The sequence below is a fragment of the Hemitrygon akajei genome, unplaced genomic scaffold (genome assembly GCF_048418815.1).
Source record: "Hemitrygon akajei unplaced genomic scaffold, sHemAka1.3 Scf000070, whole genome shotgun sequence".
NCBI classification, from domain to species: domain Eukaryota; kingdom Metazoa; phylum Chordata; class Chondrichthyes; order Myliobatiformes; family Dasyatidae; genus Hemitrygon; species Hemitrygon akajei.
In genome coordinates, this window is record NW_027331956.1 from 300,242 (window position 1) to 371,662 (window position 71,421).

At 49.2% G+C, this 71,421-nt stretch overlaps 1 protein-coding gene across 1 annotated transcript; it reads left to right on the forward strand.

Moving 5' to 3' along the window:
• Positions 1-23,267: 23,267 nt before the first annotated feature.
• LOC140722142 (zinc-binding protein A33-like) lies at positions 23,268-54,219 on the forward strand. Its single transcript, XM_073036934.1, has 9 exons — positions 23,268-23,379; positions 29,598-29,700; positions 37,101-37,317; positions 38,002-38,097; positions 38,498-38,731; positions 39,958-39,980; positions 40,068-40,186; positions 46,249-46,430; positions 54,205-54,219. The coding sequence occupies exons 1-9, from the start codon at positions 23,268-23,270 to the stop codon at positions 54,217-54,219; spliced, it is 1,101 nt and encodes a 366-aa protein (XP_072893035.1).
• Positions 54,220-71,421: the final 17,202 nt, after the last annotated feature.

Genomic DNA, 71,421 nt, shown 5'->3' on the forward strand with positions numbered 1-71,421 from the left:
CAGGGTGTTATGATTAAAACATGCTCACCCCCCAGCTGAGACAGCGGAGTGTGCAGGGCAGAGAGTAGGGTTAGGTGTGGGCCCTGGTGAGGTTACAGGGTGTTATGATTAAAACATGCTCAGCCCCTCCCAGCTGAGACAGCGGAGTGTGCAGGCCAGGGAGTAGGGTTAGGGGTCGCTCCTGGTGAGGTTACAGGGTGTTATGATTAAAACATGCCCACCCCCAGCTGAGACAGCTGAGTGGGCAGGCCAGGGAGTAGGGTTAGGGGTGGGTCGTGGTGAGGTTACAGGGTGTTATGATTAAAACATGCTCACACCCCAGCTGAGGCAGCGGAGTGTGCAGTCCAGGGAGTAGGGTTAGGGGTGGGTCCTGGTGAGGTTACAGGCTGTTATGTATAAAACATGCCCACCCCCAGCTGAGACAGCGGAGTGTGCAGGCCAGGGAGTAGGGTTATGGGTGGGTCCTGGTGAGGTAACAGGGTGTTATGATTAAAACATGCCCACCCCCAGCTGAGACAGTGGAGTGTGCAGGCCAGGGAGTAGGGTTAGGGGTGGGTCCTGGTGAGGTTACAGGGTGTTATGTTTAAAACATGCCCACCCCCAGCTGAGACAGCGGAGTGTGCAGGCCAGGGAGTAGGGTTAGGGGTGGGTCCTGGTGAGGTTACAGGGTGTTATGATTAAAACATGCTCACCCCCCAGCTGAGACAGCGGAGTGTGCAGGCCAGGGAGTAGGGTTAGGGGTGGGTCCTGGTGAGGTTACAGGGTGTTATGATTAAAACATGCTCACCCCCCAGCTGAGACAGCGGAGTGTGCAGGCCAGGGAGTAGGGTTAGGGGTGGGTCCTGGTGAGGTGACAGGGTGTTATGATTAAAACATGCTCACCCCCCAGCTGAGACAGCGGAGTGTGCAGGCCAGGGAGTAGGTTTAGCGGTGGGTCCTGGTCAGGTTACAGGGTGTTATGTTTAAAACATGCCCACCCCCAGCTGAGACAGCGGGGTGTGCAGGCCAGGGAGTAGGGTTAGGGGTGGGTCCTGGTGAGGTTACAGGGTGTTATGATTAAAACATGCTCACCCCCCAGCTGAGACAGCGGAGTGTGCAGGCCAGGGAGTAGGGTTAGGGGTGGGTCCTGGTGAGGTTACAGGGTGTTATGATTAAAACATGCTCACCCCCCAGCTGAGACAACGGAGTGTGCAGGCCAGGGAGTAGGGTTAGGGGTGGGTCCTGGTGAGGTTACAGGGTGTTATGATTAAAACATGCCCACCCCCAGCTGAGACAGCGGAGTGTGCAGGCCAGGGAGTAGGGTTAGGGGTGGATCCTGGTGAGGTTACCGGGTGTTATGATTAAAACATGGTCACCCCCCAGCTGAGACAGCGGAGTGTGCAGGCCAGGGAGTAGGGTTAGGGGTGGGTCCTGGTGGGGTTACAGGGTGTTATGATTAAAACATGCTCACCCCCCAGCTGACACAGCTGAGTGTGCAGGCCAGGGAGTAGGGTTAGGGGTGGGTCCTGGTGAGGTTACAGGGTGTTATGATTAAAACATGCTCACCCCCTCCCAGCTGAGACAGCGGAGTGTGCAGGCCAGGGAGTAGGGTTAGGGGTGGGTCGTGCTGAGGTTACAGGGTGTTATGATTAAAACATGCGCAACCCCCCAGCTGACACAGCGGAGTGTGCAGGCCAGTGAGTAGGGTTAGGGGTGGGTCCTGGTGAGGTGACAGGGTGTTATGATTAAAACATGCTCACCCCCCAGCTGAGACAGCGGAGTGTGCAGGGCAGGGAGTAGGGTTAGAGGTGGGTCCAGGTGAGGTTACAGGGTGTTATGATTAAAACATGCTCACCCCCCAGCTGAGACAGCGGAGTGTGCAGGCCAGGGAGTAGCTTTAGGGGTGGGTCCTGGTGAGGTTACAGGGTGTTATGATTAGAACATGCTCACCCCCCAGCTGAGACAGCGGAGTGTGCAGGCCAGGGAGTAGGGTTAGGGGTGGGTCCTGTTGAGGTTACAGGGTGTTATGATTAAAACATGCTCACCCCCCAGTGAGACAGCGGAGTGTGCAGGCCAGGGAGTAGGGTTAGGGGTGGGTCCTGGTGAGGTTACAGGGTGTTATGATTAAAACATGCTCACCCCCCCAGCTGAGACAGCGGATTGTGCAGGCCAGGGAGTAGGGTTAGGGGTGGGTCCTGTTGGGGTTACAGGGTGTTATGATTAAAACATGCTCACCCCCCAGCTGAGACAGCGGAGTGTGCAGGCCAGGGAGTAGGGTTAGGGGTAGGTCCTGGTGAGGTTACAGGGTGTTATGATTAAAAAATGCTCACCCCCCAACTGAGACAGCGGAGTGTGCAGGCCAGGGAGTCGGGTTAGGGGTGGGTCGTGGTGGGGTTACAGGGTGTTATGATTAAAACATGCTCACCCCCCAGCTGAGACAGCGGAGTGTGCAGGCCAGGGAGTAGGGTTAGGGGTGGGTCGTGGTGGGGTTACAGGGTGTTATGATTAAAACATTCTCACCCCCCAGCTGAGACAGCGGAGTGTGCAGGCCAGGGAGTAGGGTTAGGGGTGGGTCCTGGTGAGGTTACAGGGTGTTATGATTAAAACATGCTCACCCCCCAGCTGAGACAGCGGAGTGTGCAGGCCAGGGAGTAGGGTTAGGGGTGGGTCGTGGTGAGGTTACAGTGTGTTATGATTAAAACATGCCCACCCCCCAGCTGAGACAGCGGAGTGTGCAGGCCAGGGAGTAGGGTTAGGGGTGGGTCCTGGTGAGTTTACAGGGTGTTATGATTAAAACATGCTCACCCCCTAGCTGAGACAGCGGAGTGTGCAGGCCAGGGAGTAGGGTTAGGGGTGGGTCGTGGTGAGGTTACAGGGTGTTATGATTAAAACATGCTCACTCCCCTGCTGAGACAGCGGAGTGTGCAGGCCAGGGGGTAGGGTTAGCGGTGGGTCCTGGTGAGGTTACAGGGTGTTATGATTAAAACATGCTCACCCCCCAGCTGAGACAGCGGAGTGTGCAGGGCAGAGAGTAGGGTTAGGTGTGGGCCCTGGTGAGGTTACAGGGTGTTATGATTAAAACATGCTCAGCCCCTCCCAGCTGAGACAGCGGAGTGTGCAGGCCAGGGAGTAGGGTTAGGGGTCGCTCCTGGTGAGGTTACAGGGTGTTATGATTAAAACATGCCCACCCCCAGCTGAGACAGCTGAGTGGGCAGGCCAGGGAGTAGGGTTAGGGGTGGGTCGTGGTGAGGTTACAGGGTGTTATGATTAAAACATGCTCACACCCCAGCTGAGGCAGCGGAGTGTGCAGTCCAGGGAGTAGGGTTAGGGGTGGGTCCTGGTGAGGTTACAGGCTGTTATGTTTAAAACATGCCCACCCCCAGCTGAGACAGCTGAGTGTGCAGGCCAGGGAGTAGGGTTATGGGTGGGTCCTGGTGAGGTTACAGGGTGTTATGATTAAAACATGCCCACCCCCAGCTGAGACAGTGGAGTGTGCAGGCCAGGGAGTAGGGTTAGGGGTGGGTCCTGGTGAGGTTACAGGGTGTTATGTTTAAAACATGCCCACCCCCAGCTGAGACAGCGGAGTGTGCAGGCCAGGGAGTAGGGTTAGGGGTGGGTCCTGGTGAGGTTACAGGGTGTTATGATTAAAACATTCCCACCCCCAGCTGAGACAGCGGAGTGTGCAGGCCAGGGAGTAGGGTTAGGGGTGGGTCCTGGTGAGGTGACAGGGTGTTATGATTAAAACATGCTCACCCCCAGCTGAGACAGCGGAGTGTGCAGTCCAGGGAGTAGGGTTAGGGGTGGGTCCTGGTGAGGTTACAGGCTGTTATGTTTAAAACATGCCCACCCCCAGCTGAGACAGCTGAGTGTGCAGGCCAGGGAGTAGGGTTATGGGTGGGTCCTGGTGAGGTTACAGGGTGTTATGATTAAAACATGCCCACCCCCAGCTGAGACAGTGGAGTGTGCAGGCCAGGGAGTAGGGTTAGGGGTGGGTCCTGGTGAGGTTACAGGGTGTTATGTTTAAAACATGCCCACCCCCAGCTGAGACAGCGGAGTGTGCAGGCCAGGGAGTAGGGTTAGGGGTGGGTCCTGGTGAGGTTACAGGGTGTTATGATTAAAACATTCCCACCCCCAGCTGAGACAGCGGAGTGTGCAGGCCAGGGAGTAGGGTTAGGGGTGGGTCCTGGTGAGGTGACAGGGTGTTATGATTAAAACATGCTCACCCCCAGCTGAGACAGCGGAGTGTGCAGGCCAGGGTGTAGGGTTAGGGGTGGGTCCTGGTGAGGTTACAGGGTGTTATGATTAAAACATGCTCACCCCCCAGCTGAGACAGCGGAGTGTGCAGGCCAGGGAGTAGGGTTAGGGGTGGGTCCTGGTGAGGTTACAGGGTGTTATGATTAAAACATGCTCACCCCCCAGCTGAGACAGCGGAGTGTGCAGGCCAGGGAGTAGGGTTAGGGGTAGGTCCTGGTGAGGTGACAGGGTGTTATGATTAAAACATGCTCACCCCCCAGCTGAGACAGCGGAGTGTGCAGGCCAGGGAGTAGGTTTAGCGGTGGGTCCTGGTCAGGTTACAGGGTGTTATGTTTAAAACATGCCCACCCCCAGCTGAGACAGCGGGGTGTGCAGGCCAGGGAGTAGGGTTAGGGGTGGGTCCTGGTGAGGTTACAGGGTGTTATGATTAAAACATGCTCACCCCCCAGCTGAGACAGCGGAGTGTGCAGGCCAGGGAGTAGGGTTAGGGGTGGGTCCTGGTGAGGTTACAGGGTGTTATGATTAAAACATGCTCACCCCCCAGCTGAGACAGCGGAGTGTGCAGGGCAGAGAGTAGGGTTAGGTGTGGGCCCTGGTGAGGTTACAGGGTGTTATGATTAAAACATGCTCAGCCCCTCCCAGCTGAGACAGCGGAGTGTGCAGGCCAGGGAGTAGGGTTAGGGGTCGCTCCTGGTGAGGTTACAGGGTGTTATGATTAAAACATGCCCACCCCCAGCTGAGACAGCTGAGTGGGCAGGCCAGGGAGTAGGGTTAGGGGTGGGTCGTGGTGAGGTTACAGGGTGTTATGATTAAAACATGCTCACACCCCAGCTGAGGCAGCGGAGTGTGCAGTCCAGGGAGTAGGGTTAGGGGTGGGTCCTGGTGAGGTTACAGGCTGTTATGTATAAAACATGCCCACCCCCAGCTGAGACAGCGGAGTGTGCAGGCCAGGGAGTAGGGTTATGGGTGGGTCCTGGTGAGGTAACAGGGTGTTATGATTAAAACATGCCCACCCCCAGCTGAGACAGTGGAGTGTGCAGGCCAGGGAGTAGGGTTAGGGGTGGGTCCTGGTGAGGTTACAGGGTGTTATGTTTAAAACATGCCCACCCCCAGCTGAGACAGCGGAGTGTGCAGGCCAGGGAGTAGGGTTAGGGGTGGGTCCTGGTGAGGTTACAGGGTGTTATGATTAAAACATGCTCACCCCCCAGCTGAGACAGCGGAGTGTGCAGGCCAGGGAGTAGGGTTAGGGGTGGGTCCTGGTGAGGTTACAGGGTGTTATGATTAAAACATGCTCACCCCCCAGCTGAGACAGCGGAGTGTGCAGGCCAGGGAGTAGGGTTAGGGGTGGGTCCTGGTGAGGTGACAGGGTGTTATGATTAAAACATGCTCACCCCCCAGCTGAGACAGCGGAGTGTGCAGGCCAGGGAGTAGGTTTAGCGGTGGGTCCTGGTCAGGTTACAGGGTGTTATGTTTAAAACATGCCCACCCCCAGCTGAGACAGCGGGGTGTGCAGGCCAGGGAGTAGGGTTAGGGGTGGGTCCTGGTGAGGTTACAGGGTGTTATGATTAAAACATGCTCACCCCCCAGCTGAGACAGCGGAGTGTGCAGGCCAGGGAGTAGGGTTAGGGGTGGGTCCTGGTGAGGTTACAGGGTGTTATGATTAAAACATGCTCACCCCCCAGCTGAGACAACGGAGTGTGCAGGCCAGGGAGTAGGGTTAGGGGTGGGTCCTGGTGAGGTTACAGGGTGTTATGATTAAAACATGCCCACCCCCAGCTGAGACAGCGGAGTGTGCAGGCCAGGGAGTAGGGTTAGGGGTGGATCCTGGTGAGGTTACCGGGTGTTATGATTAAAACATGGTCACCCCCCAGCTGAGACAGCGGAGTGTGCAGGCCAGGGAATAGGGTTAGGGGTGGGTCGTGCTGAGGTTACAGGGTGTTATGATTAAAACATGCGCAACCCCCCAGCTGACACAGCGGAGTGTGCAGGCCAGTGAGTAGGGTTAGGGGTGGGTCCTGGTGAGGTGACAGGGTGTTATGATTAAAACATGCTCACCCCCCAGCTGAGACAGCGGAGTGTGCAGGGCAGGGAGTAGGGTTAGAGGTGGGTCCAGGTGAGGTTACAGGGTGTTATGATTAAAACATGCTCACCCCCCAGCTGAGACAGCGGAGTGTGCAGGCCAGGGTGTAGGGTTAGGGGTGGGTCCTGGTGAGGTTACAGGGTGTTATGATTAAAACATGCTCACCCCCAGCTGAGACAGCGGAGTGTGCAGGCCAGGGAGTAGCTTTAGGGGTGGGTCCTGGTGAGGTTACAGGGTGTTATGATTAGAACATGCTCACCCCCCAGCTGAGACAGCGGAGTGTGCAGGCCAGGGAGTAGCTTTAGGGGTGGGTCCTGGTGAGGTTACAGGGTGTTATGATTAGAACATGCTCACCCCCCAGCTGAGACAGCGGAGTGTGCAGGTCAGGGAGTAGGGTTAGGGGTGGGTCCTGGTGAGGTTACAGGGTGTTATGATTAAAACATGCTCACCCCCCAGCTGAGACAGCGGAGTGTGCAGGGCAGGGAGTAGGGTTAGAGGTGGGTCCAGGTGAGGTTACAGGGTGTTATGATTAAAACATGCTCACCCCCCAGCTGAGACAGCGGAGTGTGCAGGCCAGGGAGTAGCTTTAGGGGTGGGTCCTGGTGAGGTTACAGGGTGTTATGATTAGAACATGCTCACCCCCCAGCTGAGACAGCGGAGTGTGCAGGCCAGGGAGTAGCTTTAGGGGTGGGTCCTGGTGAGGTTACAGGGTGTTATGATTAGAACATGCTCACCCCCCAGCTGAGACAGCGGAGTGTGCAGGTCAGGGAGTAGGGTTAGGGGTGGGTCCTGGTGAGGTTACAGGGTGTTATGATTAAAACATGCTCACCCCCCAGCTGAGACAGCGGAGTGTGCAGGCCAGGGAGTAGGGTTAGGGGTAGGTCCTGGTGAGGTTACAGGGTGTTATGATTAAAAAATGCTCACCCCCCAACTGAGACAGCGGAGTGTGCAGGCCAGGGAGTCGGGTTAGGGGTGGGTCGTGGTGGGGTTACAGGGTGTTATGATTAAAACATGCTCACCCCCCAGCTGAGACAGCGGAGTGTGCAGGCCAGGGAGTAGGGTTAGGGGTGGGTCGTGGTGAGGTTACAGTGTGTTATGATTAAAACATGCCCACCCCCCAGCTGAGACAGCGGAGTGTGCAGGCCAGGGAGTAGGGTTAGGGGTGGGTCCTGGTGAGTTTACAGGGTGTTATGATTAAAACATGCTCACCCCCTAGCTGAGACAGCGGAGTGTGCAGGCCAGGGAGTAGGGTTAGGGGTGGGTCGTGGTGAGGTTACAGGGTGTTATGATTAAAACATGCTCACTCCCCTGCTGAGACAGCGGAGTGTGCAGGCCAGGGGGTAGGGTTAGCGGTGGGTCCTGGTGAGGTTACAGGGTGTTATGATTAAAACATGCTCACCCCCCAGCTGAGACAGCGGAGTGTGCAGGGCAGAGAGTAGGGTTAGGTGTGGGCCCTGGTGAGGTTACAGGGTGTTATGATTAAAACATGCTCAGCCCCTCCCAGCTGAGACAGCGGAGTGTGCAGGCCAGGGAGTAGGGTTAGGGGTCGCTCCTGGTGAGGTTACAGGGTGTTATGATTAAAACATGCCCACCCCCAGCTGAGACAGCTGAGTGGGCAGGCCAGGGAGTAGGGTTAGGGGTGGGTCGTGGTGAGGTTACAGGGTGTTATGATTAAAACATGCTCACACCCCAGCTGAGGCAGCGGAGTGTGCAGTCCAGGGAGTAGGGTTAGGGGTGGGTCCTGGTGAGGTTACAGGCTGTTATGTTTAAAACATGCCCACCCCCAGCTGAGACAGCTGAGTGTGCAGGCCAGGGAGTAGGATTATGGGTGGGTCCTGGTGAGGTTACAGGGTGTTATGATTAAAACATGCCCACCCCCAGCTGAGACAGTGGAGTGTGCAGGCCAGGGAGTAGGGTTAGGGGTGGGTCCTGGTGAGGTTACAGGGTGTTATGTTTAAAACATGCCCACCCCCAGCTGAGACAGCGGAGTGTGCAGGCCAGGGAGTAGGGTTAGGGGTGGGTCCTGGTGAGGTTACAGGGTGTTATGATTAAAACATTCCCACCCCCAGCTGAGACAGCGGAGTGTGCAGGCCAGGGAGTAGGGTTAGGGGTGGGTCCTGGTGAGGTGACAGGGTGTTATGATTAAAACATGCTCACCCCCAGCTGAGACAGCGGAGTGTGCAGGCCAGGGTGTAGGGTTAGGGGTGGGTCCTGGTGAGGTTACAGGGTGTTATGATTAAAACATGCTCACCCCCCAGCTGAGACAGCGGAGTGTGCAGGCCAGGGAGTAGGGTTAGGGGTGGGTCCTGGTGAGGTTACATGGTGTTATGATTAAAACATGCTCACCCCCCCAGCTGAGACAGCGGAGTGTGCAGGCCAGGGAGTAGGGTTAGGGGCGGGTCGTGGTGGGGTTACAGGGTGTTATGATTAAAACATGCTCACCCCCCAGCTGAGACAGCGGAGTGTGCAGGCCAGGGAGTAGGGTTAGGGGTGGGTCCTGGTGAGGTTACAGGGTGTTATGATTAAAACATGCTCACCCCCCAGCTGAGACAGCGGAGTGTGCAGGCCAGGGAGTAGGGTTAGGGGTGGGTCCTGGTGAGGTGACAGGGTGTTATGATTAAAACATGCTCACCCCCCAGCTGAGACAGCGGAGTGTGCAGGCCAGGGAGTAGGTTTAGCGGTGGGTCCTGGTCAGGTTACAGGGTGTTATGTTTAAAACATGCCCACCCCCAGCTGAGACAGCGGGGTGTGCAGGCCAGGGAGTAGGGTTAGGGGTGGGTCCTGGTGAGGTTACAGGGTGTTATGATTAAAACATGCTCACCCCCCAGCTGAGACAGCGGAGTGTGCAGGCCAGGGAGTAGGGTTAGGGGTGGGTCCTGGTGAGGTTACAGGGTGTTATGATTAAAACATGCTCACCCCCCAGCTGAGACAACGGAGTGTGCAGGCCAGGGAGTAGGGTTAGGGGTGGGTCCTGGTGTGGTTACAGGGTGTTATGATTAAAACATGCCCACCCCCAGCTGAGACAGCGGAGTGTGCAGGCCAGGGAGTAGGGTTAGGGGTGGATCCTGGTGAGGTTACCGGGTGTTATGATTAAAACATGGTCACCCCCCAGCTGAGACAGCGGAGTGTGCAGGCCAGGGGGTAGGGTTAGGGGTGGGTCGTGCTGAGGTTACAGGGTGTTATGATTAAAACATGCGCAACCCCCCAGCTGACACAGCGGAGTGTGCAGGCCAGTGAGTAGGGTTAGGGGTGGGTCCTGGTGAGGTGACAGGGTGTTATGATTAAAACATGCTCATCCCCCAGCTGAGACAGCGGAGTGTGCAGGGCAGGGAGTAGGGTTAGGGGTGGGTCCCGGTGAGGTTACAGGGTGTTATGATTAAAACATGCTCACCCCCCAGCTGAGACAGCGGAGTGTGCAGGCCAGGGAGTAGGGTTAGGGGTGGGTCCTGGTGAGGTTACAGGGTGTTATGATTAAAACATGCTCACCCCCCAGCTGAGACAGCGGAGTCTGCAGGCCAGGGAGTAGGGTTAGGGGTAGGTCCTGGTGAGGTTACAGGGTGTTATGATTAAAAAATGCTCACCCCCCAACTGAGACAGCGGAGTGTGCAGGCCAGGGAGTAGGTTTAGGGGTGGGTCGTGGTGGGGTTACAGGGTGTTATGATTAAAACATGCTCACCCCCCAGCTGAGACAGCGGAGTGTGCAGGCCAGGGAGTAGGGTTAGGGGTGGGTCGTGGTGGGGTTACAGGGTGTTATGATTAAAACATGCTCACCCCCCAGCTGAGACAGCGGAGTGTGCAGGCCAGGGAGTAGGGTTAGGGGTGGGTCCTGGTGAGGTTACAGGGTGTTATGATTAAAACATGCTCACCCCCCAGCTGAGACAGCGGAGTGTGCAGGCCAGGGAGTAGGGTTAGGGGTGGGTCCTGGTGAGGTTACAGGGTGTTATGATTAAAACATGCTCCCCCCCAGCTGAGACAGCGGAGTGTGCAGGCCAGGGAGTAGGGTTACGGGTGGGTCCTGGTGAGGTTACAGGGTGTTATGATTAAAACATGCTCACCCCCCAGCTGAGACAGCGGAGTGCGCAGGCCAGGGAGTAGGGTTAGGGGTGGGTCCTGGTGAGGTTACAGGGTGTTATGATTAAAACATGCTCACCCCCAGCTGAGACAGCGGAGTGTGCAGGCCAGGGAGTAGGGTTAGGGGTGGGTCCTGGTGAGGTTACAGGGTGTTATGATTAAAACATGCTCACCCCCAGCTGAGACAGCGGAGTGTGCAGGCCAGGGAGTAGGGTTAGGGGTGGGTCCTGGTGAGGTTACAGGGTGTTATGATTAAAACATGCTCACCCCCAGCTGAGACAGCGGAGTGTGCAGGCCAGGGAGTAGGGTTAGGGGTGGGTCCTGGTGAGGTTACAGGGTGTTATGATTAAAACATACTCACCCCCCAGCTGAGACAGCGGAGTGTTCAGGCCAGGGAGTAGGGTTAGGGGTGGGTCCTGGTGAGTTTACAGGGTGTTATGATTAAAACATGCTCACCCCCTAGCTGAGACAGCGGAGTGTGCAGGCCAGGGAGTAGGGTTAGGGGTGGGTCGTGGTGAGGTTACAGGGTGTTATGATTAAAACATGCTCACCCCCAGCTGAGACAGCGAAGTGTGCAGGCCAGGGAGTAGGGTTAGGTGTGGGTCCTGGTGAGGTTACAGGGTGTTATGATTAAAACATGCTCACCCCCAGCTAAGACAGCGGAGTGTGCAGGCCAGGGAGTAGGGTTAGGGGTGGGTCCTGGTGAGGTTACAGGGTGTTATGATTAAAACATGCCCACTCTCCACCTGAGACAGCGGAGTGTGCAGGCCAGGGAGTAGGGTTAGTGGTGGGTCCTGGTGAGGTTACAGGGTGTTATGATTAAAACATGCTCACCCCCCAGCTCAGACAGCGGAGTGTGCAGGCCAGGGAGTAGGGTTAGGGGTGGGTCCTGGTGATGTTACAGGGTGTTATGATTAAAACAATCTCACCCCCCAGCTGAGACAGCGGAGTGTGCAGGCCAGGGAGTCGGGTTAGGGGTGGGTCGTGGTGAGGTTACAGGGTGTTATGATTAAAACATGCTCACCCCCAACTGAGACAGCTGAGTGTGCAGGCCAGGGAGTCGGGTTAGGGGTGGGTCGTGGTGAGGTTACAGGGTGTTATGATTAAAACATGCTCACCCCCCAGCTGAGACAGCGGAGTGTGCAGGCCAGGGAGTAGGGTTAGGGGTGGGTCCTGGTGAGGTTACGGGGTGTTATGATTAAAACATGCTCACCCCCCAGCTGAGACAGCGGAGTGTGCAGGCCAGGGAGCAGGGTTAGGGGTGGGTCCTGGTGAGGTTACAGGGTGTTATGATTAAAACATGGTCACCCCCCAGCTGAGACAGCGGAGTGTGCAGGCCAAGGAGTAGGGTTAGGGGTGGGTCCTGGTGAGGTTACAGGGTGTTATGATTAAAACATGCTCACCCCCAGCTGAGACAGCGGAGTGTGCAGGCCAGGGAGTCGGGTAAGGTGTGGGTCGTGGTGAGGTTACAGGGAGTTATGATTAAAACATGCTCACCCCCCAGCTGAGACAGCGGAGTGTGCAGGCCAGGGAGTAGGGTTAGGGGTGGGTCCTGGTGAGGTTACAGGGAGTTATGATTAAAACATGCTCACCCCCCAGCTGAGACATTGGAGTTTGCAGGCCAGGGAGTTGGGTTAGGGGTGGGTCGTGGTGGGGTTACAGGGTGTTATGATTAAAACATGCTCACCCCCAGCTGAGACAGCGGAGTGTGCAGGCCAGGGTGTAGGGTTAGGGGTGGGTCCTGGTGAGGTTACAGGGTGTTATGATTAAAACATGCTCACCCCCAGCTGAGACAGCGGAGTGTGCAGGCCAGGGAGTAGGGTTAGGGGTGGGTCCTGGTGAGGTTACAGGGTGTTATGATTAAAACATGCTCACCCCCCAGCTGAGACAGCGGAGTGTGCGGGCCAGGGAGTAGGGTTAGGGGTGGGTCCTGGTGAGGTTACAGGGTGTTATGATTAATACATGCTCACCCCCCTCCCCCAGCTGAGACAGCGGAGTGTGCAGGCCAGGGAGTAGGGTTAGGGGTGGGTCCTGGTGAGGTTACAGGGTGTTATGATTAAAACATGCTCACCCCCAGCTGAGACAGCGGAGTGTGCAGGCCAGGGAGTCGGGTAAGGTGTGGGTCGTGGTGAGGTTACAGGGTGTTATGATTAAAACATGCTCACCCCCCAGCTGAGACAGCGGAGTGTGCAGGCCAGGGACTAGGGTTAGGGGTGGGTCCTGGTGAGGTTACAGGGTGTTATGATTAAAACATGCTCACCCCCCAGCTGAGGCAGCGGAGTGTGCAGGCCAGGGAGTAGGGTTAGGGGCGGGTCCTGGTGGGGTTACAGGGTGTTATGATTAAAACATGCTCACCCCCTCCCCCAGCTGAGACAGCGGAGTGTGCAGGCCAGGGAGTAGGGTTAGGGGTGGGTCGTGGTGAGGTTACAGGTTGTTATGATTAAAACATGCTCACAATGAGGCAACAGTTTATCTTTTTTTCAGAGCAAACATTTATTTCAATGGTGATGAACGTAGACATATTTTTGACCCAGGATAAAATTTGGAATACCCCCGGTACCCTGAGGGGGGTTAGTGATAATCAGGAAAGATGGATCAAGTTATATTCAAAGCAACACCTACAAAATACTGAAGGAACTCAGCAGTCCAGGAAGCTTCTGTAGAAAAGAGTATTGTCGACTTTTCGGGCCGAATCTCTTGATCAGGACTTGGAAGAAGAAAGAGAATTTAGAGCAAGAAGACGCGGGGAGGTGTGAGGAGTGAAGAAGGCGGTAAATGTGGTAGGAGATAAGTGAAAGCGGAAGTGTGGCGGGGTGAAGTGAGTTTGTGAAAGAGATAAATAGAGAGAGAAAAATTTGATAGGAAAGGGTACAAGATCATGGAAAAAAGGGTAAGGGCGAGAGGAAGGGAGTTGATCGGCAGATAAGGAGATAAGGAGAGAGGGAGACAGGAATGGGGGATGGTGAAGAGGGTGCAGATTGACGGAAAGTTCCAGCGATCAATATTCACGGCATCCGGTTGGATCCCACCCAGACGGAACATAAAGTATTGCTCCTCCAACCTGAGTGGCATCATCGCACTGGATAGGAGGCCATTGACTGACGTGTCGGAATGGGAATGGGAAGTAGGATTGAAATGCGAGTGTTGAGTTCATTTCCAGTATATGGAGATTTTCCCGTGTTTAAGGTCGCATTCAGGTGAGGTGCGATCATACTTGCTGCAGAATCAGAGAGAGAGATAGTTTTATTCCAGAGGATCTTCTATACGATTTCCCGAAATAAAGGTCGAAGGTCACATAGACACAAGCAAGAGGGGGTAAGATGGGTCTGATGGTGTTTTGCTGGAAGAATGCTACTCCCAATTTACAGCCCTTAATACCATCACATTATCCATTCTTTGCCGTTTCACAATTAATTCACTAAATTAATCGCGATCTGTCACCGTGGTGATTGCACGTGTCTGACGTAATCAGTTTGGAAATAGTTTGAATATCCTTATTTCTGAATCTGTTGAAACCTCTCCCTGTGGATTCGCTAAATGGTATTAAAAACCCCAGGCTTCTGCTGCTTTAACATTTCATTCCGACAGATCGCCGGTAGCACGGGGGACGAATCACTGGGCAGAGAAAATGTATTCAATGTGGGATACTTACAAGAGTGTGCGGAAAATATTGTACGTGTTCATTGCTGTCTTTGGAGTTCCTGGTGAGTGTGCACTCTTCATGTCTGGTATTTCTATGTATTTCTATGCCGGGGTTAGAACTCAATGTATTTAAGTAAACTACTTAAGAACTTTTTAAAAGCTATTATTAATGCTTTTTGAGAGAGTGATTTAGATGCATATCATATTTTTACTGAGTTAAGTATTGGATGTAATTAGTTTTGCTACAATAAGTGTATGGGACATTGGAAAAAATGTTGAATTTCCCCATGGGGATGAATAAAGTATCTATCTATCTATCTATCTATCTATCTATCTATCTATCTATCTATCTATCTATCTATCTATCTATCTATCTATCTATCTATCTATCTATCTATCTATCTATCTATCTATCTATCTAACCTTTTCCGATCAGTTTACCAGCTTCCAACTTGATGACTATTGCACATATATCCGTCAGAAATATCAATCCTGTCAATTCGACATCTGATTTTTCATATTTAATGACCAATAAAACAAAACTTCTGTCACAACCTCCGCCGGCAGGGATCGACCCGGACGTTTCTCGTCCCTTTAATGACGCCTTTTCCAGGGTAGTCCCAGTGAAACTCTCCGGGAAGGTGTGATTGGAAGGGTTTTACTGGGAATTCGTCCAGAGTTATGCCCCATGCTGGAGAAAGGCATTTTCCCCGCACCGAAGATGCGACTGGGCGATCGGGTGGGTTTTACATTGTGAAGTTCACTGTCTCTGAGATATTGATCAGACTGAACACCTGGTCCTGTGTTTTATGTCTCCCTGCTGAGTCTGTCATAGTCGGATCCCGCTGTCTGCTGGTCAATAATTGGGTCTTATCAGCTGAATCAGTGTCCTCGGACATTCTGAAGTGTGTTATGGAATTGCTCTGCGTTGTAGAATTAATCCATTAACGGAGCCTTTCAGCCTCTGTTTACTAAGTTGACCCGGCATTCCCTCTGAGACCCGTCGTAAATTGGAGCATCGTTTCGTCCTGAAGAAGGGCCCGACACGGTCAGTGTTTGTTCAATTTCATAAAAGCTCTCGAGCTGCCCTGACCATCCATTGCTTTGTGTGCGTTGCCCCTCCTCAGCCCCACCAGATGCCGAGTTCCTCGTGGCCTGCTCAGTCACGGCTCAGTCAGAGAAACCGGCCCCCATCAGCGATGGAATCAGGGTTAGCATCGATCGCTGTTGTTCATGCAGCTGGTTTTTAGCACCGAAGATTAGTCACAGATCGCCTTATTTGCACAGTGAAGAAAAAGGTTCAGAGATAGTGAGACGTGTGTCAGATGATAGATTACACATTATCGCAGTCCTGAACTTTAGCCGAAACCCGGTGATTGTGTTCAGTAATGCCCAGTGTCTGTTCTCTTCCCTCTTCTCCCTCCTTGTCTCTCTCTCTCCCTCTCTCTCCAGTGAATTTAGTGGCGATTGTGATCCTGTCCCGGGGAAAGTGCGGCCTCTCTACCTGCACCACTCGCTACCTGGTGGCCATGGCAGCGGCTGATCTACTGACTATTGTTTTCGAAGGAATTTTGTACCGGATAAAAAACAATTACTTTAAGTACAGTTTTTTGAACATCACCCCTGTGTGCAGGGTTATCAACGTAGTGAGGTTCGCAGCCACAGACTGTTCTGTCTGGTTCACCGTCACTTTCACATTTGACCGGTTTGTCGCCATTTGCTGTCAGAAGCTGAAAACAAAATATTGCACCGGGAAAACTGCGGCTGTGGTTCTAACAACCACCGGTGTACTATTCTGTCTAAAGAACATTCCCCGCTACTTCCTCTTAGAACATAAAGTGATCATCGACAATGTGCCGTGGTTCTGTATACGCATGGACAAAGGTACCACTGACCCCGGGTGGGTAGCACGGGCTTGGGTGGAAACTGTTTTAACTCCGTTGCTCCCTTTTGCTGTGATACTCTTCCTCAATGCTCTGACAGTCAGACACATTTTAGTGGCCAGTCGGGTCCGTAAGGGGCTGAAGGGTCAGAGCAAGGGGGAGAACCGCAGTGACCCGGAGATGGAGAGCAGGAGGAGGTCTGTGGTTTTACTCTTCACCATTTCCGGCAGCCTCATCCTCCTGTGGATGACACTGGTTGTAAATTTCATATATTATCAGGTCAAGGCAATTGGTTTCAATTTCAATGATTCCGAATGGATATTTCATGCGGTCGGCGTTTTGATGAGGAATTTCAGCTTGTGCACGAACACATTTATTTACGCGGTGACTCAGTCGAAATTCAGGGAGCAGGTGATCAGCGCGGTGAAATACCCGATCACCTCGGTGGTTCAATTCATTAATAAAGTCGCGGCCTGAGCGCAACCTAGATGCAGCTTCAATGTATCCAGTCCGGGCTCCAGATCTTCTCATTAACCGTCTCGTCACTCAGCTGTTATTCCCGGGCGGCCGTCCTGTTGAAAGGGGCATTGGAAGCAGCAGTGCTGTGGACCGCGAGAAAATGGAGGGAGATTGGAAAGTGCTTGCAGGAGAGAGAAGTCAGAGATTGGCCGAGTGGAGTGCTTGCGTGGGGGCGGGGTAAAGAGAGACTGGGAGATCGTGAATGATTGTGGTGTGTGTGTGTGTGTGTGTGTGTGTGTGTGTGTGTGTGTGTGTGTGTGTGTGTGTGTGTGTGTGTGTGTGTGTGTGTGTGTGTGTGTGTGTGTGTGTGTGTGTGTGTGTGTACTTGAGAGAGAGTGCAGGAAAGGTGTACGAAGTTGCTGCCAGTACAAGGTGACCTGTGTTAAAGAGACAGGTTGGCCAGGCATGACACTTGAGAGGCAACCGCACGGCAAGTATTACGATTACAAGTGGTCAGATAGGCAACGCACAAAATTCTTATGGAACTGAGCAGGTCAGGTATCATCTATTGAAAATTGCAAAACGTTGACATTTCTGGCCAAGACGTACCTTCAGTCCCCATGCTCCAATCTGACGTTCAATCTCCACACTTCCCCCGCCATTATAAACACAAACACATCAGTGTCCCTAATTCCTAATCAGAATCAGAATCAGAATCCTTTATTATCGCCGAGTATGAGGACACAAACAAGGAATTTGATGCCGGTTTCCTTGAGCTCTCACTGTACAGATTTAAAAACAAACAAAACAATAGTGCAAATAATCATAAACTCTATGCAATGAGGTCCTTCTAGTTGAATGTACGGGTGGACTTGATTTATAATAAACTAAAATTCAAGTCTTGATAACACTGATGGCATATGGAAAGAACCTGTTCTTGTACCTATTTGTCCAGGCATACAGTGATCTAAAGCGCCTACCAGAAGGAAGGAGTTGGAACAGGTGATGTCCAGCGTGTGATGGGTCTACAATAATGCTGCTTGCTCGCTTCCTGACTCTAGATGCATATAAGTCCTGGATCCAGGGCAGCTTCACACCAATAATCCTTTCCGCAGCCCTGACGGTTCTTTGGAGTCTATTCTTGTCTTGTTTGCTAGCTGATCCAAACCAGACAGTGACGGAGGAACAGAGAACAGACTGGATTATTCCTGAATAGAATTGAATCAGCAGCTCCTGAGACAGGTTGTACTTCCTGAATTGACGTAGGAAATACAACCTCTGCTGAGCCTTTTTGATAAGAGTGTCCGCGTTGGGTGTCTACTTCCGGTCCTGGGAGATTGTGACACCCAGAAATTTGAAGGTCTCCACAGCAGAAACAATACTGTTGAGTATAGTGAGTGGGGAGAGTATTGGGGAGGTCCTCCTCAAGTCCACTGTCATCTCCACAGTCTTGAGCGTATTTAGCTCCAGATTGTTCTGACCATTCCAGATGACCAGCCGTTCCACCTCCCGTCTGTATGCAGACTCGTCACCGTCTCTGATAAGGCCAATGACAGTTGTATCGTCTGCAAACTTCAGGAGTTTAACAGATGGATACTGTGAGGTGCAGTCATTAGTGTAAAGGGAGAAGAGCAGTGGGGAGAGCACACATCCCTGGGCGGATCCGGTACTGATTGTCCGGGTGCTAGAGATGATGCTCCCCAGGCTCACTTGCTGCACCCTGTCAGTCAGGAAGCTTGTGATCTACTGACAGATGGCGGGGGAGGCAGTAAGCTGGGTGAGTTTGGAGTGGAGGATTTCTGGGACGATGGTGTTAAACGCCGAGCTGAAGTAAACAAACAGGACCCTCACAGAAGTTCCTGGGTTGTCGAGGTGTTGTAGAATGTAATGAAGTCCCATGTTAACCGCATCATCCACTGACCTATTTGCCCGATAAGCAAACTGCAGGGGGTCCAGCAGGGGGCCCATGATGTCCTTCAGGTGAGCCGACACTAGTCTCTCAAAGGACTTCATGACCACAGATATAAAAGCAACAGGCCTGTTGGCATTTAGTCCCTTGATAGTAGGACCACTATCTGACAGCTAACACATCGCGACCCTGCCTAAATCATCATCTGAATTCTAAGTTCCTATATCTGACGTCTAACGCTTCATGTGACCTCGAACTACCTGACATCGCTGTCCCTAAACCACATTGTAAGCTTTTACTCCACACATTCCTGTCCCTAAACCCAAAATGATATCTACCTCACCCACATGCTTGTCATTAAACCCAATCCGATACTTAAATCCTTCACAAACCTGCCGTATGCCTAACCTGACTTCTAACACCCCAAAACCCGTCACCAGACATGAATCTGTCCTCCCATTAATTCCATCCCAACCCCTGATCCTAATCTGCACTGTAACCTCCTACATCTCCGCCCCTTACCCTAATATGAAAACTAACTTCCAAACATCCCATTCCTTAAATCATAAACTGAACTCTAAATCCCCTCAACACTGTCCCTAAACCTCAATCTGAACTCCAAAAACCTCTGGCACCCCACATCTCTCAGCCTAAACCCCGAATCTAATCAGACCTCCAGCACCACACTTCCCTCTCCATAAAACCTTACCAGACATCCAGACCACCACCACCATTTCCCCAAACGCCAATCTGACCGCTACTTCCCCACATCCCTGACGTTAAACATAAGTGGCCTATAACCCAGCCACGTCCACGTCCCTAAACGCTAATCAGCCCTGAAGCACTTCACATGTTTGACTATAAATCATCATCTGAAATCTAAATCCGCAGATTCCTGTCCCTTAAGGCCCCCTAAGTCTCAGGGCCTAAGAGACCTCGATAGTTTAGGGGAATGGGCAAAGAAGAGGCAAATGAAATACAATGTTGGAAACTGTATGTCCATGCGCTTTGGTGGAAGAAATAAACGGGCAGACTATTATTTAGATGGTGAGAGAATTCAAAATGCAGACGTTCAAAGGGACTTGGGAGTCCTTGTTCAAAATACTCTAAACGTTATCCTCCAGGTTGAGTCGGTGGTGAAGAAGGCAAATGCAATGTCAGCGTTTATTTCTGGAGGTGTAGAATATTAATACAGGGATGCGATGTTGATGCTCTACAAGGCACTGCTCAGACCACACAGAGTATTGCATGCAGTTTCGGAATCCTTCATTTCTCATTTTTAGGATCTTTTTTATTGGTACATAATCTTCTACTGCTATACAATGATACAAGATTTCAACAAATTAATATGTATACAATTAATAAAGCTGAAGAAAACAAGCTGATCGTAATATATAACATTGAAAAAAATATATATATATGAAGAAAAGAAGGGAAAAAAAAGAACCCCCGTCTAACTAAGAAAAAAAAACCCACTGACTACAAAAAAAGGGAAACAAAAACGATTAGGAATCAACCCCCTCGGAGCAATACGTCTTACCATCATCTATATATGTAAAGAAAAAGAGTCATCAACCGCTAATTCATGTTTATATAGAATAAGATTGGAAGGAAACCTTATAAAATAATGCAAATTAAATGATAACATTTGGCAAAAGAGCCCCATCTTCTCTCAAAATCAAACCGGGGATCAAAAGTTCTACTTCTAATTTTTATTCCAAACTGGGACATAACAAAGCTTGAGAAAAACTTTCGATTGATGTAATCCTTATTTTAGAAATGATATACTGATATCGGAGAGGGTTTAGAAAATATTCACGAGAATGATTCCAGGAATTAACGGGATACCGTATGAGGAACATCTGACAGCCCTTGAGCTGTCTTTCCTGCAGTTCAGGAGAATGAACGGGGATCACAACGAAACATTCCAAGTGTTAAAAGGCCAGAACAGATTAGATATGGCAAAGTTATTACCCATGGTAGGGGATTCTGGGATAAGAGGACACGACTTCAGGATTGAAAGACGACCTTTAAGAACGGACGTAGGGAGAAATTACTTTAGTCGGAGGGTGGTAAATCTGTGGAATGTGTTGCCACGTGGACCTGTGGAGGCCAAGCAAAAGCTTACCTGACCTCTGACTCTCCACATCCCTCACCTTAAACATAATCTGACCTCATCCCTGTCCCTAAACGCGAATCAGATCTGAACCGCCCCACATGTCTGACCGTAAATCATAAACTGAAATCGAAATTCACAGATCCCTGTCACTAAATCCTAATCTGAACTAACATTGATGCATGGGCCAGGACAACTTGGAAGGGTTGCGTAATACTGCATCTCGAGTGAAGAGATCAAGAAACACAAGGGATGATTTTCCCACTGCCCCCATAATCACAACCGAATCAAACAGCGACATGCTCTTCGTTTTCCCAGTCAGTGAGAAAGCCAAGATACCAAGAAGGCGAGAGGGATCCGATTAGTTAAACTGGAACCAGAGAAAACAGGTCGCCCTAAACTCTCAGTGACAGGGTGGAGTGACTCTGAATCCCTAGTAAACCCTGTTGGTATAAACCGGGCGACCCACCACACCCAGATGCAAAATACAGATTACCGTAAACTTAAAGTAGGGAGGTTCCGTCTTACTTTGAGATGAAGCCTCAGACCGAAATTGTTAAAGTAAAATCAAATAAAGAGATCTGAAATACCTTAAACTCGGGATGTCATGGTTTCCATTATCTTTGCCCGTGGGAGTATCACAAGCCTGGCCTGAGCAACCCTGCTGCGTCGCCCTGGTGAGGGCATCGAGTGATTAAAGTCCTGAATTACCCCCAACGAAAACAGTTTACATTACTGATGACGCGTTCCAGTGCACACCCGGTTAACTAAGCCGTGTTTTTTGGACTAGGTTAATGAAAGGCGTGGGGCAGATAAAAGTTGTTCTGCCAGAGCCCCACATTCCGGTTTACCCTAAACTCCACAAGTCTGTCTCCCCAGCCCAACATGTACATCGCCAGCCTTACCGTTAACCATAATCCTACAACACAAACATCCCGGACTGCACCACGACTAACTCTGGCCACAGCCCCACGAACAAGCTCACTTAACACCAGCTCTCATCCACCCCGCTCTCTCCCCATGTGGAAACCTGGATCTCCATCTCCCTACCCTACCCAGAAACTAACACCTACTCCCCTCCTACACACCCGTGTAAACCCTAACCCATACCTCGACACTCATTCCCTGCAATCCAACATCATCCCCCACTTCAATCACGTAGTAATCCTATCACCTTAGCATATTCATAACAATGAACCAGAAAATTTGTGTAAGGGGGAGGAAAATCTCATTAAGGCATGGTTAACTGAGTTAACGAAGGCGCGGGCCAGAGTAAAGTGGCAGGGTTGAGTGACACTGAATCCCCAGAGACGAAATCAAGAAGCACAAGAGCGATGATTTTCCCTCCGCCCGCATAAGCACAAGATAACTATTACATTGTAGTGAGGAGGTGGGAACAGACAAATGGTTTATGCTTTACTCGACACATGGGACATAGAAGAGTACAGAACAGGAGCCGGCCATTCGGCCCACCGTGTTGTGCCGAGCCAGATCCAAAGCAAATCAAAAACACCCGAATACTAATCCCTCCTACCTACACCATGTTCATATCCCTCAACTTCCTGACATCCATTTGCCTATCCCACACGACTCTTCAGAACCTCTCATGTATTTCCTTCTACCACCATACCAGTCATCCACGATTCTTTGAATAAAATTATAGGCTTGCACACAGAAGACAGAGTGCACTGATTGAAGGGACTTATTGGAGCCGGAAGCCTGCAATTAGCGGTGCTCCACAGGGTTCTGTGCTGGGAGCTCTGATGTATATAAATGACCTGGATGAAGATGGAAATGGGTGGGTTGGTAAATTTGCCAATAATTCCAAGATCTGTGCAGCTTTGGATCATGTAGAAAACTGGCAAAGAATGCAGCACAATATAGATCAGTTGAAGATAATGGCTGAGAAATGGCAGATGGGGGTTAACTACGATAAATGAAAGGAGATGGCAAGATCCTTAACAGTGTTGCTATGCAGAGAGATCTTGTGATCCAAAGCATTATCTCGTTGAAAGTGGCTATACAGGTCGATGTGGTGGTTAAAAAGGGTTATGGAATTCGTGCTTTTATTAGACCAGAAATAGAGTTCAAAAGTCAGGAAATTATGCTGCACCTGTATAAAACTGATTATGCCACATCTGGAGTATTGGATACAGTTTTGATCACCCCAATATAGAAAGGATGTTGAGGTTTTGGGGAGGGTGCTGAGGAGATTTTCCAGGATGCTGCCTGGTTCAGAGGACATGTGTTACCACCAGAGTCCGGATAAACTTGATTTGATTCTTCCAGAGCGTTGGACGCAGAGTGGAGATTCGATGGAGGCTTATAAGATTATGAGAAAACATAGATAGAGTGGACAAAATCTATCCCTTTCCCAGGGTTGAAATGATTAATACCAGAGGACATGCATTGCAGATGAGAGAGGGTAGGTTCAAGGAGAATGTGAAGGCTGTGTGCGTATTTGGAGATGTGCACAGATTCTGGAATGTCAGCAGATCCAGGGTTGTGCTGAATATCAAAATTGTACAAATTCTACATACGTTGATAACAAATATACTTCAAACTTTGCACTTTGCTCTTGCCATTTGCTTGAAGGTGGAGGAGGCCATTTTGAAAGTCTGTACTTGCAGGCCTCCATTTTGAGATCACTTTGAACTGAATCTTGCTCTGGGATAATCTGATGTGGATTTGGGGTATCACCCGAAAAGGATGTGTGCGCTCTTGCGGATGCTGATGGATTCGGATTGTGGGCGGATATGGGGTGCGCATTGATATATAGGTGTCGGCCTGTTTGAGGGGTGTCGGAGGATGAGATGTTTAGAACAGTAATGAAGCCGCTCCAACTCTCTTGGTTGTTGGCTAAAACCAGTTTCAATGTGGGTCCTGGCGGTGGTCACAACATCCATTATCGTGTCAGTAGCTTCCACTCAGTTCACCAGTGAGCTATGCAAGTCCCTGGTGGAGACAGAGGAATACCAGCGCACACGTATGTTGGAGTGTTCTTCATTGCCGTTTCTGTGACTGTTCTGTTTGGCCAGTCTGGGTTGTTAGCCCTGAGCGAAACTCTCAGCAAATATTTAGTTGGAAAGCTATTGGAAGTTATTCTAAGGAACCGGATATAGACGTACTTGGAAAGCCAGTGACTGATTAGGGATAGTCAATATAGCTTTGTGCGTGATGCTTCCAAGTCTAATCAATCTTACAGAGTCTTCAGAGGTGCTTACTAAGAAATCTGATGGAAGAAAGTCAGTGGATGTGGTCTACAGGTAATTTAGCAAGGCCATTGCCGAGGTCCCGCTTCGGACTTGGTTCGGAAGGTTGAGTCGCTGGGCATTCGGAATGAGGTAGTGAATTGGAGGAGGCAGAGTGTGGAAACAGTCGGTTGCCTCTCTGACTGGAAGCCTGTGACTAGTGGAGTGGCGCAGGGATGTTGTTGTTTGTCATTCATATCAGCAATCTGAATGTTAATGTGATGAACCGGATCAAATCTGTGGATGTCATCCAGATTGTGTTGTATTGTAGACAATCAGAAAGGCTATCAAAGTTTGCCGGGCGATTTGGACCAGATGGAAAAAATGGGCTGAAACATTGCGGATGAATTTCAATGCAAACCAGTGTGAGATGTTACACTTTGCGTGGACAAATCAGGTGATCAGTCGAGCATCGGGAAATGCGGTAGAAGAGAGGGATCTAGGAATACAAATTCATAATGACTTGAATGTGGCGTCACAGGTCGATAGGGTCGGACAGAGAGTTTTTGACACATCGGCATTCAGAAATCAAAGTATTGCGTACAGAAAGTGGTACGTTATGTTGAAACTGTATAAGATGCTGGCGAGGCCGCATTCGTGTAGCTTTTGTTACAAACCTACAGGGAAAATATGAATCCGATTGAAAGAGTGCAGAGAGAATTTACAGGAATGTTGCTGGGAATTGAGCAACTGAGTTGTAGGGAAAGGTTGAATAGGTTAGGAATTTATTCCCTAGAGTTTAGGAAAATGATGGGAGATTTCAGACAGATGTGCAGTCATTTTAAACTTGTTTGGATGTGTTACACGCACAACCTCTCAAATTGTGTTGTGGTGCCATAAGGTTTCGAATTTACTGGTTGAAATGGGACAATGACGCTTACGGATGCGGTGGTTCAAGTTGATGTGAACATACTGGATTGATTTGAGGGGCAAAGAAATGACCATCCTGTTAAATGTGTGTAAACATCACAGGGAGAGAGGGTTTAGTATTGGGTGGATATGTTCTTCTCTGGCTCGGGATATGTGTTTGCTGGATGATGCAATAAGTTCCACTGTAGCTTTCCTGCTAATGCCACCCTGTTATTTGTTTCAATGACTTTAGTTGACTTAATAAATTCCAAGGATTCTGTTATGACTGGGAGTCTTTTGGGTGATCGGTATTTTAAAGAAAATTATTATGATAGGATAGAACATTTTTACAGGTGTTTCTAAAAATAATTTTACTGGGAACGTTGTTGTGGCTGTTTTTGTGCCTGAATTGCAGAGAACAATAAAGAAACGACGTACTAGCCATTTTCCAGTTTGTACATCAGAATTAGTTGCCGTCATTTTAGGCTTAAAGTGGGTGGGTGAAACTTGTCCTTGCAAAGTTGTAATTTGATCAGATTCCTTTTCAGTGTTGATGAGTCTTTAAGATGGTCATTCTAGCAGTCGGTAGGGTTTACTGTTGGAAGCTCAGCCAACATAATTGCATATGCGATGTGCTGGATTAACAGATCGGTTTCCTTTGGGTCCCTGCACAGAGACATGTTGCCAGCAATCAATGGGCTGATTGTTCTGCTACAAAAGCTGTGTTTGTCTGTACGCAGATTTGGGGGTGCACGCGGATTAGAGAGCAGCATTGGATTTGCGGGTTACCCTCCGATTTGGTGGTGAAGGCTGATTTACGGGTGCATACAGATTTGAGGGTGTGCACGGATTTGAGGATGCACGTGGATTTGAGGGCGGGCACGGATTTGAGGGTGTGCACGAATTTGAGGGTGTGCACGGATTTGGGGATGCACATGGATTTGAGGGCAGGCACGGATTTGAGGGTGTGCACGAATTTGAGGGTGTGCATGGATTTGAGAGTGCGCACGGATTTGAGGGTGGGCACGGATTTGACGGTTTGCACGGATTTGAGGGCGGGCACGGATTTGAGGGTGTGCACGAATTTGAGGGTGTGCACGGATTTGAGGATGCACATGGATTTGAGGGCAGGCATGGATTTGAGGGTGGGCACGTATTAGAGGCTGTGCACAGATTTGAGGGTGGGCACGGATTTTGAGGTGTCGGCAGATGTGGACGTTCTAAATGAACTCCCTAATGCGTTGGAAGTCAACTGCAGCAATGGTAGCATCACTGATGTCGAATTTTCCATCTGTAAATTTAAGAAATCTTTTCTTAATGCAGGTCAGACGTCGGCAGGAAAGAATGATGTGTGTTGCTGTATGGTCAGTCACATGCCCTGACAACACTCTTGTGATCATATTTCAATGTATGTTTTAATTGTATTTGGAAGTTAGGGCAACTTCCTTTCCTGATGGAATCTGGCAGTTGTAGTGCCGACTCTGAAACCTGGGAGCTCCCCGTCTGATTCTTCTGGTCAGAGGCTAAATCGTTCATAAATCATTGATGTAAACTGATGGAATTTATGGTGATAGAGCGTTTGGATTATATTCTGGAAAAGAGAGGTGATACAGCGTTGTATCAGAGTGCATTTCGGAAGTGTAGAAAACATCCGATTCAGTTTTATGTTTGGAAGATGAGAATAGGAAAGTACTGTTAAATAAAGATGTTGTAATAACAGTATGTTTTGATATTGAAAAGGCAGATAATATGTTCTGGAATGAAGGACTTTTGATTAAATTACGGAAATTAGGAGTGAAGGCGAGATTGTATGTTTTTCAGACTTATTTATTTCGGCAGTCAATGCAGGTGAGGGTGGGAAACTCATATTCGGACCCTACATGGAAGTATTGCAGTCCTTTAATATTATGATTAATGATATTCTGTCTGAGATAGGTACTGGGGTGGGTAAATCACAGTATGTAGATGATGCAGCTTTATAGATTAGCGGTAAGAAAAACTATTTTGCTGCATTTAGATTGTAATTAGCAGTTAATCCGTTGGAACATCAGGTAAATCGTTCCGCATTGAAGACGTCAGTAGCTAATACACACATCGGATGAATAGACCTGCACTTGATTTGGATTCTATGCTCAGACTCTTGAAGCCGCGTCTGTGGCAAGATTTCCGGTATTGGGAAATGAACCTGGTCAGGCGTCAGACCTCTCGGTGGGAGAGGATTTTGGAGGTAGCGACTACAACTCTATCTCCTCCACCATGGCGTCTGGAGAGGGATAGGAGCAGACAATTTGGGAAAACATTTCACTGGGGTAAGGGGAAATATGATGCTATTGGGCAGGAACGTGGAAACATAAATTGGGAGCAGATGTTCTCAGGTAAATGCACTGCAGAAATATGGCAATTGTTCCGGGAATATTTGTATGGCATTCTGCATAGGTATGTTCCATTGAGGCGAGGAAAGGGTGGCAGGGTAAAAGAACTATGCTGTACAAAGGATGTAGAAAATCTCGTTATGAAGAAAAGCTAACAAAAGTTTCAAGAAAATTGGTACTGTTGGAGCTCTAGAAAATGACAAGAGCGAGCAGGAGCCATGAGAAGGCCTTGGCGAGCGGGATTAAGGAAAACCACAAGGCTTTCTACAATAATGATGATGAGCCGTGTGAGAATAGGACCAATCGGGTACAATTGTGGAAACATGTGCATGGAGCGGAAGGAGTTAGCGGATGTATTTAATGAATACTTAGCTTCAGTATTCACCAGTGAATGGGACCTGATTGGACTGAAAGGCTTGAGTTTATAGTCATTAAGAAAGAGGATGTTCTGGAGCTTTTGAAAGTTAGATAGTTCGCCGGGACCGAATGAAATGCACCCTTGACTACTGAGGGGAGGGAAGGGATTGATGCTGGAGTGGTGATAGGTAGGTCAAATAGAGAGAAGTAGTTGCACCCAAGGTCACGGCACCGGAAACTGAGTGACGGTCAGGAAGGAGAGTGCAGCGCACCCTTGTGGCCATCCCCCTGAACAACAGGTATATCACTTTACACACCGGTGGGCTGGGGGAATGACCTCACAAAGGAAAGTCACAACAGCGCATCCCTGTGGCCATCCCCTGAACAACAGGTATATCACTTTACACACCGGTGGGCTGGGGGAATGACCTCACAAAGGAAAGTCACAGCTGTTGGGTCTCTGGCGCTTGGTATGGCTCTGAGGCTCAGATGGGAACGGGGTAGAGTAACAAGGTTCTGCAAAGGAAGTTCAGGAAGTGAGGTGCTAATTAAAGAGACAGCTCATACTGGGCTGTGATCTCAGGACTGCCATCTATGCCATGTGCCAGGAATAGGAAGGATAAACTGTTTAACACGTGGCGAAGGAGTTGGCGCCAGAGGGAGGGCATTAAATATTTGGATCAGTTGAGCCCACAGGGATTGCAGTGTGCACAGAGTGTGAGTGTGTTGGTGGAGAGAGGACATCGTTGATGGAGGGTGAGTGAGCACACAAACACATGCATTGGAGTGTGAGGGAGGGGAGTCAGGAGTGAAAAGGGGAATGAGGAGGATGGAGTTAGGGTTCCATTACAAAGCCCCAGAGTCATAAAACCATCCTCCTCTGGAATTGGTCCCATTCCCTACCCCTGGATGGGGGTGAGCATTGAGTTGCCTTGCCAACGAGAAAATAAATCGTTCTTATGCCCCTGGTTAACACACTTCTTTAATAAATTTACGTTGATCTTGAACATTGAAACGTACTGTTTGTAAAACATGTACTGATGTGAAATGGTCTCAGTGACGGTCCGAGAGTGGAAAACGAACCGGTGTTCAGCCCCACTGCTCCGTGCCGGACAAGATCCCCCATCGGAGTCTGTCCCATCTGTCTGTGCTTGACACGTCTCACTCTAAAGTTTCCTATTTCTGTCCTTGTCCCAGTGTCTGTTATTTTCCTTCTCAACCGCATTCCCTGTCTTCTCCCCATAAACTTCGACGCCTTTAGGAATCCAGTACGGGTCAGTCTCTGATTATGTAAACACTGTGATCCGGCCTCTGAGCGGTCCATGGCAATGAATTCCACAGCTCCCTCATGTCTCCCTCCCTGCAGTGAAGTTGCTGGAGTTTCAGCAGGTGGGATGACTGAGTAAATCGCTGTGCTCTCTCAGGACAGAAGTGTGGCCTCTACTTATTGTGAACTCGCTGGAGCCTCTCAGGGTGGGTTAACTGAATGAAACTCTCCCCACACTCTGAACAGGTGTACAGCTGCTTCCGTTGCGTGAAATGTCTGACGTTTCAGTTGCTCAGGTAACTGAATGAATCTTTTCCCACACTAGGAGCAGCAGAACGACTTCTCCCCAGTGTGAACACACTGGTGTTTCTGCAAATCGGATGTCTGGATGAGTCTTTTTGCAAACAAGGAGCAGGTCAACAGCCTGTGTGAGTCTGCTCTCTGGTATTTTGTCTCACCTTTACAATCTGAGACTGAGTCGGGAAAAGATACCGGTGCTGTGGAAGACTTCCTGCTTGGTTCCTTTGCTCAACAAGGCGACTCCATCTGAACGTAATGACGACAGACTAATTGCCCTCACATCTCCTGTGATGAAGGTGATGGAGAGGCTGGTCCTGACTTACCCTGGACGCTCTAAAGTGTGCCTACCAACCTCATGAGGGTGTAGTTACATAATCTACCTGTTGCAGCGAGCTCACTCCCATTGGCATTGTGAGAATCGCTTTTTTTTTATTTCGCTAGTGCCTTCAATACAATCCAGTCACGTCTTCAGTGCAACAACCTGCAAAGGATGGGCGTAGACAAACTCACTGACTCCTGGATTACTGCCTTCCTGACAGACAGACCCCAGTTTGCACTGCCGGTGGTTCTCTGCCAGAAGTGGTGATGAGTGGTACTGGAGACCCACAAAGAACTGTCCTGTCCACGTTTCTGTTCACACTATTATCTCACTTCCCCCCACATTCTTACTACCTCCCTTCCTTTCCAGACCTGAAGAAGGGTCTCGGTCTGAAAAGCCGACTGTTCTCTCCTCTCCATAGTTGCTGCCGGTCCCTCTGATTTTCCTCCAGCATTTCCCGTCTGTTGCTTTGGATTTCCGCATCTACAGATTTTCTCCTGTTTGTTCACATGCGCATGCGCGGAGGTCGGAGGACATCCCGAATATCGCGCATGCGCTCAGTTGACGAGGGGCTCACAAGGACCGGCCGCAGGTAGGAGAATCTCCGGGCGGGAATCAATCTTCGGCGTCTGAAACACGTTTGAAGGGTTATTACTGTGAGCTCCTGCCGCACTGGTCCTGCACCCCAGGACAGTCCCGGTCGGTTCCCTCTTTCTCAGCCCCACGATCCATACCCGGGCCCCGGGGAGTTTTCAGCTCATGAGCGCGCCATTTCTGCGGCGCATGCGCATCGCTGGATCTTTCGGTGGCTGATAAGATAGGTTTCTCGTTCGCGGGGCCTTCTGGGTAAAGGAGTAGCCATGCGTGACTCTGCCAGCGTTGTCCCTGTGCAGTCGGAGGAAATGTGAGCGAATTTATCTCCCAAACACTGCCGAGGTCCAGCTATATAAATGCAAGGATTAGTAACTCGGAACAAAAATATATTTCCGAGTTAATCTTGGATGAAAGGTCTACTTTCCAATCAGTAAAAATGTCAATTAGTGCTGTATGGCAAAAAAAAATCCTTCCGTCAGATTTAGTTCTCTCTGGGTAAAGAAGGATATAAAACAGCTTTGTCCTCGATGCCAACTGAGTTATGGCTTTCACATCACAAAAGTGCCACACTCCAATGAGAATAACTACTTTCATGTCATTGCCATTGCCATCAATGGGTTCATCACTGTCAGTCAGCTGGGGGGAGGGAATCCAAGGAATCAGAAAATCTCCAGGATCAGACATGTAGTAACAAGTGCTCTTTGCAGTGTTGTGGAACATGACCAAAACTGAAATAATACCAAAGAACAAACTGAGCCAAGTCACAGTTTGATCGAAGGCAGAAACAGCCCATTCTCATGCAGACAGGAATACAGTCAGAGAATTTGATGGTCACTCTGGATGCCTGATCCTTGCCTTGTTAGAAGGTGAGGAGTTCATACAGAAACACAGAAATCTACATTACATTACACGCCCTTCGTCCCAGAATGTTGTGCAGATCATGCAATCTAACTGAGAAACTGCCTAGAAATTTCCTACCACATCACCCTCTACTCATCCTAGCTCCATGTATCTATCCGAGAGTCTCTTGAAATACCCTATTGTATCCACCTCTCCCACCTTCGCAGTGTATTCCACACACCCACCACTCTGTGTGAAAAACTTACCTCTGACATCCCCCTCGTACCGACTTCCAAGCACCTTAAAACTATGCCCCCTCCTGTGAGCCATTACTGGTCGGGGATACTATTACAGCTGCAGAAAGGGTGGGTAATGTAGCAGGATCCTCTTTTGAGTCAGTATGGGTAGAAATCAGGAACAGGAAGGGAGCAGTTACTCTACTGGGGGTATTCTATAGGCCCCCTGGTAGCAGCCGAGATACCGAGGAACAGATTGGGAGGCAGAATTTGGAAAGGTGCAAAAATAACAGGGTTGTTATCATTGGTGACTTTAATTTCCCTAATATTGATTGGTACTTGATTAGTTCCAAGGGTTTAGATGGGGCAGAGTTTGTTAAGTGTGTTGACAGGCAGACTAGGGGGAATGCCATACTAGATCTAGTATTAGGTAACAAACCGGGTCAGGTCACAGATCTGTCAGTGGGTGAGCATCTGGGGGACAGTGATCACCGCTCCCTGATCTTTAGCATTATCATGAAAAAAGATAGAATCAGAGAGGACAGGAAAATTTTTAATTGGGAAGGGCAAAATATGAGGCTATAATGCTAGAACTTGTGGGTGTGAACTGGGATGATGTTTTTTCAGGGAAATGTACTATGGACATGTGATCGATGTTTAAGGATCACTTGCAGGATGTTAGGGATAAATTTGTCCCAGTGAGGAAGATAAAGAATGGTAGGGTGAGGGAACCATGGGTGACAAGTGAAGTGGAAAATCTAGTCAGGTGGAAGAAGACAGCATACATGAGGTTTTGGAAGCAAGGATCAGATGGGTCTATTGAGGAATATAGGGTAGCAAGAAAGGAGCTTAAGTAGGGGCTGAGAAGAGCAAGAAGGGGGCATGAGAAAGCCTTGGCGAGTAGGGTAAAGGAAAACCCCAAGGCATTCTTCAATTATGTGAAGAACAAAAGAATGACAGGAGTGAAGGTAGGTCCGATTAGAGATAAAAGTGGGAAGATGTGCCTGGAGGCTGTGGAAGTGAGCGAGGTCCTCAATGAATACTTCTCTTCGGTATTCACCACTGAGAGGGAACTTGATGACGGTGAGGGCAATATGAGTGAGGTTGACGTTCTGGAGCATGTTGATATTAAGGGAGAGGAGGTGTTGGAGTTGTTAAAATAATTTAGGACGGATAAGTCCCTGGGGCCTGACGGAATATTCCCCAGGCTGCTCCACGAGGCGAGGGAAGAGATTGCTGAACCTCTGGCTATGATTTTTATGTCCTCGTTGTCCACGGGAATGGTACCGGAGGATTGGAGGGAGGCGAATGTTGTCCCCTTGTTCAAAAAAGGTAGTAGGGATAGTCCAGGTAATTACAGACCAGTGAGCCTTACGTCTGTTGTGGGAAAGCTGTTGGAAAAGATTCTTAGAGATAGGATCTGTGGGCATTTAGAGAATCATGGTCTGATCAGGGACAGTCAGCATGGCTTTGTGAATGGCAGAGCGTGTCTAACAAGCCTGATAAGAGTTCTTTGAGGAGGTGACCAGGCATATAGATGAGGTAGTGCAGTGGATGTGATCTACATGGATTTTAGTAAGGCATTTGACAAGGTTCCACATGGTAGGCTTATTCAGAAAGTCAGAAGGCATGGGATCCAGGGAAGTTTGGCCAGGTGGATTGAGAATTGGCTTGCCTGTAGAAGGCAGAGGGTCATGGTGGAGGGAGTACATTCAGATTGGAGGGTTGTGACTAGTGGTGTCCCACAAGGATCTGTGCTGGGACCTCTACTTTTCGTGATTTTTTTTAACGACCTGGATGTAGGGGTAGAAGGGTGGGTTGGCAAGTTTGCAGACGACACAAAGGTTGGTGGTGTTGTAGACAGTGTAGAGGATTGTCAAAGATTGCAGAGAGACATTGATAGGATGCAGAAGTGGGCTGAGAAGTGGCAGAAGGAGTTCAACCTGGAGAAATGTGAGGTGGTACACTTTGGAAGGACAAATTCCAAGGCAGAGTACAAAGTAAATGGCAGGATACTTGGTAGTGTGGAGGAGCAGAGGGATCTAGGGCTCATGTCCACAGATCCCTGAAAGTTGCCTCACAGGTAGATAGGGTAGTTAAGAAAGCTTATGGGGTGTTAGCTTTCATAAGTCGAGGGATAGAGTTTAAGAGACGCGATGTAGACAGATGTAGTTTAAGAGACAGCTCTCTTAAACTCTGGTTAGGCCACACTTGGAGTACTGTGTCCAGTTCTGGTTGCCTCAGCATAGGAAGGATGTGGAAGCATTGGAAAGGGTACAGAGGAGATTTACCAGGATGCTGCCTGGTTTAGAGGGTATGGATTATGATCAGAGATTAAGGGAGCTAGGGCTTTACTCTTTGGAGAGAAGGAGGATGAAAGGAGACATGATAGAGGTGTACAAGATATTGAGAGGAATAGACAGAGTGGACAGCCAGCGCCTCTTCCCCAGGGCACCGCTGCTCAGTACAAGAGAACATGGATTTAAGGTAAGGGGAGGGAAGTTCAAGGGGGATATTAGAGGAAGGTTTTTCACTCAGAGCGTGGTTGGTGCGTGGAATGCACTGACCGAGTCAGAGGCAGATACACTAGTGAAATTTAAGAGGCTACTAGACAGGTATATGGAGGAATTTAAGGTGGGGCGTTATATAGGAGGCAGGGTTTGAGGGTCGGCACAACATTGTGGGCTGAGGGGCCTGTAATGTGCTGTACTATTCTATGTTCTATTTTCACTCTTGGGAAAAAAGCCTCTATCCCTCATCATCTTATTCACCTTTCTGAATTGCCAGATGATTGATCGCAGTGAGATATCATTCTCCTTCTCTCAGTGTGGGAAGAGATTCACTCACAGCCTACCCACAGACTGGCCAGTGAGTTCACAGTAGGGAGAGGCCATTCACCTGCTCTGTGTGAGGGAGGGGAACTACTCAGTTATCCAGCCTGAAGATACATCAGCAAGTTCACACCACAGTGAGATGCTCCCCCTGCTCTGCAAGCGGGAAGCCATTCATTCTGTCGTTGATGCTGACGATACTGTACATGGGGTCCCGGTGAGAGCGGACAAGGAACACTGTGCACAGGTCTGATCTCCCTCCCCGAGTCCGCCTTCGGGATGCAGGGAATGAAGAGAAGGTTTCCCACATTGACTGATTGGGTGGGGGTGGCTGTGTCCTCGGAGATATTACACAGGCCGGGACTGTCTCAAAATTAGAGAAATAAGAGGTGGTCTGACTGAGACAGTCTCACAGGAATTTCCCCACCCAGAGTGCAGTGAATTTTTGCAATTTTCTCCACAAGGTTTCTAAGTTCAAAAGGCAAATTTAGGGCCACAGTGGTGACGGAAACACTGCGGGAAAGTGGCGCTGAATGAAGGGCAGAGAAGGCACAAGGGGCCGAATGGCCACACCGATCATGTTTATTTCCTAAAGCACAAGTTTACCTGTGCAATATTTCCCTTTGGGCTTCAGCCTGTCAGGTTGCACAGAAATGCGGTGAGAGTTCCGGAGATCCTTCGGCAGCCACTGCAGGGCATCTCCTGTCTCCCAGCAACAGGGGACGGGTCTGGGAGGCAGCTTTGGACAACCGGCTCCGATCCACGGCGGGGAAAGACCAGGCACCCTCCGTGTTGCTGAAACATCTCACGGAATCTCACCCAGTCTCCTCACCTCTGCCACCTGAAGGAATTAAGACCCCGGCCGGTGTTGCAGACTTTACCCGAAGTGCCACTCCCGATCTCTGACTTCTCACCGGGTCCAGTCACTTCCGGTTCCATTCTGAGCGCTCGGCGTCCCGCCCACTGACACGCTCCGCCAATGAGAGCATGTTTGTTCCAGCGCTGTTCTCTGATTGGCTGTGAGTTTGTCTGAGGTCGGGCTGCTACTGGGAGCCGGAGATGTCAGTCACAGTTTGTTCTCAGAATCAAAGCAAGTTCCCTGAGGCTCAAAGTTCAAAGTAAGTTTTATTATCGGAGTACAAATAAATCACTGCATACAGCACCGAGATTCATTTTCCTGCGCACATACTAAAAAGAATTCTGTAGAGAAGTAACTATAACAGCGTCATGACAGATCAGCCAGAGAGCTGACGGTAACAAACTGTGCAAATGCAAATATGGAGAAACAGGATAAATAACAAGAGCATGAAATAACCACAGCGGCTGCTGATGGATCTCCAGAGTTCTCACCGCTCCCCTGTGCAATCCGACAGGCTGAAGGCCAAGGGAGAACAAGGCACAAAGGGAAACTCATGATTTAGAAAATAAGCAGCAGGCGCTGACGTGGCCATTCGGCCCCTCACTGATTCTGTTATTCACTCAGAATCACTATTTTCCTGCCGAGCCCCCAAATATGACCTCGGGTTTTGAGTCTGTGGCGCTTGCCTACACACTCCAGCCGGAGGAATCATCATTCCTGGCCCAGCCCTGCGAGACTGTGTCTGTCTCTTATTTCTCTCATTCTGAGACAGGCCCAGTGTGATCATTCGTTGTGGGAGCATCTCAGTGCACCACTGCATCTGTCTCCTCACTGCACAATATCCTCCACATCCCCAATCACATGGTATGAACTAATTTAATAATCCTTTGAAATATTTACTGAACAATCGTGTCACCCCCCAGCCTGACTCTCTTTATACCTGGAGAAAAGTAAAAACGAGCTGCTGGAGTTACACAGCTCGTCAGGCAGTGTCTGTGGAGGGAAATGGAAAATTGACATTTCGGGTTGAGACAGTCCAGATGAAGGATCTCGACCCGGGAAGTCGATTGTACATTCCTATCCGCAGTTGCTGCCCGACCCACTCAGTTCCTCTGTCATCATGTTTCTTACTCGAGATTCCAGCAGGTGCAGTCTCTTGTGCCTCTTTTTTCAGAACTTGCCCCTTTCAGTCCTGCCTCAGACTGAACCAGGCTTTTCTCTCCGGCTTCTTTTCTGTTATGCTCCTTCTTTAGCCCATCACGCCGATCGGGACACAGGCGGCCACCAGCAGCTCTCTGAGGGTCGATCGGCCCATCACGCCGATCGGGACACAGGCGGCCACCAGCAGCTCTCTGAGGGTTGATCGGCCCATCACGCCGATCGGGACACAGGCGGCCACCGGCAGCTCTCTGGGGGTTGATCGGCCCATCACGCCGATCGGGACACAGGCGGCCACCGGCAGCTCTCTGGGGGTTGATCGGCCCATCACGCCGATCGGGACACAGGCGGCCACCAGCAGCTCTCTGAGGGTTGATCGGCCCATCACGCCGATCGGGACACAGGCGGCCACCAGCAGCTCTCTGAGGGTTGATCGGCCCATCACGCCGATCGGGACACAGGCGGCCACCGGCAGCTCTCTGGGGGTTGATCGGCCCATCACGCCGATCGGGACACAGGCGGCCACCGGCAGCTCTCTGAGGGTTGATCGGCCCATCACGCCGATCGGGACACAGGCGGCCACCGGCAGCTCTCCGAGGGTCGATCGGCCCATCACGCCGATCGGGACACAGGCGGCCACCGGCAGCTGTCCGGGGGTCGATCGGCCCATCACGCCGATCGGGACACAGGCGGCCACCAGCAGCTCTCCGAGGGTCGATCGGCCCATCACGCCGATCGAGACACAAGCGGCCACCGGCAGCTGTCCGGGGGTCGATCGGCCCATCACGCCGATCGGGACACAGGTGGCCACCAGCAGCGGTCCGAGGGTTGATCGGCCCATCACGCCGATCGGGACACAGGCGGCCACCAGCAGCTCTCTGGGGGTTGATCGGCCCTGTGGCCTCTGCTTTCACCACACGACTTCAATCGTCTTCCAGGGAAGGTCCTTCCGATCCCAGGGATGAGGCCTGTGGAGATTCAGTTGACGTTTCTGTCACACTGGGTTTTTATGGGATGGGTTTGCTAGCCCCATGCCCGACTCTCCTCCTTTCATAGCCGGGCTTAGGCAGTCCATGGCTGAGTTTTCATTCTGTTCTGACCTGCTTAATCTGTTTCTGATCCCTCCCTGATATAGATACCACAATTCCTTCCCACAGAGTGCAACATAATGTTCATTCCCCGAGTCTGCAGCGCGTGTAGTGGACAATCGCGGTTCTGCAGGGAATCAGCAGCTCCCCGAAAGTGAAAGCATTCTGAATCAGGAAGTGCTGGGAGTTAACATGGCTTCAAAAGGACCGACCGAGAGTTGGACCGAGGAGGTAATTTGTCCCATCTGCCTGGATTTCTTCACCGGTCCAGTGTCACTGGAGTGTGGACACAACTTCTGTCGCTCTTGTATCACACGGTGTTGGGAAAGGGAGGAGAGAAAATCCTGCCCGGAATGTAGAGAGGTGTTTGCCGACCGCACCCTCAGGGTGAATCGGGCCCTAGCAAATCTGGCCGAAAAAGCTCGAAACCTAAACCTGAATCCGAAAGGGAAAGAAAGTAAACGTCACTGCGAGGAACATGAGGAAGAACTGAAGCTGTTTTGTGAAACGGACAAGACACTGATCTGTCTGATCTGTAGAGACGCGCAGGAACACAGAGAGCACCGCTTCAAGCCAATTAAAGAAGCTGTTAAAATCTACACGGTAAAACTAACATTAATTAAATACTTAACACATTTCCTTTCTCCTACATACAATCACACGAGTCCCCATAACCAACACATCATTCTCTGCAACTTCCCCCATCTCCAACGGGATTCTAGCATCTCTCCGTCCCACAGCCCAACTCCGCACCCCGCAACTCTCCGCTCTCTATACGGATCGCGCTCTACGTACTGTATCGCCCTGATCCACTCGCTCCTCCCCACTGATCTCCCTCCTGGCACTGACACCTGCAAGCAGGACAAGTGCTACACCTGACTCCTAATCTCCTCCCTTGTCACCATTCAGGGCCGCAAACAGCCCAGTTCCTCCCGTTTCTTCCATGGTCGATTGTTCTCTCGAATTAGATTCCTTCTTCTCCAGCCCTTTACCTCTTCCACCTGTCCCCTCCCAGCTTCTCACTTCAACACCCTCCCCCACGTCCCCCCTCACGTTGTCTCACCTGTCAGCTGGTTCTCATCCCCAACCTTTTTATTCTGGCTGCTGTCCCTTTCCTTCCCAGTCCTAATGAAGTGTCTCATCCCGAAACACCGTCTGTTTATTTCCCCTGAATAGATTCTGCCTGACTCACTGAGTTCCTCCGGCATTTTGTGTGATAATCGGGTTTGATCACCTGTTTCTTTTGATGCATCTTTGTTTCTATTTCCTTCACTCTCTGACTTCCAGGATCAGCTAAAATTGTCCTTAGACTCTCTCACAAAAAAGAAATCAGACTTCCAGGAAAAGGAGCAGCAACAGAAAGAGAAGATTTCCGGAGTTTGGGTGAGGCTTCCTGAGCGGAATTTCTGATATTACTGTCGAGTTTTGCTCCATTTAATGCAGAAGAGCCGAGTATCGCAGCTCCAGTGACCTGGGTTCGATCCTGACCTCTGCTGCTGTCTGTGTGGAGTTTGCATGTGACCACGAGAGATTCCGACACATCCCAAGGACATGCCGGATGAATGGCTAATTACCGTTAACCCTGTAAAGGTGGGAAGGTGTGAGTGAATCAGATGGGAGTTTATGGGTCAATAAGTGAGAATAGGTTTCAGGAAAACGTGAGGGAATGGTGTTGACGGGAATGCTCTCAGAAGTAGAATGGACTCTAATAGACCGAACTGAACGACAAAAGGAAACAAAACACACCAATGCAGTATATTAATCTTCACCTTTCCTTCGACAGGAACAGTCACACAGCCTTCAGTCCAACATCACATCCCAGTTTGCTGAACTGCGCCAGATTATCACTGAGAAAGAGCAGAGCTTACTCAGGGATCTCAGGGAAGAAGAGAAGAGGATTCTCAACCCAATGGAGAAAAATCTTCTAGCTCTTCAAGAGAATATAAGGATTATTCAGGAGGAAATCACTAAGTTAAAGGATCAGATGGATCAGAAAGACAGTGTGATATTTCTCAAGGTGAGGGATTCTATTTCAATTTGTTTCTGTCAAAGGGCACTAAATGAAATATTTATTTCATTTGAAATATATATATATTTGAAATATATTTGAAATAAACACAGCACAGCGGCCAATTCTAACAAATCAATTGTCGCTCTGGCGACCTCACACAGAAGGCAGTAAAGGCCAAGTCTCTGGATGCTTTCAAGAGAGTGTTAGATAGAGCTCTTAGATAGCGAGGTCAAGGGATATGGGAAGAGGACAGGTACGGGGTACTGATTGTGTATGATCAGCCATGATCACAGAAGGCCGAATAGCCTACTCCTGCACCTATTGTCTATTGTCCCAAAACTGGACTTCCACAACTTCTGTACATCCCAGGACAGAATGCAAATTTCTCTGAAATTATTTACTCTGATCGTAACACAGAGCTGCTGATTGTGTCCTTAATTACCACATTAAATATCCTCTAAAACTTCCATTAACACCCAGTTCCAGTCACTGGCTGTGAGTGTGTCTGGTGCAGTGGGTGTGAGGGTCAGTGAGAACAAAGAATTTGACCCACACGTCAGACTTATCTTCTGTATCCGGTTTCCATCAGATTAGGGAAACTATTATTGTCTCTTCACTTTTACGGATAACATTCAAATGAACGTTCAATCGTTCAAAACATAACCAGGCCATTCGGCCCATTCTCTCCTCTCAATTTTCCTGCTTCACAATCCTCCTGCCACCTACCCACCACAACCAGCAACAGTGCCCCGAAATCTCTGGTCCCTCATGTGTTTATCCAGTTTCCCCATCACAGTCAATCTCTGCTGTTCCATTTCAGGCACTCCTGTGGCAGCGAGTTCCACATCCTCCTCACTAAATTTCTTGTGGAATTTGTTAAAATCCATCTGGAATTACATCTCCGCACAAGTCTCTCCATAAATAGAGGTACTTCCTCCACCCGCACACAATCACTTACATCACTGATCTTAAATTCCTCCATCCTATCACACTGACGTCCTATCCAGATGATAATGCACAGACTGTCCTGTCTTCCCTATAAGTTTCATCCTCTCAGTAATGGTCTGACATTCAGAGACTTTCCTTGTAGGTTACCCCGTGGTTCTGTATTGTCCGTGTGTGTGAGTGATCGCGGGAGTGGGAATTTTCAACACCTTGTAATGATTTGGATGAAATTCAGGATGTGGACAGTAAGTCCAAGTCTAATCAGATTTGTGTTTTATTTATTTCAGGAGGAAGCTCGTCAGAACAGGAGGTAGGACAGGCTCTTTACTGAAATCCTGAATGGATTTGTAAAATAGTTCAGAATAGCAATTTATAAACAGCAGTTTAATATTTACAGGATTAATGACGATATCCAGGAATTGCCAGTGACAGATGAGGCCCTACCGGTTGAAAAATTCGATCACCCCTATTTGTTGCACACAGTGCTGAGAGAAACGCTTGATGTTATTAATCGAGGTAAAACTTATAAAGTTTCATTTCTGCTTGTTTATGAAGCTCAAATTGCGTACAAGAACGGCGAGACTGCGCAGGACAGCGCGGAGAGTTTAAAAAGATGACCACCCTATACAGCGGGCAGCGGAGTGGGTGGCAGCAGAGTGTAGGGCTTTGGCTCAACGGGCTTAGGCGGTAACGGGAAGAGGCGAGAGCGAGGCACCGACTCTTTTTCTCCCCTTGGCAAATCGGCCCGGACGGACGGAGGAACAGCAGGGCACATTAGCTAACGGTTTAAAAAGTCCGTGTGCTTGGTGAAGTAAGTGGGTGAGTTGACCTATCTTTCTTTGTTCCATTCCTGTAGAATTAGGTAGCATGTCTGCAGGGTTAGTGCTTTGTTCAGGGTGTCAGATGTGGGAATCCTGGGAGACCTCCAGCCTCCCTGATAGCCACATCTGCACCAGGTGAACCGAGATTCAGCTCCTCGGAGACCGTGTTAGGGATCTGGAGCTGCAGCTTGATGACCTACTGCTTATTAGAGAAAATGAAGAGGTGATAGACAGGAGCTACAGGGAGGTAGTCATCCCTAGGATACAGGGGTCAGAAAACTGGGTGACTGTCAGGAGAGGGAAGGGAAATGCACGGATAGTGGAGAGCACCCCTGTGGCTGCCCCCCTCAGCAACAAGTATATCGTTTCGGATGCTGTTGAGGGGGATGACCTGACAGGGGACGGCCACGGTGACCGGGTCTCTGGCACTGAGCCTGGTGCTGTTGTGCAGGAGGGAAGGAGGGAGAAGAGGAATGCGGTAGTCATAGGGGATTCCATAGTCAGGGGAACAGACAGGAGATTCTGTGAGCCTGGTAGAGATACCCGCATGGTGTGCTGCCTCCCAGGTGCCAGGGTACGGGATGTCTCGGATCGGGTCCAGAATATCCTGAAGGGAGAGGGCGAGCAGCCAGCTGTCTTGGTACATGTTGGTACCAATGACATAGAGAGGAAAAGGGAAGAGGTCCTGAAGAGAGATTTCCAGGAGTTAGGAATGAAGCTGAGAAGCAGGACCTCCAGGGTCGTAATCTCAGGATTGCTACCTGTGCCACATGCTAGCGAGGGCAAGAATAGTAGGATCAGGCAGATGGATGCGTGGCTGAGAGACTGGCGCAGGGGGCAGGGCTTCAGATTCTTGGATCATTGGTATCTCTTCAGGGGGAAGTATTACCTGTTCAAAAAGGACGGGTTACACCTGAACCACAGTGGGAATGTTTAATAGAGCTGTTAGGGAGGGTTTAAACTAATTTGGCAGGGGGATGGGAAACCGGAATGATAGAGTGGAGGAGGGGGAAAACAGAAATAAATCTAAGATAGTGAGCAGTGAAGATGTCAGGAAGGACAGGCAGGTGATGGGTCAAATTTGCAGCCAATGGGATGAGTTGCAGTGCAATCAAAACAAAAAGTACCAAATACTGGACTTAAGGTGTTATACTTAAATACACACAGCATAAGGAATAAGGTGTCGTACAGCTACAGATTGGCAGGTATAATTTTGTGGCCATCACTGAGAGGTGGCTAAAGGATGCATGTCTCTGAGAGCTGAACGTCCAAGGATACACGGTGTATCGGAAGGACAGGCAGGTAGGCAGAGGGGGTGGCGTGGCTTTATTGGCAAGAAATGATATTAAATCATTAGATAGAGGTGACATAGGATCGGAAGAATCTTTCTGGGTTGAGCTAAGAAATCACAGGGGTAAAAGGACCCTGATGGCAGTTATATACAGGCCTCCTAACAGCTGCAGTGATGTGGACTACAAATTACAACAGGAAATAGAAAAGGCTTGCCAGAAGGGCAGTGTTATGATAATTGTGGGGATTTTAACATGCGAGTGGATTGGGAAAATCAGGTCGACACTGGATCTCAAGACAGAGAATTTGTAGAATGTCTACGAGATGGCTTTTCAGAACAGCTTGTTGTTGAGCCCACTAGGGGATCAGAGGTACTGGATTGGATATTGTGTAATGACCCAGAGGTGATTAGAGAGATTGAGGTGAAGGAACTGTTAGGAGGCAGTGATCGTAACATGATTGAGTTCACTGTGAAATTTGAGAAAGAGAAGCCGAAATCCGATGTGTCGGTATTGCAGTGGAGTAAAGGAAATTAAAGTGGCATGAGAGAGGAACTGGCCAAATTTGACTGGAAAGGGACACTAGCGGGAGGACGGCAGAGCAGCAGTGGCTGGAGTTTATGCGAGAAGTGTGGAAGGTGCAAGACAGATATATTCCAAAAAAGAAGAAATTTTCGAATGGAAAAAGGATGCGACCGTGGCTGACAAGAGAAGTCAAAGCCAAAGTAAAAGCAAAGGAGAGGGCATTCAAGGAAGCAAAAACTAGTGGGAAGACAGAGAATTGGGAAGTTTTTAAAAGCTTACAAAAGGAAACTAAGAAGGCCATTAAGAGGGAAAAGATGAACTATGAAAGGAAGCTAGCAAATAATATTGAAGAAGATACTAAAAGCTTTTTCAAGTATATAAAGAGTAAAAAGCAGGTCAGAGTGGATATAGGACCGATACAAAATGATGCTGGAGAAATTGTAATGGGAGATAATGTGATGGCTGAGGAACTGAACGAGTATTTGCATCAGTCCTCACTGAGGAAGATATCAGCAGTATACCAGACACTCAAGGGTGTCAGGGAAGAGAAGCGTACACAGTCACAATTACGACAGAGAAGGTACTCTGGAAGCTGAATAGTCTAAGGGTAGATAAATCTCCAGGACCAGATGGAATGCACCCTTGTGTTTTGAAGGAAGTAGCTGTGGAGATCGAGGAGGCATTAGCAATGATCTTTCAAAAGTCAATAGATTCTAGCAATGGTTCCGGAGGAGTGGAAGATAGTAAATGCCATTCTGGTATTTAAGAAGGGCGCAAGGAAGCAAAAAGTGAATTATAGACCTGTTAGCTTGAGAAAAGGTTGGGAAGTTTCTGGAGTCAATTGTCAAGGATGAGGTTACGGAGTACCTGGAGGCATATGACAAGATAGGCCAAGCTCAGCATGGTTTCCTTAAAGGAAAATCCTGCCTGACAAACCCATTGAAATTTTTTGAGGTAATTACAAGTAGGCTAGACATGGGAGATGCAGTGGATGTTGTGTATTTAGATTTTCAGAAGGCCTTTGACAAGGTGCCACACATGAGGCTGCTAAACAAGATAAGAGCCCATGGAATTACGGGAAAGTTACGTACGTCGATAGAGCGTTGGCTGATTGGCAGGAAACAGAGAGTGGGAATAAAGGATCCCATTCTGGTTGTCTGCCAGTTACCAGTGGTGTTCCACAGGGGTCCGTGTTGGGGCCGCTCCTTTTTACGTTGTATATCAACGATTTGGATTATGGAATAGATGGCTTTGTGGCTAAGTTTGCTGATGATACAAATATAGGTGGAGGGGATGGTAGTGCTGAGGTAACAGAGAGTCTGCAGAGAGACTTGGATAGATTGGGAGAATTGTCAAAGAAGTGGCAAATGAAATACAATGTTGAAAAGTGTATGGTCATGCACGTTGGTAGAAGAAATAAACAGGCAGACTATTATTTAAATGGAGAGAGAATTCAAAGTCCTGAGATGCAACGGGACTTGGGAGTGCTCGTGCAGGATACCCTTCAGGTTAACCTCCAGGTTGAGTCAGTGGTGAAGAAGGTGAATGTAATGTTGGCATTTATTTCTAGAGGAATAGAGTATAGGAGCAGGGATGTGATGTTGAGGCTCTATAAGGAACTGGTAAGACCTCACTTGGAATACTGTGTGCAGTTTTGGGCTCCTTATTTAAGAAAGGATGTTTTGACATTGGAGATGGTTCAGAGAAGATTCACTAGAACGATTCCGGGAATGAGAGAGTTAAGATATGTGGAACATTTGACCACTCTTGGACTGTACTCCGTGGAGTTTAGAAGAATGAGGGGGAACCTCACAGAAACATTTTGAACGTTAAAAGGCATGGACAGAGTGGATGTGGCAAAGTTGTTTCCCATGGTGGGGGAGTCTAGTACGAGAGAGCATGATTAAGGATTGAAGGGTGACCATTCAGAACGGAGATGCGAAGAAATTTTTTTAGCCAGAGGGTGGTGAATCTGTGAATTTCTTGCGGCAGTGGAAGCCAAGTCATTGGGTGTATTTAAGACAGAGATTGATAGGTATGTGAGTAGCCAGGGCATCAAAGGTCATGGTGAGAAGGTGGGGGAGTGGGACTAAATGGGAGAATGGATCAGCTCATGATAAAATGGCGGAGCAGATTCGACGGGCCGAATGGCTGGCTTCTGCTGCTTTGTCTTATGGTCTTATTTGAATGCACCAGTATACGGAATAAGGATCTTGTAGCACAGGTAGAGTTTAGCAGGTACAAACTTAGGCAGGTACGACTTTGGTCGAAGGAATAAAGACATAGACATTTCTGTAAACATGGCGAAAATTCAAAAATCAGAGGTGCAAAGGGACATGGGTGTCCTTGTGCAGGATTCCCTGAAGGTTAACTTGCAGTTTGTGTCAGTGGTAAGATTGGCAAACTCAATGTTTGCTTTCATTTCGAGAGGATTAGAATACACGAGCAAGGATGTAATGCTGAGGTTTTATAAGTCATTGGTCAGACCACACTTGGAGTATTGTGAGCAGTTTTGGATCCCTTCTATTGGAAAACATGTACTGGCATTGGAGGGGGTCCAAAAGAATCAGAAGAATGATTCCGGGAATGGAAGAGTTAACATATGAGGAGTGTTTGATGGTTCTGGGCCTGTACTCACGCGAGTTTAGAAGAATGGCTGATTTATTATCCCTCTCAACCCTATTCTCCCGCCTCCTCCCCATAACTTTTGAGACTCTGACTAATCAAGAAGTTTACTTATTAACTTATGCTTTAAAAATCAAACAGGAGAAAATCTGCAGATGCTGGTAATCCAAGCTACACAGGTCCTGATGAAGGGTCTTGCCAGATCTCTCTGACACCTGTCTGGAGAGAGTTGATGTTGGGAGGATGTGGGTGGGTCGAGAAGGGTAAGCACAGCCTCTGACCATAGGGATGTCCATTTAGGACAGAGATGAGGAGGAATTCCTTTATCCACAGGATAGTGAATCTGCCACTGGCAACTGTGGAGGCCAAATAATTGAGTATATTTAAAGCAGAGTAACACACACAAATTGTTGGGGGAACAGCAGGCCGCGAAGTTTCTACGGAAAAGAGTAAACAGTCCACGGTTCAGACTGAAACACTTCATCAAGACCTGTGTTGCTTAAGGGTTCCTGCAAATTCATCCCCTGCCCTAATGAGGGGTTGTGGGAAAGGGGACAAAGTCATCCTCATCTCCCATCTTTGCCCCCTCTAGCTTCTCATTACGTCTACACACACAGTTCACCCACGGGCTTTCCAACCCCTCCCCCTCCTGGTTCAATCTGCCATTCATCTCTCCCCCCGACTGGTTCCCATTATCACTTCCTTTACTGTCTCAAACCATCACACTGCCCCACTTCACACTCACAAATGAATGTGAACATTGTATGACGGCCCTGTTCCTGTGCTGTACTGCTCTATGTTCTCTGTTCCCAGTTTCGAAGAATGAGAGATCTCATGGAAACACAGAATTCTTTCAGGGGTCAACAGGCAGGAGTGAGGGAGGATGTTTCCCCTGTCTGAGGAGTCAAGGGCCAGGGGTCTCTCTGCTCTCCGTCCAGCGGAAAACCCCTGGGGAGACATTAGTTGTCCATCTGCTTTTGTCGAGTCAAAGGTTCGTGTCGGCAACCCGACCGCGCCTGAGACCCAGCGGCCTTTCCCCCGATCCCCGGGGCCCCGCTGTCCGAGTCTCCCCCCGATCCCCGGGGCCCCACTGTCCGAGTCTCCCCCCGATCCCCGGGGCCGCGCTGCCCGTCTCCCCCCGATTTCCGGGGCCGCGCTGTCTGACCCTCCCCCCGATCCCCTGGGGCCGCGCTGCCCGAGTCTCCCCCCAATCCATGGGGCCGCGCTGACCGTGTCTCCCCCCCGATCCCCGGGGCCGTGCTGCCCGAGTCTCCCCCCGATCCCCGGGGACTCTCTAATTCTCTGCTTCTCCCCCCAGTCTCTGTCACCCTGGATGTGGAAACGGCGCATCCACGGCTCGAGGTGTCTGAGGATCGGAAGAGTGTGAGATGGACCCCGACCCGGAGGAATCTCCCTGACACCGGGAAGAGATTCACACACTGGGAATGTGTACTGGGATCGGAGGGATTCACATTGTGGAGACATTACTGGGAGGTGGAGGTGACGGGGAATCGGTTCTGGTGTCTGGGAGTCGCCGCAGAGTCTGTGGAGAGGAAGGGAGGGGGCAGACTGAGTCCGGAGACCGGATTCTGGGTCATCGGGCAGTTTGATGATGTGTTACATCGGGATTGTGACGTGGACCGTGGTCTCACCTCCCCCGAGTCCTGTCTCGCTGCCGGTCCCATCCCCGGGAGGGTGGGAGTTTATCTCAGTTACAAGTCCGGGACAGTTTCATTTTACAACGCGGAGACCAAGTCCCATCTCCACACCTTCACTGGGAATAAATTCATGGGGAAACTTTATCCTTTCTTCGCGACTGCAGGTGAAAACCAGTGGCTGAGAATCTGCTCCGGTTCCGCTCCGGGTCTGTAAACGGGTCGGGTCCCGGAACCGGCGTCAGGAGTAAAGTCCCTGTAAATATAAATGTGCGGAGAGTGCAGCTAAATACGTGGCTAAGGAGATGGTGCAGGAGGGAGGGCTTCATGTTTCTGGACAATTGGGCTTTGTTCCCGGGAAGGTAGGGCCTGTTCCGACGGGACGGTTTGCCCCTGAACTGCAGGGGGACTAACATTCTTGCGGGTAGATTTGCCAGTGCTGTTCCGGGGGATTTAATCTAGATTTGCAGAGGGAGGGGAACCAGGGTGTTAGAGCAGATAGTGAGGTGGAGGAGGATAAGGAACATGAGAGGACTGCGTGTATAGACGGAAATGAAAAAAAAGCTTTATGCATGATAGAAATATTCTCAGGTACATCTATTTCAATGCAAGGAGTATTGTAGGTAAAACAGATGAGTTTAGGGCGTGGGTTGACACGTGGGATTACAACATTACTGCTATCAGTGAGACTTGGTGGCAGGAGGGGCAGAACTGGCAGCTTAATGTTCCGGTAAAATTGGAGAAGGGCCCATTTTGTGGAAATGAAAAAGGATCTAGGAAGAGTGGATTGGGAAAAGTTTTTTTTTCTGGCAAGGATGTGTTCAGTAAGTTCAAAGGTGAAATTTTGAGAGTGCAGAGTTTGAACGTTCCTGCCAGGATTAAAGGCAAAGTTAACAGGCATAGGGAACCTTGGTTTTCAAGGGATATTGGTGATCTGGTTAAGAAAAAGAGAGAGGTGTATAGCAGGTATAGGCAACAAAGAACAAATGAGGTACTTGAAGAGTATAGAAAATGTAAGAAAATACTAAAGAAGGAAATTAGGAAGGCAAAAAGACATGAAGTTGCTTTGGCAGATAATGTGAAGGCAAATCCAAAGGATTTCTACAAATATATTCAGAGTAAATGGATAGTTTAGGGACAGAATTGTTCCCTAGATGATCAGAGTGTGGAGCCTCACGAGATGGGGGAGATCTTAAACAGTTTTTTTTTTGCATCAGTATAACTCAGGAAACTGGCATAGTGTATATGGAAGGAAGGGAAACAAGCAGTAGTGTCATGGAACATTTGTAGATTAAAGAGGAGGAGGTGCTTGCTGCCTTACAGCGCATAAAGGTAGATAAATCCCCCGGGCCTGACTTGATATTTCCTCGGACCTTGAGAGAGACTAGTGTAGAAATTGCAGGGGCCCTGACAGAAATATTTAAAATGTCCTCAGCCACGGGTGCAGTGCCGGAGGATTGGAGGGTAGCTCATGTTCCGTTGTTTAAAAAAGACTCCAATAGTAAACCAGGTAATTACAGGCCAGTGAGCCTGACATCAGTAGTAGGTAAATTATTGGAAGGTGTTCTGAGAGATCGGATATACAAGCATTCGGACAGCCAAGGGCTGATTAAGGATAGTCAGTATGGCTTTGTGCATGGTAGGTCGTGTTTAATGAATGTTGTCGAGTTTTTCGAGGAGGTGACCAAGAAAATAGATGAAGGAAAGGCTGTGGATGTTGTCTGCATGAACTTTAGTAAGGCCTTTGACAAGGTCCCACATGGGAGGCTAGTTCAGAAGGTTCAGACACTAGGTATCCATGGAGAGGTTGGAAACTGGATTCGGAATTGGCTGTGTGGGAGAAAACAAAGAGTGGTAGTGGATGATTGCTTCTCATACTGGAGGCCTGTGACTAGTGGTGTGCCTCAGGGATCTGTGCTGGGACCATTGTTGTCTATATCAATGATATAGATGTGGTCAATTGGATCAGCAAGTTTGCTGATGACACCAAGATTGGAGGCGTTGTGGACAGCGAGGAAGGCTTTCAAAGCTTGCCGAGGGATCTGGACCAACTGGAAAAATGGGCCAGAAAATGGCAGATGGAATATAATGCAGACAAGCGTGAGGTGTTACATTTTGGAAGGACAAACCAAGGTAGGACATACACAGTGAATGGTACGGCACTGAGGTGTGCGGGGGAACAAAGGGATCTGGGAGTTCAGGTACATAATTCCCTGAAAGTGGCGTCACAGGTAGACAGGGTTGTAAAGAAGGCCTTTGGCATCCTGGCATTCATAAATCAAAGTACTGAGTACAGGAGTTGGGATGTTATGCTAAGGTTGTATAAGGCATTGGTGAGGAAATATTTGGAGTATTATTTGCAGTTCTGGTCACCTAACTATAGGAAGGATATCAGTAAGAATGAAAGAGTGCAGAGATTTACTAGGATATTGCCGGATCTTCAGGAGTTGAGTTACAGGTAAAGATTGAACAGGTTAGGACTTTATTCCTTGGAGCATAGAAGAATGAGGGGGGATTTGATAGAGGTTTACAAAATTATGAGGGGTATAGACAGTAAACGTGAGTAGGTTCTTTCCACTTAGATTAGGAAAGATGAAAAGGGGAGGACATGGCTTTAGGGTTAAAGGGGAAAGGTTTAGGGGGAACATGAGGAGGAACTTCTTCACTCAGAGAGTGGTGGGAGTGTGGAACGAGCTGCCATCTGACATGGTAAATGCGGGCTCACTCTTCAGTTTTAAGAATAAATTGGATAGGTACATGGATGGGAGAGGTTTGGAGGGTTACGGACTGGGTGCAGGTCAATGGGACGAGTGGAATAAAGTTTCCGCACAGACTAGAAGCGCCAAATGGCCTGTTTTCTGTGCTGTAGTGTTCTATGGTTCTGTGGAGTGAAATAAACACGAGATGAGAATTACCGATCGATTAATTTTAACTCGTTCACCGCATCCGTCAACCGAACAGAAACAGCAGCTGCGGGCGGCGGGTCCTGAGCTCCCCTGGGTCCTAAAGTCCACCCGTAATGAGACAGGTTAAATGGGACAAGTGGGGGCGGTGCTGACCGGAAAAGACAGTGAAGATTGTTCATTAAGTTCATCTGCAATTTCTTTGTCCCCCATTACTACTTCACCAGCATCATTTTCCAGTGGTCCAGTATCAACTCTCATCTCCCTTTCACTCTTCATGTAACTGAAAACTAAACTTTTCGTATCCTGATTTATATTATTGGCCAGTTTGCCCTCATATTTCATCTTTACCATTCTTCTGGCTTTTTTCATTGCCTTTTGTTGGATTTTAAGAGCATCCCAATAATCCAACATCCCACTCACCTTTGCTACCTTATACTTAGGTTTAACACAATTATTACATGCCTTTTCCAGCTCAAACTGTGAATTAATTTAAAGTCAGTCCCATAATTTAATAAAGTTTTTATCTGAAAACTATCTACCCTCGCAAAGATTGTACTGAAGACTGCATTTGATTTTTCTTCAGCCTTGTACGCTTCACATTGAAATAGAATGTCTTTCGACAGTTTCATAATGACAAAATGTACACGACACAGAATGAAGTTTTCCATTTAGATACAAGGCATAATTAAGCATAGTGTGGGCATTTCTATGTCATGTCAATATCATTCCTTCCCTTGTTTTAAGCCCTTCTTCTATAAACCCAACAGGTCTATATCCACAGCGTAATATTTAACAGCTTTTGGTGCTAAACAGTCAACCCCATCATTTCCCTCAACAGTGTGATGTGCAGGGCCCATAATGTGCAGACATATAAATCAAACTTTATATATGAAATACCATTTGAGGAGTTTCCAACAGTCAATCTGACCTACTGCCAGAATGACCTGTTTAAGACTCATCAAAACCGAAATGTATTCTGAGCAAATTATAAGGACCAATTTCCTCCACCCACTGTAAGCCTAAACTGTTGGCAAAGAATTCTGCTTTCTATGCTGATAAATGACTATAAGTCATTTCTTTATCATTACCTCCAATTCAGGCACACAAAAACAGCCACACCAACATCCCCAGTTAACTTATCTTTTGATTCATCTGTAAAAATGGTTACTGTATGATAATAACTTTCATTAATATACTGATGAACCAACAGTCTCTCAGGCAGAACCGAATCAGATCGTGTAACCTAAAATCAACTGAAGTCATTGGGAAAAACAAGGTGGGGTGACCAAGAAAGCTACAGTGGGACATATTGTATCATCAAATACACCCGTATTCCCAGCGTGGTAAGAACCCAGCCACCCAAAACAAAAAACACTCTTCTTGTGATGTCCCCAACCGTCCTCCAGCACACCTTTAACAGGATGATCATTTCCTTGCCCCCGCAAATTAATCCAGTATGTTGACATCAACTTGAACCTCTGTTACTTTGAGGGCAATTGTCCCATTGCAATCAGTAAAGCCAAAACAGGAGACAACATCACTACACTGGAAAACAATCTTAAAGTCTGTAATTGTAACACATACAAACATTTTTAATTTCAAGATGAAGCTGATCCATAAGCCACACAGACATAATCAAGAACAGATCAAATTAAACAAATATAATTGGTCAACAAAGATATTCATGTTGCACCCAAGAATACCCACATAGATGTCTGAGGAGATTTAAAGCTCCTTTACATTTATCAATTAATTTACTGATAGGTGCTTCCACGTCAGCTTATTATCCATCCACATACTGAGAAATCTTACCACTGATACTTCCTCAAGATATTACTCATATAATTTAAAATCTAGTGCAAGTCTATTAATGCTGTTTGTAAACCACGTAATGTGTTTTAATGACTGAAAGCTTAAAATCCTCATCAATCTGCCCACTGTTTGACCTATTAATTGTAAATTGCAATTAATACCTCTATAATCTATAAAGCTACATCATCTGTATATTGTGATTTACCCAGGTATCCCATTTTGCCATCTCAGAGAAAATATCATTAATCATAATATTAAATAATGAAGGGCTACAAATACTGCCCTGTGGGATCCCATTCTCTATCTCATAGAAACACAAACATAACATGCCGACCGGTACTTGGACAGTCCATCCAAAAAAAACTCAGAAAAATTATACAATGTCCCCCTCACTCCTAATTTAATCAAAAGTCCTTTCTTCCATATCATTTCCCTTTTCAGTATCAAGAAATACTGCTATTACAACATCTTTATTTAATTGTGTTTTCTGAATATCATCTTCCAAACCTAATACTGAACCTAATGTCATTTCACCCTTCCAAAATCCACTCTAATAAAACACATTATCATCACTCTTTCCAAAATATAACTCAAGCGCTTGATTACCATACATTCCATAAGTTTACATAAATGAGACATTCACGATATAGGCCCTTAACTAGAAGGATCAAATGGGGATCTGCCAGATTTTAGAATAGGCACTACTATTTCCATTTTCCACAATTCAAACATTTAATATTTTCACAAAAGAGAATTATGTACAATTACAATTTGAAATATCACTCTTTCCTGGGGACACCAGACCTGCATTATTAATAGACTTGTTAAATTCATACAAAGAAATCTCTCCATCAGTGATAGTATCATTGCTACAGCTGACTTCCAGCACATCAGGGTATTCACTGAAAAACATATCCCTACATTGTTTAACTTCTTCACATATTATCCTGATTATGAATCTCAGCAAATGGCCCAGCCAGTAACACAACCTTCCCTGTTTCAGTACCAATAATTTTGCCCTCATTAATCAACTCTGGAATATTATGATCCCCACAAATCCCCCCATTTTCTAAATCATATCCCAAACAATTCCAGGTTTGATATCCCTTCCAATATTATCTCCATATAACCTCCAGTAAATCACCTCCTTCCTCACCACGGCCTTTGCCCTTTTATTGTTAATAATGTCACTCGGAGACTGATGCACCATCACATAAAAACTCACATTTCTCCCAATTTGCTTCCTGTCCTGTTATAAATCCAAATCCACACTCATAAAGACAGGAATGCTGACTGACGTTCACATAAACTAATCACCCTCTGAGTTCCCATTTGAGCGACAGGCACTGCAGCCAATGACATCAGGGGTCAGTGTAAAGTCTATGCTACGATAGGCTGGAGGAAATCGGCCCATGATCAGACCTTCCTCTTCCGCTCCATCGCCATGGCGGAGATCAGCGATTCGCTTCTGTCGGTGTCGCCGGCCTCGGCGCCCACATGGACGGGTGTGATTCCCCTTCGCGCCTCGGTGGGTCTGTTTCGGCGACGTCTGTGGTGGCTGACGAAACATGCTTTGACAGGGAGCGAGCGAGGAAAATGACTACAACTCCCAGAAGGCCCCACTGATGACGTTGTGGTGGTGTTGACGGGTAAGGTATAAAAGCAAAATGGAGGAAAATGTAATGCATTACGTTTTCTGTACTGTGTCGTGCCTTCAATAAAAAATTAAATTAAAAGAGAGATTCCAGCGAGAAACAGATAGAACATAGAACAATACAGCACAGTACAGGCCCTTCGGCCCACAAATGTTGTGCCGACCCTTAAAACCTGCCTCCCTCAGCTTAAATTCCTCCATACACCTGTCTAGTAGTCTCTTAAATTTCACTTGTGTATCTGCCTCCACCACTGACTCGGGCAGTGCATTCCACGCACCAACCACTCTCTTAGTATAAAATCTTCCTCTAATATCCCCCTTGAACTTCCCTCTTAACCAACTCTTTATAACTTTGATTGACTCAAGCTTGCGCTTATGGAACAATGTTTATCACTGCTGAATTCCCTTGTGGGTGTGGCCGAGCGAGGTGTTATGGGCTGCTTTGGCTTACCTTAAAGCCATGTCTTGTATTGAGCAGTGGTGCCCTGGGGAAGAGGCGCTGGATGTCCACTCTATCTATTCCCCTTAATATCAACTACACCTCTATCATTTCTCCTCTCATCCTCCTTCTCTCCAGAGAGTAAAGCCCTTGCTCCCTTAATCTCTGATCATAATCCATACTCTGTAAACCAGGCAGCATTCTGGTAAGTCTCCTCTGTACCCTTTCCAATGCTTCCACATCCTTCTTATGGTGAGGTGACCAGAACTGGACAGAGTACTCCAAGTGTGGCCCAACCAGAGTTTTATAGAGCTGCATCATTACATCGCGTCTCTTAAACTCTATCCCTCGACTTATGAAAGCTAACAGCCCATAAGCTTTCTTATCTACTCTGTTTACCAGTGAGGCAACTTTCAGGGATCTGTGGACATGTAGCCCCAGATCCCTTTGCTTCTCCACACTTCCAAGTATCCTGCCATTTACTTTGTACTCTGCCTTGGAGTTTGTCCTTCCAAAGTGTACCACCTCACACTTCTCCAGGTTGAACTCTATCTGCCACTTCTCAGCCCACTCCTGCATCCTATCAATGTCTCTCTGCAATCTTTGACAATCCTCTGCACTATCCACAACACCACCAACCTTTGTGTCTTCTGCGAACTTGCCAACCCATCCTTCTACCCCCACAGCCAGGTCGTTAATAAAAATCACGAAAGGTAGTGGTCCCAGAACTGATCCTTGTGGAACGCCACTAGTCACAACCCTGCATTCCAAATGTACTCCCTCCACCACAACTCTCTGCTTTCTGCAGGCAAACCAAGAGTGAATCCACCCAAAGGCTTTTTCCCAAGACTGAAATGACTCACAAGTGAAGTGTTGCCTCACCTGTTTGGGGCCCTGAATGGTGGTAAGAGAGGAGGTGTAGGGACAGGTGTAGCACTTACGCTTGCAGGGATAAGTACCCGGTGGGAGATCTGTGGGGAGGGACGTGTGGACCAGGCAGTCGCGGAGGGAACGATCCCTGCGAAAAGCAGAGAGGGGTGGAGAGGGAAAGATGTGCTTAGTGGTGGGGTCCTGTGAAGGTGGCGGAGGATAATATGCTGGATCCGGAGGCTGGTGGGGTGGTAGGTGAGGACGAGGGGAACACGGTCCCTGTTGTGGTGACGGGAGGATGGGGTGAGGGCCGGAATGCATCCGGTGCTCCCTGTGTGGCCATCCACACCGCAATGCCATTAGCCCAGGAGTCAGTGTAGATGTGGATTGGTCCGGTGGTGTTTTGGAGGGGGAGGGCTACTGCTGCCAGCTCGGCAAGTTGACTGGAGCCCCCCTCCCTCTCTGTGGTCAAAATTTTGCCCGTGGCGGGATGAAGTGCTGCCGCTGTCCACAATGGTTTCCCCCTTTCCAGCGGCTTGAGCCGTCTGTGAACCAGGCGTGCAGTTTGTCGTCGGGATCGAGGGAATCGAAGGGTTGACCCCAACACGCTGAGGAGGGTTGTACCTTGGGGATGTCCGGGGCAGGGTTCTGGGACTGGGGGAAAGCCATGACTTGTTCATGGAGGCGGCTGACCCCTTCAGGACCGGGTTCAGCCGGCTCCGCAATGTAGCTTCCACTGGACAATGGAGGACAGCCCTCTCTGTGGGAGGAATCAGGGGACTTGACCCATCGCATTATGGGGAGATGGGGGCGGAGGACGACAGGGTCGGGGCCTGTTTGGTGTTCTGTGTCGATGAACGCCAGGTGACAGGCTAGTAGCTGCCGCTCGAAGGGGCTGTAGCGCGCTGTGCGGCGGGATTGCCTGGGAGGATGGTGTGCTGGGCTCCTGTATCGACAAGTGCCATCCACCTCTGCGTGTTTCACTTTCCCCGATGTACTACGACAGGTATATGTGGCCTCAGGTCCCCCGGGCGGGAGAGGGCGAGAGAGCAAATGCGCCGGGGGCCCTGGCCTTCATCCTATGGGGGTGGGGGGTGGGAGAAGGTCTGCCACCCCTGTGGTGAGGCGCCCTGATGGCTGAGGTGGGGCATTTCCTGTCTCAGGAAATCTCTGAGTTCTGTCTTGAGGGCAGGCGAGGCAGTTTCAGGTAAGGGAGGTGCAGAGGATGGATTGGTGGGCATGGTCTGGCCGGGCGGTCAGTGTTTCGGAAGAATGTTGGATTCGATTATTAAGGATGATGTCTCAGGGTTCTTTGGGCAAATGATAAAAAGGGCCGGAGTCAGCATAGTTTCCGGACAAATCTGTTGAAATTCATTGAAGAAATAACAAGCGGGATAGACAAAGGACAATCGGTTGATGTTGTGTACTTTGAATTTCAGGCCTTTGGAAAGGTGGCAGACATGAGGCTGTTTAACAAGCTACGAGCCCATGATATTACAGAAAGAGTCTAGCACAGATAAAGCAGTGGCTGATTGACAGGAGGCAGAACGTGTGAATAAATGGAGCGTTTTCTGTCTGGCTGCAGATGTCCAATGGCATTCCACAGGGGTCTGTGATGGGGACCGATTATTCTCTGCTATATGGCGATGACTTGGATGATGTATTTGATGGCTTTGCTGCAAAATCTGCAGAGGACATGAACAGAGATAGAGGGAAAGGTAGTTCTGAGGACGTAGAGAGGCCACAGAAGGAGCTGGACAGATTAGGATTGGAAACGGCAGATGGAATACAGAGCATTTATTTCATGAGGACTAAAAGGTAAAAGCAAGGACGAAATGCTGGAACATTAAAAAGCTCTGGTGAGGCCTCACTTGTAGTATTTTGAGCAGGTTTGAGCTCCTTGTCTTAGAAAGGATGTGCTGAATCTCCAGGGGGTTCAGAGGAGGTGAACGAAAATGGTTCCAGTATTGAATAGGTTGTCATATCACCATTGATGTCTCTGGGCCAGAATTCAGAAAAATAAGGGGTGAACTCGTTGAAGGAGGAGCCTTGATAGAGTGAATGTGGGCAGGATTTTTCCTGTGATTGGTGGGTCTAAGACCGGAGGAGCCATAACAGAGGGCATCCTGTTAGAACGGAAATGAAGAGGAATTTCTTTAGCCAGAGTGGAGAATCTATGGGATTCTTTGCCACAGGCAACGGTGGAGGCCGAGTCTCTCTGTACATTTACTACAGAAGGTCATATATTACTGATTGTTCAGGGTGTGAAAGGACACGGGGAGAAGACAGGAGATTGGGTCTGGGACGAAATTGGATCAACCAGGATGATACTGTGATATGTTGAAGCAGAGTCTATGGGCCGAATGTCCTAACCTGCTCCTGCACCTTATGGTCTTATGGACTATCTGCCTTTTGAACACTTCTGTCTCTTTGGGATGTGTATATCCTGCGCTTTCTGAATTGCTTCCCGAAATTCCACCCATTCTTGCTTTGACGTTATCGGTGCCAAAGGTCTTTTCCAATCACTTTTGGCCAGTTCCTCTCTCACGCCTCTGCAGTTTCCTTCATTCCACTGCAACACTGCGTCTACGTTGTGCTTCCCCTTCTCAAATTGCAAATTCAATCCCGGTTCATTGCATCACACCCTATCCAGAATAGCAGATCCCTTAGTGCAGTGGTCCCCAGCCACCGGGCCGCGAGGAAGCGATATGATTTGGCGATAGTGGGTTTAACCACGAGCTGTTCTCTAAAGCCACCTCGCAGGCATTCTAGAAATTCTCCCTCGGGGCATCCAGCACCAACCGGGTTTTCCCAATCGATTTGTGTACTGAAATCCCACATGACTATTGTAACGTTGACCTGCTGACTTGCATTTTCTATCTCCCGTTGTAGTTTGTAGACTACATCCTTACTACTGTTTGGGGGTCTGCACATACCTTCCACCAGGGTTTTCTTTGCACTTGCAGTTCCTTAGCTCTACCCACAACGACTCAGCACCTTCCGACCCTATGCCAGCTCCTTCTGATGGTTTGATTTTATTATGTTTACCAACAGGGCCACACTTTCAGTGATGCCCACAACCTCATGTATGCCAGTCTGTAGCTCTTCCTCCACGTCAGTCTGTACAATGCGCGCATTCAAATGTAATACCTTCAGTCCTGTGTTCAGCCTTTTAGATTCTGTACGTCTTTTCCATTGCAACTCATTCTGTCGACTGCCAGGTTGCCCTATCAGCAGCCTCTCATTGCCAGCAGTCTCACAACATACTGTCTCTGTCTACAAACCAACTACCTCATCCTCGGCAATAGCACATCGGTTCCCAAACCCCTTACCTAACTCACAAAATTTCTTTTCAGTCCCTGCTGACATTTTCTACCTGTCATTGGTGCCAATATTTACCAACAAGTCTGGTTGCTCGCCCTCCCCCTTTAGAATGCCAGGGACCTGATCGGAGTCATCCCTGTCCCTGGCACCTGGACACATCTCACCATCCGGGTGACTCTATCGCCACCACAGAACCGCTGGTCGTTGGTTGACAACAGGATGAACTCTAACCCTGTTACAGCGGAGGGAGGATCGGGTGACAGTTAATGTTCTGGAAATGTAGGGTTTGCCTCATGGATCAGAGGGAATGAAAGGTTGGAGAGGCTTCAGTTGTTTCCTCTGTAGCGATGGGGGCTGAGGGGAGACCAGAGGCAGACTGAGGCTGAGTAGAGATCTGAGAGAAGAGAACCGACATCATTTGCTCACCAGGTGAATATCTCAATTACCAGAGGACGTAATTTCAAGGTGAGTGTGGGACAGTTCAAAGATGATGTTTACCTGTGCCCCGGTACTCCACTCTGCTCCACAGTCCTCTCACTCTCCCTTTCTCCCCCTCTCTCTCTCTCCCTCTTAACTCTCTTATCTCTCCGTCTCTCTCTCTCCCCCTTAACTCTCTTATCTCTCCGTCTCTCTCTCTCACTATACATATACAATTCCTCAATTTCTCTATCTCCTCTTTTCCTCATCCGTTCTCTTTTGCACCCTCCCACTCTTTCCTCCAAACATTCTTCCCTACACAGTCACTAACCTGTATCTTTCCCTTATTGTCGCTTACTCCGTTTATGCCTAACCTTTCGCTTGCCTCTCGTTTTCTCCCCAATTCCCCCTTTCCTGTAGCTTGCTGTCTCCACCACCCACCCGTCCAGACCAGCACCCCTCCCCCACCCCGCACTGTGATGACGGTTTTACACACTCAGTGGATTACAGATGCTGTATAATTTCTCGTCGGTTGGAAAGATTCAGTGTTCTCTCAGAAGATAAGGGCTTGTGGTTTCTGGGAGAGGCCTGTTTGTTTCCGTTGAGTGATCTGCAGAATAGGCGGCGGAGGAGTGTGGAGAAGGGGGACGAGAGAGTGTAAGTGAGGACGTAAGAGAGGGGGAATAAGGGAAAGGAGAGGGGTAGAGAAAAGGGAAAGAGAGAGAGGGGAGAGAGAGAGACAGACAGACAGAAAGAGAGAGAGAGTGACAGGCAGAGAGAATGAGAGAGAGGAGAGGAGAGATGAGCGTAAATTGGGACATTTGCTTTCAATGAATCAACGTACAGTGATAACCTTTGATTCGCATCCCGTCCATAAAGATCAATTCGTCACCTCGGGACTGGGAGTGCGGGTGTCGCGAAATGTAGGGGGACAGTTAATTAACTTAACGAATCATACAGACCAATTAATCACAGCACTGCATTAGGGAGATTGTGAAGTTAGTGGTCCATCTCTCAGGAAGTCAGAATGTTCGACGTGTGTGGTGTCTTTGATAACGTGGACTGTTTTATTGAGGCAGAGAGATGTGTAAACAGTGTCCACAGTTTCCATGATGTACTGAACTTGTTCACAGCTCTCTGCAGTGTTTCCGGTGGTGGCCAGTGCTGTTGCCGTGACAACACGACTAGTTTCCGCACAGGATGTGTTCTGTAAAAACAGATGATGGTCGTCCAGGAGGCGCTGCTTTTCTTCAGCCTCTGGAAGAAGCAGAGAGGCCGCTGAGCTTTCTTGGCGATAGTGTCCTTGTGGCTGGACAAGGACAGGCTGTTAGTGGTGTTCACTCTCAGGAGATTGGGGCTCTCAACCCCCTTATCCTCTGCCGTTGATGTAAACAGGAATGTCTGCATCGCCCCGGCTGACTTCCTGTTGTCAGTAACCAGCTCTATTGTGTTGGTGAAATGGAGGGGGTGGGGAGTGTTGATACCAGGTCACAAAGCTCTCCAGCTCCGACCCGACACGCGGGTGGAGAAGGTTTACAGGAGTAAATTCCAACCGTGTGCAATCAGCACTGGCTCTGTGAACACGGGTGGAACTGTCCAGACGGACTGAAGGGTCTATTTACGCGCTTTCCCCGAATCTCGTCCTTCTCTCTCACTTTTCTCACTCTCACCTTCCTCTCTCTAGTCTCTCTCCGCTTCTCCTCTCTCATCCTAAACTCTACTATCCCTCCCCCTCACTCTCTTCCATTACTCCCCTCTCCCTCCGCCTTACACCACTCTCACACTGACCCCTCACCCTCTGCTTACTCCCTACCTTTCTGAATCCTGCATCACTCATATGAAACATATTCCTCCCGCGCCCTCCTCATCCAGCCGAAAGACTTTATCTGCTGTCGCTTCCGCAGGACACGGATTTACTCAACTTCCGCTGACTCTGATTCACTGTCAAACCCTCAGCGGAGAGGGAGGGAGAGGGCGAGGGAAAGTATCAGGCCATTGGGAAGAGGGTGAAACAAAGTTGGGGGAATTGGGTAGGGGGCGGGAGAGGAGGGAAACTAAACGATGACGAAATGTGGGGAGGAGTAAGTGTGTAGAAGGAGGAGAGATAGAACGGGTAAAGAGCTCGGGTGAAGTTGAGAAGCGGGAGATACTGGGGAGATGGAGAAACAGGACTAAATGGAACCAGACAGGAGAGGAATTTCATCCTCACCCTCTCCATATCCCTCTCCCTATACGTCTCCCTGTCTCACTCCTGCTCCTCGCTCTCTTCTCTCGCTTTCCCTCTCTCTCCCTCTCTCTCTATCACTCTCTGCTTCTCTCTCACTTCCTCTGTCTCCCCTCCCTCTCACTTACTCCCTCTCTCTCACTCTCCCCACGCTCTCTCTGTCTGCCTCGCTCTATCTCTCTCTCAATCTCTCCCTCTCTCTCTCCCCCCCTCTCTGTCTGTCTCTCTGTTCCTCTCTCTCCCTTTCTCTCTGTCTCTCTCTTTCTCTCTTTCTGTCTCTCTCCCTCTCCCTCCCCTCTCTCTATGACTCTTTCAGCCTCTTTCTCACACTCTCTCTCTCTTCCCCTCTCTGTCTGTTTCCCTCTCTCTCTCACTCTCTCAATCTCTCACTCCCTCTCCCCCTGTCACGTCTCCCTCTCTCTCTCAATCTCTCTCCCCTCCCTCTCTCTGTCTCTCTCTTTCTGTCTCTCTCCGTCTCCCTCTCTCTCTCGCCATCTGTCCCTTTCTCTCTGTCTCTCTCTTTCTGTCTCTCACTCTCTCTTCCCCGCTCTCTCCCCCTCTCAGTTCTCTCTGTCTCCCTCTGCCTCTCACTCACTCTCCCGCTCTCTATTACTCTCTCTGCCTCTCTATCACTCTCTCTTCCCCTCTCTGACTGTCTCCCTCTCCCTCTCACTCTCTTTCAATCTCTCACTCCCTCTCCCTCTGTCTTCCTCTGTCTCTCCCGCTTCCTCTCTCTCTGTCTCCCTCTCTCTCACTCTCTCCCCACCCTCTCTCTCCCTCTCTCGCTCTCTCTCCCCCCTCTCTCTCTCCCTCTCTTTCTCTCACTCTCTCCCTCCCTCACTCTCTCTGTCTGTCTGTTTCCCTCTCTCCTTCTCTCTCTCCCACTCTCTGTCTCTCCCTCTGTTCCTCTCTCCCTCTCTCACACACTTTCCCCACCATCTCTCTCTCTCTGCCTGTCTCTGACTCTCTCCCTCTCAGTCTCTCTCACTCTCTCTCTCTCTGTCTCTCTCTCACTCCCTGTTCCTCTCTCCATCTCTCTCTCCCTCTCTCTCTCTATCTCTCTCTCTCTCTCTCCCCACCCTCTCTCTGTGCCTCTCCCTCTTTCTCTGTCTCTCTGTCACTCCCTGTTCCTCTCTCTCTCGCTCTCTCTGTCTCTCTCTCACTCTCTGTCCCTCTCTCTCTCTTCATCCCTCCCTCTCTCCCCACCCTCACTATCTCTGTCTGCCTGTCTGTCTGTCTGTCTCTCTCTCTCTCTCTCTCTCTCTCTCTGTCTCCCACTCTCTTTCTGTCTCTCTCTCTATCCCTCTCTGTCTCTCCCTCTTTTTCTGTCATTCTCTCCCCACCCTCTCTCTCTCTCTCTGTCTGTCTGTCTGTCTCTCTGTCTCCCTTTCTCTCTGGCTCTCACCCTCTCTGACTCTCCCTCTCTCCCCACCCTCTTTCTCTGTCTGTCTGTCTGTCTGTCTGTCTGTCTGTCTGTCTGTCTGTCTTTCTCTGTCTCTCTCCGTCTCTCTCTGTTCCTCTCTGCCTGTCTCTCTGTCTCTCTCCCTCTCTCTCTCTCTGTCTCTCTCTCTCTCTGTCTCTGTCTCTCTCTCACTCTCTCCGCCCTCTCTCTGTCTCCCTCTCTTTCTCTCTGTCTCTGTTTGTCTCTCTCTCCCTCTCTGTCTGTCTCTTTCTGTCTCTCTCTCTTTGTCTCTGTCTCTCTCTCACACTCTCTGTTCCTCTCTCTGTCTGTCTGTCTCTTTCTGTCTCTCTCCTCGCTCTCTGTCTCTCTCCCTCTCTGTCTCCCTCTCTCTCCCTCTCTCCATCTCTGTCTCTCTGCCAGCCTCTCTGTCTGTCTCCCTCTGTCTCTGTCTCTTGCTCTCCCTCTCTCTCTCCATCTCTCCTTCTCTCTCTCTGTCTCTCACTCTCTGTTCCTCTCCCTCTCTCTCCGTCTCTCTCTTTCTGTCTCTGTCTCTCTCCCTCTCTCTCTGTCTCTCTCTCCCTTGCTCCCTCTCTCTCTCACCTTAACTTATCTCTCCGTCTCGCTCTCACTCTCTCTTTACATATACAATTCCTCAATTTCTCCGTCTCTTTTCCTCATCCGTACTCTTTTGCACCCTCCCACTCTTTCCTCCAAACATTCTTCCCTACACAGTCACTAACCTGCCATTTTGCCCTTATTGTCTCTTACTCTATTTATGCCTAACCTTTCGCTTGCCTCTCGTTTTCCTCCCCAATTCCCCCCTTTCCTGTAGCTTGCTGTCTCCGCCACCCACCCGTCCAGACCAGCACACATCCCCCACCCAGCACTGTGATGACAGTTTTACACTCTCAGTGGATTACAGATGCTGTATAATTTCTTGTCGGTTGGAAAGATTCAATGTTCTCTCAGCAGATGAAGGCTTTGTGCTTTCCGGGAGAGGCCTGTTTGTTTCCGTTTAGGTGTGCTGCAGAATAGGCGGCGGAGGAGTGTGGAGAAGGGGGGAGAGAGAGGGTAAGTCAGGACGTAACAGAGGGGGAAGAAGAAGGGGAAAGGAGAGGGGTAGAGAGAAAGAGAAGAGAGAGGGAGAGAGATAGAGAGAAAGAGAGAGAGAGTGACAGGCAGAGAGAATGAGAGGAGGGAGAGAGAAGAGGAGAGAGAGATGAGCGTAAATTGGAACATTTGCTTTCAATGAATCAAGATACAGTGATAACTTTTGATTCGCATCCCGTCCATAAAGTTCAATTCATCATCTCGAGACTGGGAGTGCGGGGTCGCGAAATGTGAGGGGACAATTAATTAACTTAATGAATCATACAGTCCAATTAATCACAGCACTGCATTAGGGAGATGTGAAGTTAGTGGTCCATCTCTCAGGAAGTCAGAATGTTCGACGTGTGTGGGGTCTTTGATAATGTGGACTGTTTTATTGAGGCAGAGAGATTGTGTAAACAGTGTCCACAGTTTCCATGATGTACTGAACTTGTTCACAGCTCCTCTGCAGTGTTTCCGGTGTGGCCAGTGCTGTTGCCGTGACAACACGACTAGTTTCCGCACAGGATGTGTTCTGTAAAAACAGATGATGGTCGTCCAGGAGGCGCCGATTTTCTTCAGCCTCTCACAGAAGCAGAGAGGCCGCTGAGCTTTCTTGGCGATAGTGTCCTTGTAGCTGGACAAGGACAGGCTGTTAGTGGTGTTCACTCTCAGGAGATTGGGGCTCTCAACCCCCTTATCCTCTGCCGTTGATGTAAACAGGAATGTCCTGCATCGCCCCGGCTGACTTCCTGTTGTCAGTAACCAGCTCTATTGTGTTGGTGAAATGGAGGGGGTGGGGAGTGTTGATACGAGGTTACAAAGCTCTCCAGCTCCGACCCAACAGGCGGGTGGAGAAGGTTTACAGGAGTAAATTCCAACTGTGTGCAAACAGCACTGGCTCTGTGAACACGGGTGGAACTATCCAGACCGGACTGAAGGGTCTATTTACGCGCTTCTCCCCCGAATCTCGTCCTTCTCTCTCACTTTTCTCACTCTCACCTTCCTCTCTCTAGTCTCTCTCCGCTTCTCCTCTCTCATCCCAAACTCTACTATCCCTCCCCCTCACTTTCCTCATTACACCCCACTCCCTCCGCCTTACACCACTCTCACACTAACCCCTCATCCTCTGCTTACTCCCTACCTTTCTGAATTCTGCATCACTCATATGAAACATATTCCTCCCGCGCCCCTCCTCATCCAGCCGAAAGGCTTTATCTGCTGTCGCTTCCGCAGGACACGGAATTACTCAACTTCCGGTGATTCTGATTCACTGTCAAACCCTCAGCGGAGAGGGAGGGAGAGGGCGAGGGGAAGTATAAGGCCTTTGGGAAGAGGGGAGGAACAGTTGAGGGAATTGGGAAGGCAGCGAGGGAGGAGGGGAGACTAAGGGATGACGAGATGTGGGGAGAAGTAAGTGTGTAGGGAGGAGGAGAGATAGAACGGTAAAGAGCTCGGGGGAAGTTGAGAAGCAGGAGATACTGGAAGATGGAGAAACAGGACTAAATGGAACCAGACAGGAGAGGAAGTTCACTCTCACCCTCTCCATCACCGCCTCCCTATACGTCTCCCTCTCACTCCCACTCCCCTCTCTCTCCCTCCCCTTCTCTCTCTCCCTCTCACTCTCTTTCCCTCTCTCTTTCTGTCTCCCCCTCTCTCTCCCCTCTGTCTCTCCCTCCACTCTATCACTCTCTCTCACTCACTTTCTCTCCTCTGTCTGTCTGTCTCTGTCTCACTCTCTCCACACCTCTCTCTCTCCTCTCTGTCTCTCTCCCCCCCCCCTCCCCCCTCCCCCTCTCTCTCAGCTGTCAGTGTACTATAAAGGCACGGATGGAGGGAAGGATATGCAGTCTGGGAGAAAGGCGGAGCTGGGTCACCGAACGAAGCCAATGCCGATACAATCAATTCCTGACTCGGTCAGTTTCACACTCCCTCTCCATCTGCGTCTAACTCTTTCCGCTCTCTCCGTGGCCGAAGGACCAGATGTGTCAGTGGTGAGGAGAGAAAGAGAGTGAGGGAGAGAGATGTTAAGAGTAAAAAGGGTAGACTATAGGGGGGAGAATGGGAGAGTGCAGGTAAGTAGGTTGAACAGGGTGAGAGTGGGATGAACGGAGGGGTGCAGTGAGAGAGGGTGAAGAGAGGCACCGAGGGAAGGAGGAAGGAAGGTGGAGGTAAGAACGTGAGCAAAGATAAAGGCTGGGGAGGCAGAGTGGAGAACAATCTTACGTGAAATTTGGGCAAACAAGAGAAGGAGAGCGGGGAACGGGGTGGGATAGAGAGGGAGGGAAGGAGAGAGGGGGAAAGGAAGGAGTTGAGTAGCGTGGAGGCGGGAGAGATGGAGAGGGCTGGAGTGGAGGAGAGTGTGGGAGTGATTGCGAGAGAGTAACGGGAGAGATTTGTGTGTGTGAGAGAGAGAGTGATAAAGGGGGAGGAGAGAGAGACTGCAATGAACAGTCGGGTTGAGAGACGGACGGAGGGAGTGAGAGCGCGTGGGAGAGATGGGTAAGAATGGAGGAAGGGGGAGAGGTGCAGGAAAGGGGAAAAGAAGGGGCAGAGAGGAGGAGGTGTTAACGGAGAACAACACGCACAAAATGCTGGAGGAACTCAGCAGGTCAGGCAACCTCTATGGAAAATAATAAAGAGGGGACGTGTCGGACCGAGATCAGGCAAGATGAGCGGATTCGATCAGCGGGGAATGGGAACTTCCCGAGGTTGCTGCGGGATTGTTTGTTGATTACAGTAAGTGAGAAGTACACTATATAATGAAAAACACAATCCCCAAGTCTAAACAAAGAGTGAAGGAATTGATGAAGGAACAAGTGATACGAACAATCTACTAAACAAGTGTAAACAGAGCACAGAATCATTGATCTGAGAGAGGGAGTGTAGAGGGGTAAGGGGGTGAGGGGAGAGTGGGGGGGGACTGGAGAGAGGGGGTGGAGAAAGGGGAAAAGTGAAGGGGAGAGGGAGGGAAGAGAGGGGTGAGAGTGAAAGAAAGAACTTGGGGAGAGAGGGTTCAAGAGTAGGAGAATGGGGTATACTGGGAAGGAAAGAGTGAAGCTGAAAGTTGTGAGAGAGTGGGTGAGTGTGGGAAGAGGGAAGGAGAGGAGTGAGAGAGAGGGGAGAGAGAGTTCAGAAAGTTGACAGAGGGGAGAATAGAATGGTAGGGAGTGAAAGCGAGGTTTGTAGGCAAGGGAGGGGGGAGGGACAGAAATGGATGGGTACGGAGTGGGAGGTGCCTCACCTCATCTTGCCCTGATGACGGATGCAGCTTTTCCTTTTGCAAGGCAGAGGTTGATGGACTTTTCGATCGGTCAGGGCACGAAAGGATACGCGGCGAAGGTAGGAAAATGGGGCTGGGAGGAAAAAATGGATTTACCATGATGAAGTGGCAGAGCAGTTTGATGGGCCAAAAGGCCTAATTCTGCTTCAATCTCTCATGGTCTTATGGTCCAAGGCAGCCTCTCATTCAATGAGGGCAAGAGCAATGAACTGGTTATGGACTTTGGAGGAGGAAACAGGAACCCATGAGGCAATCCTCATCGGGGCTCAAAGGTGGAGACGTTCAGCAACTTAAATTCCACAGTGTTAACATTTCAGAGGATCTGTCCCGAGCCGGGACACAAGTGCAATTACAAGAAAGGAGGAGCTGTCTGAAAGGATTCAGAATGACATCTAAAATCCTGACAAACTTCGACAGATGTGTGGTGGGGAGCATGTTCAGTGGTTGCATCATGGCCTGGTATGGAACAACAAAACCCTTGAAAGGAAAATCCGACTAGAAATTGTGGATATGGCCCAGCACATCACGGGTAAAACTCTCCTCACAACTGAGCACATCTCTACGGAGTGCTGTCGCAGGAAATCAGCATCCATCATCAAGGACCCCCCCACCACCCAGGCCATGCTCTCTTCTCAATGCTGCCATCAGGAAGAAGGTTCGTGAGCCTCAGGAGCCTCAACCCCAGGTTCAGGACAGTTATTACACTCAACCCAACAGGTCCTGAACAAGAGGGGATAAATTTTACTCAAATTAACTGCCCCATAACTAACTATTCCCTGAAACAATGGACACAATCAACAACTTTTCATCTCGTGTTCTTGATGTTTATTTATGGGTTATTTATTAGTTTTTTTTCTTTTTTATTTGAATTTTGTTGTCTTTTGCACACAGTTGTTTTGCTTGTCCTGTTGGGAGAGATCTTCATTAATCTTATAATGGTTCTTGAGTTTACTGAATTTACAATATAATCAAATCCCAGGATTATACATAGAAAATAGTAAATAGGTGCAGGAGTGGGCCGTTCGTCCCCTTCCAGCCTGCACCGCCATTCAGTACCTGCTTTCTCTCCATACCCCCCGATCCCTTTAGCTACAAGGGCCATATCTAACTTTCCTCTTGAATATAGTCAATGAACCGTCTCAACTGTTTCCTGTGGCAGAGAATTCCACAGATTCACCACTCCCTGTGTGAAGAAGTTTCTCCTCATCTCGGTCCTAAAAGGCTTCCCCTTTATCCTTAAACTGTGGACCCCTCGTTCTGGACTTCCCCAACATCGGAAACAATCTTCCTACATCGAGCCTGTCCAATCCCTTAGAATTTTATTACGTTTCAATAAGATCCCCCCTCAGTCTTCTAATTCCAGTGAGTATAAGCCTAGTCGATCCAGTCTTTCTTCATATGAAAGTCCTGCCATCCCAGGAATCAATCTGGTGAACCTTCTCTGTACTCCCTCTATGGCAAGAATGTCTTTCCCTCAGATTAGGGGACCAAAGCTGCAAACAATAGTCCTAGGTGCGGTCTCACCAAGGCCTTGTACAACTGCAGTAGAACCTCCCTGCTCCTGTACTCAACTCCTTTTGCTATAAATGCCAACATACCATTTGCCTTTTTCACCGGCCTGCTGTACTTGCATACCCACCTTCAATGACTGGTGTGCAATGACACCCAGGTCTCGTCGCATCTCCCCTTTTCCCTAATCGGTCACCGTTCAAATAATAATCTGTTTTCTTGTTCTTGCAACCAAAGTGTATAACCTCACAGTTATCCACATTAAATTGCATCTGCCATGAATTTGTCCACTCACCTAAACTATCCAAGTTACCCTGCATCCTCTTAGCATCCTCCTCACAGCTAACACCGCCTCCCAGCTTCGTGTCATCCGCAAACCTGGAGATGCTGCATTTAATTCCCTCGTCTAAATCATTAATATATATTGTAAACAACTGGGGTCCCAGCACTGAGCCTTGCGGTACCCCACTAGTCACTGCCTGCCATTCTGAAAATGTCCCGTTTACTCCGACTCTTTGCTTCCTGTCTGCCCCTCCCCCCCCCCACTTTCTTACCTACAAACCTCGCTTTCACTCCTTACCATTCTCTTCTCTCTCTCTCCCTCCCCTCTCTCCCCTCACTCAACTTCTTCAACTCTCTGTCCTCTCTTTCCTCACACTCTCCTCCCCTCTTCCACACTCTCTCCCCACACTCCCCCACTCTCCCCCTCTCTCCTGACTCTCTGCTTCACTCTGCCCCAGTAAAACTTGTCTGAAAATGTTTCAAGAATAATCGGACCTATATCAATGTAAAATCCTCCCTATCCACCACCAATTCAGAAAGGGTTAACTTTGGTTTTGCAACTGACTCGTACGCTTAGGCAGGAAATGAGGTGCCAGTTGTTTAAAAATTGTATCAGTGTTGGATTTCTGCCTTCGGGCCGGAAATGCGATTGGTCGTAATGGCTTTCAGAGTCTCCAAGGCCGTCATTGGAAACCGGAGTCTCTGACCGGAACAAAGGCGGTGAGACTTGTGACTGTATCAGTGATTCTGTGCTCTGTTTACACTTGTTTAGTAGATTGTTCCTTCATCAATTCTGTCACTCTTTGTTTTAGACTTGGAATTGTGTTTTTCATTATATATTGTACTTCTCACTTACTGTAATCTAATAAACAATCCCGCAGCATGCTCGGGAAGTTCCTACTCCCCACTGATCGAATCCTCTCATCTTGCTGATCTCGGTCCGACACGTCCACTCTTTATTATTTTCCATAGAGGTTGCCTGACTCCTGCTGAGTTCCTCCAGCATTTTGTGTGTGTTGTTCTCCGTTACACCTCCTCCTCTCTGTCCCTTTCCTTTCCCATTTCCTGCACCTCTCTCCCTTCCTCCATTCTTACCCATTTCTTCACGTGCTCTCACTCCCTCTGTCCCTCTCTCACCCCGACTGTTCATTGCAGTCTCTCTCTCTCCCCCTTTATCACTCTCTCTCTCTCTCTCTCTCTCTCTCTCTCTCTCTCTCTCTCTCTCTCTCTCTCTCTCTCTCTCTCTCTCTCTCTCTCTCACCACCACACACACACACAAACCTCTCCCCTGTATTACTCTCTCAATCACTCCACACTCTCCTCCGCTCCAGCCCTCTCTCATTTCTCCCACCATCCACGCTGGTCCCCCACCTTCCTTTCTCTCTCTCTCCTCCCGCCCTCTCTATCCCACCCCTGTTCCCGCTCTCCTGTTCACCTTCTTCGTTTGCTCAAATTTCACGTAAAATTGTTCTCCCTCTCTGCCTCCCCACCCTCTATCGCTGCTCACGTTCTTACACTCCACCTTCCTTCCTCCTTCCCTCGGTGCCTCTCTTCACCCCCTAATCACTGCACCCACTCGTTCATCCCACTCTTACCCTCTTCAAACTACTTACCCGCACTCTCCCATTTCCCCCTATATTCTACCCTTTGTCTCTGAACATCTCTCTCCCTCACTCTCTTTCTCCCCTCACCACTGTCACATCTGTCCTTCGGCCACGGAGAGAGGGGAAAGAGTTAGACGCAGATGGAGAGGGAGGAGTGAAACTGACCGAGTCAGCAACTGATTGTATCGGCATTGGATTCGCTCAGTGACTCCAGCTCCGCCTTTCTCCCAGACTGCATATCCTTCCCTCCATCCGTACCTTTATAGTACACTGACAGAGGGAGAGAGAGAGAGAGAGAGGAGAGAGAGAGAGAGAGAGAGAGAGAGAGAGAGAGAGAGAGAGAGAGAGTGTGAGAGACAGAGAGAGATGGAGAGAGACAGGCAGAGACAGAGGAACAGAGAGAGGGAGAACGACAGACAGGGTGGGGAGAGAGATAGGGAGACACAGAGAGAGGGAGACAGAGAGAGAGGGAGAGATGGAGAGGGAAAGAGACCGAGAGACAGGCAGAGAGGAACAGAGAGAGGGAGAAAGACAGACAGAGGGTGGGGAGAGAGAGAGAGGGAGACAGAAAGAGACAGAGAAAGAGAGAGAGGAACAGAGAGTGAGAGAGAGACAAACAGAGGGAGAGATGGAGAGAGGGAAAGAGACAGAGAGACAGACAGAGAGAGAGAGGAACAGAGAGAGGGAGACAGACAGAGAGAAAGAGAGGGAGAGAGACAGAGAGGCAGACAGAGGGAGAGAGACAGACAGAAAGAGAGAGACAGAGAAAGAGAGAGGAACAGAGAGTGAGAGAGAGACAGACAGAGGGAGAGATGGAGGAGAGGGAAAGAGACAGAGAGACAGGCAGAGAGAGAGGAACAGAGAGAGAGTGGGAGACAGACAGAGAGAAAGAGAGGGAGACAGAGACAGAGAGAGAGGGTGGGGAGAGAGAGTGAGCGAGAGAGGGACAGAGAGAGAGGGAGAGGCAAAGAGAGAGAGTGAGAGAGACAGAGAGGGAGAGACGGGAGGGAGAGGGAGAGGAGAGATCGAGAGAGAGAGAGGGAGAGGGAGACAGACAGAGGGGAAGAGAGAGAGGGTGTAGAGTGAGTGAGGGGACAGACAGAAGAAAGAGAGAGAGTGTGAGAGTGAGGCAGAGAGAGTGATGGAGAGAGCGTGAGAGAGAGACAGAGAGGGGGGAGAGAGAGAGAGGGAGAGTGAGAGAGAGAGAGAGAGGGAGAGAGAGAAAGAGAGAGTGAGACAGAGAAAGAGAGAGGAGAGAGAGAGAGAGGAACAGAGAGTGAGAGAGAGACAGACAGAGGGAAGAATGGAGAGGGAAAGAGACAGAGAGACAGGGCAGAGAGAGAACAGAGAGAGAGAGGGAGACAGACAGAGAGAAAGAGAGGGAGAGAGTGAGACAGAGAAAGAGAGGAGAGAGAGAGAGGAACAGAGAGTGAGAGAGAGACAGACAGAGGGAGAGATGGAGAGAGGGAAAGAGACAGAGAGACAGGCAGAGAGAGAGGGAGACAGACAGAGAGAAAGAGAGGGAGAGAGACAGAGACAGAGAGAGAGGGTGGGGGAGAGAGAGAGTGAGCGAGAGAGGGACAGAGAGAGAAGGAGAGAGAGACAGGGAGAGACAAAGAGAGAGAGTGAGAGAGACAGAGAGAGGGAGAGACGGAGGGAGAGGGAGTGAGAGATCGAGAGAGAGAGGGAGAGGGAGACAGGCAGAGAGGGGAAGAGAGAAGGGTGTGGAGAGAGTGAGGGACAGACAGACAGAAGAGAGGGAGTGAGTGAGAGTGAGGCAGTGAGAGTGATAGAGAGAGCGTGAGAGAGAGAGACAGAGAGGGGGAGAGATAGAGATAGTGAGAGAGAGAGTGAGAGGGAGAGAGAGAAAGAGAGAGAGTGAGACAGAGAAAGAGAGAGGAGAGAGAGAGAAGAGGGTGTGAGAGAGGGGGACGGAGAGGGAGAGGGAGATGGAGAGGGTGAGAGTGAAATTTCTCTCCTGTCTGGTTCTATTTAGTCCTGTTTCTCCATCTTCCCAGTAT

What these genes read in the sequence shown, in the direction of transcription:
- LOC140722142 (XM_073036934.1), top strand. Translation starts at nt 23,268, where the DNA reads ATGTGGGTCCTGGCGGTGGTCACAACATCCATTATCGTGTCAGTAGCT. An exon ending in AGAAGATTTCCGGAGTTTGG is followed by an intron (nt 38,098 to 38,497) that starts GTGAGGCTTCCT and finishes TTCCTTCGACAG; the next exon opens with GAACAGTCACACAGCCTTCA. An exon ending in GCTTGATGTTATTAATCGAG is followed by an intron (nt 40,187 to 46,248) that starts GTAAAACTTATA and finishes TTCTCCCCCCAG; the next exon opens with TCTCTGTCACCCTGGATGTG.